At 35.3% G+C, this 72,089-nt stretch overlaps 1 protein-coding gene across 1 annotated transcript; it reads left to right on the top strand.

Moving 5' to 3' along the window:
• Positions 1-29,370: 29,370 nt before the first annotated feature.
• LOC110446397 lies at positions 29,371-36,016 on the top strand. Its single transcript, XM_021491529.1, has 4 exons — positions 29,371-29,508; positions 32,427-32,807; positions 33,735-34,865; positions 35,573-36,016. Exons 2-4 carry the CDS (start codon positions 32,783-32,785, stop codon positions 35,833-35,835), a joined length of 1,419 nt encoding a protein of 472 aa, XP_021347204.1. The 5' UTR covers positions 29,371-29,508; positions 32,427-32,782; the 3' UTR covers positions 35,836-36,016.
• The last annotated feature ends 36,073 nt before the right edge of the window (positions 36,017-72,089 follow it).

Genomic DNA, 72,089 nt, shown 5'->3' with positions numbered 1-72,089 from the left:
GAAGAATTAAAGTGAGGCAAGGAAAGCAATTATAGATTTTTTTTAATCTGAAAATGCAGCGTTCCAGTGTTCATAAATCAACATTTCGGACTCCATAATGGAATAATCTTCGATGTCGATCGAGAACATCTGACAATCAGTGAAGGGTAAATATCATTTCGATTTTGTTTAGAATCATGAGATGGTTTATCGCAAGTTAAACCCATATCACTCCGAAAATGTTCTTTGATAAATAAAAAACTTTCACGATTCAGCAAATGTTTTCATACCAGTGCTATCCAAACCAAACTAATATTAATTTCTTATCAGAATAAGTCTGTTATGAATAAGTCACTGATATGGTTCAATTCATGTTTTGTATTTGGTGTGTTGATCGACATTCAAACATGACATGCCGATTAAACAGTCAGCAAAAAAATGAATAGATATAAAAAAAAAAAAAAAAACATTTTCAGTTTAAGTTGTTTTTTTATTCAAGAAAAAATGTATTCAAGATGATTCTATGCTAAACAAAAATCTTCTAATACAAATTATAAACAATTACAGTATTCAACTTATAACTGACTCATTGTTTTTTTCATACAGTAAAACAATCACTTGATCTGAGGAGAGAGAGAGCATGGCTTCTCTGAAAGTTTATATGTTGTTTCAAAATTTTCAAAGTTTCTTGATGTATTTGGGATTTGCTTTCATGTACTTTGTAACAAATATTGATCAATCAAATTAATTTAATATAATATGTAAAAATGTCCTTGTAACGAATGCTTATATATGTTTTTGATTACTACAAAATATTGTACATGTAACTAATTAAATACTTATAAACGAACTCTGTTAAAGGGACATCACGTGAAGAGCCATAATTTTGTTAATGAATGTGTGTGTTGTATCAACTTTCACTTATTTTACCTTGCTATCCCAATAGCCATAGTCCGTTCAAAATTTCCAGTTCGACCACTTGAATTGTTCGGAAAAGTCCTGTTAAAAATAGCGCCTGGCGGTTTTGAAATGAGGCAGTAACCACAGGTGGTCTTAACGAGATCCAAAGGGGCCCCTAGAGAGGGGCCGTCAGGCAACTGCAATTTATTACCGCACTATGAAACCAAGTAATATAATTTCTTAGTCCGTGTTTAAACTTGAAATCAGTAATTATTCATCATCAGAAGTTAATTGCACACATGCAAATATTCATAATTTAAAAGAAGAAATATTTGTTGGCAACTCGGCATTATTTATAGACACCAGGAAATATCTATTACCGGAATGTGACCGGTTCAAATGAAACGGGGCTAAACACCTTCCCTTAACCAGGGAACAAAACTTTCTGTAAAAAGTAATATTTACGAGACGAATATTCCTTTTCAATTGTTTTCATCAAGTGTATATGACAAATATGAAAAAAAGAGAAACATTTGTGAATTTTGTTTTAACATTGTACAACTCAATGTCTTTGGCAAATATTTTTTCTAGACAATGTATTACATATATTCACGTATGCTCTCTTTCCTACTTTTACCGTCTTCATACGCTAACACTTGTAGTAAGTCATATTAGCCATCACACACAATAAACATTTCTGGCAAAACCTCTAAGTGCACATGTAGATGATGTGTCAGATATGGAACGTGTTGAGATACTTGATAATTATATGCTTTCAATACTTTACACAGATTAAAGCATACTTTTAAATGGGTCCTTTTTATGTTGAGACAACTTTTCTTTGATCAGTTATTTTTGGTCCGAAACAAAAGCCGAAGTTATCGTCAGCACTCGTCATTTTTTGACAACGTAAAAAATGATCCATTTCCCGTTTTCAATGAGTATTCCGATTCTATCTGAAGTCGAAAGTTAATTATGTATAGAGAAAAAGTTGTTGCATAATCTTACATTCTAAGTTAACATCATGGTAAGACATGAACTGTTGAAACATAACGATTACAAAATATTTTTGTTATGCAATCCTATTTACCTCAGTTAATCATCCTGAATTGTCATTTTGAACTTTAAATCTTGCATGTAAATGAAAAAAAAATCGTTTACTTCAGCAATATAATCAATTCATTCCATTTTATTGAACCCAGGAATATTATAAATTATGTAAATGTAATAACGACGTATCTCATTTTACCCTGAGTACCGACAGAGGGGAGAACAGTATATGACGTGGCTATCACATCCCTTATCCCTTGGAGGGCCTCATAGCAAAATCAAACTAACCAATCACTTATCCCTTTCTTTCGCATACACTACTGGATATAGAAACACAAACTAGACTCTCTCCGATACATGCCCATTAGCATAACAAAATAAGTTCATCTGTGTTCCATCTAGCGAGGGTAATAGTTTAAGATATGTATTCATAACATAAACAGCAGTTCTGTCGATTTCATTTCAGCTTTAACCAGCTATCCGGAAGAATACATGCACCGTGCTAACTGCAAGGGAAGTTATTTTCTCCTTTGAATTCTTCCCACCTCCAACAATGATTCCGTAACGTAATCATTGCGCTATCTTTTAACAATTTGGCAACTTTTCGCTTCGTACCTGACGCGGTAACGGTTTCCACACACGGCTAGACAATTTGTTTACAATTAAATGGTGTGCTATGCGCAAGCGCGTGTAGAGGAAAATCCATGTAAAAAATCGTTGGTCAGACAGGTAGAAGTCCCGATGGTTTTCTTAAAATTATTCATTTTTATGAATCTATATCAGCCAAATCCGATCGTTATTTTCTATAAAGAGACTCACTTGTTATGTTTATGTTTATAGAAGAAAAAAGACAAAAACAATATACACTTCACCGTGATGACCCATTGAGCAACATTTGTTAAGTATATTTTATATTTTCGTTTATTTTGTATTTACCCATTGGGTGAGTGGGCCGTTCCGAGAGGTACAGCAATACCGGGACAACCCGTGGCAAGAGCAGACCTAAGTCCAAAAATCAGTTTTATATCGAAGTACTCCAGTGGGGTACGTATCAGATATCAAGCTGATAAAAACAGATATCACACTTTGATCTTAGCCAAAAGGCCGAGAAGCGATACGTATTATAATTGAATAAATGTTAATACAGTATAGACAGACGTCTTTTACAAAAAGGAAGCTCAAATTTGAATTATGCAAAATTCAATCATTAAATTCTTAAAATATGACAGATGTGTAGTATTCGTTTTGAAACAAAAGTAACTTCATGCCCCTTTTCCAAAAAATGATCAATTAATATTATGTGTATACTAGAAAATCTGTTCATATATATGTATTTGCCAAATATCGTCCAAGGCCATTCTAGAGTTACCTCCCATTAATATTAAGCTGTACTGTACACAATGTTGTCTAGCTGGGTTGTAAATAGTCGGATTACCAGTTTCCTTTAAAACCAAATATTTGCGTTTCATTATCTGGTCATCAGATAAAAATAAACACAAAACCAATACAAAGCTCTATATTAAGGAAAATTGATATTTATTGCATCTGTATCATGGTTCTGTTCAACATAACATTTGAATAACTTGGAAACTTATGAGTAAATTTATCAAATTTAATCAAGCCTTTATGTCATATGCAGTGTTATGATACTGGTTGAATATAAAATTAGATAGTTAAATGTTAATTAGTTAAAGATTTTCTTGAAGATATCAATGATCAAGTTGACACCGACAGTTTCCTTACACCAACCTTCAGCTGCGATGCCACCGTTAGAACTGGCAATGCACAGTGAAAACATATCCGTCCTGGAGATATTAACAAAATATTCGTCTTTTAGAACAATCGAAAAATAATTGGCTGGTATTCTAACCATCTCAACAAAGAATATTCTCGTCAGAGGAATTCTGACCCAGCTTCTAGAGAAACACGAAGATGTACAATACGGCAAACTGCTTGCAACTGGTGAAAATGTCATAGTTATTTATGCCACCGATCAACTCGACGATGCATATTCGACAATAGCTGGCATAAAAACCGATATACAAAAAAATAACGAGTTTGACCAGGACAATGAAAGGGCTATTGACTTTGAATTAGATATGGAAGCGCCGGTCTGTCGAAAGTCGAAAACGCACAGATGAAATACGTAGTTGATGAGAACAGTGACACTCTTCGGAGAAATCACGAAAACCTTAACGGAATTCGTATATCGGCCGTTCGTACTACGGGTGGAGAAGCATTCCGAGATAACTGTATTGTTTTGTGTTGCAAGTTCAAAGGATTTCTAACCAAGAAGGAAAAATAATTCCCTCGTTTTTTGCGTTAAAAGGGTATCTGCTTTCCAGTTGACGTTCGAGATGAATATAGTATCTTGTTGACCAGTCAACCGTCAGACAAACATGAACCTTTGACATGTGGAGGTCTCATTACCGGAAGTTGTGCAGACCACAAGGTTTGCGGGACAATTGGACCTTTCGTTGAATTGCCCAATCAACCATGTGCTTGATAACAATCCTGCTTTTGGTGTTCAGTCTGGACGCAATCATCTCGTCTATCAACCAGAGAAAGATTCTAATGCAGATTATCTTTGTGGTGAAGTAGTGAAAATGGCCTTCATACCAAGTGCCGATCCGTCTATTGGTGCGTCTGTCGTGAAAAAAACGTCTGCGTTGCGGATTCCAATATCAATCAACTGCGTTTCTGTTTATCAAGGTGCATTCCTTGCTGCAGATTTGCATTGTGATTTGTCTATCATTGATACAATAAATAAACAGACTAATTTTCAATTGTTACACATAAGATTGCAATCAAATCCGACTAAATGGAATAGAAAAGACGTAGACAAAAAACTCATTAGATAAATATCCTTAAAGATACGTAGAAGAAATCGCAGACTTGGTTGCTCTCCTCAACTCGTGAACCTTGGTATGATAGGCTTTGCTCGTTTCCACAAAATCGTCTTTTGAAAAAGATCAAAACTATAACTTATCGATTTCTCAACAAAAACAAAAACAAACAAAAAATGGTACCGCGTTAATTAAAAAAATAATTTGACTTTCCTTCATTTACTTTTCTAATCAATATTTCTAGAGAATTGATGATCAGAGAATGTTACAATTGACCTTGTAACATAGTATCCGAATGTAGAAGTTACAATCTGAAATATGTTTCCATCACAATGTCAATTTCAGGGCAAAATTAGTGTAAAAAATCATCTGCCACAAAATGAATAATGAAAAACATTTTTGTTGGCAAATATATTGACGATATTTTTGTTGGATATGTATTGCAGAATAATTGACTTTCAACACAGGAACCATTGGAGACTGCCAGTCGACCAGTCCCGTTTTGAAATTCGGCGCTTTTACTTCAGACTTGAAGTGTGTCTATTCAGCGATAGGACACGAAGAAAAGATTGATTATCCTCAGGGTAAAGTTCTTATGAGGGGATTGACAAGAATACTGTGTCGTGTCAGTCATGAGAAAGGTGACTCTGGATGGAGAGTGTTTGTGAAAAATGCCGAAGACAAACTCGTGTGTGTGGGACTGTTCTTTGCTGGAAGAAGCCGAGACGGATATTTTATTCCCATCGAAAATGTTTTGACGCAATGTGGGGGTTACAAACTCAAAGCATATCCTTAAACTTTCTTGAAATAGCACTGCTTTGACAAAATGGTTAATCGTTGTATATAGTTCCTCCTTATTCGTTCTGCAAGTTTTAAAAGATAGGAACTATTTCGGAAAAATAATTTCCTGGAAATAGCGTGATTGGTGTCAACTGTTTTATATATATTGCTGTTGTCATTATTCTTGGAAAGTAATACCTGACATTATATTTTATATTTAATCGCGTGTAAAAGTTGTTAGATTGTATTATCCAATTAATGGTGTTAACGAAAATTAAGATAATCTGATTTTTATTCTTCCCAAGAATGAATCTTAGAAGGTATTCAAACCAACAATAGTCTGTTATTGATTACGATTCCAACAGTTAAGGACATTCATATATAGACAATTCTATTACAGGTCAGAGGTATATAATAAATCACCATAATATGTATACAGTTGATTACAAGACTAAAGTCAAATATTGTTCTGTTAAAGGGGCTATTTAATCAAGCAACACAATTAAGACCAATAAGATACTCGAAATATAGATTTTCTAACGAGAGTCTACGTAGTTGACAATGACATGATCTGAAACCAACTTTCATGCATTTAACAAGCAATGTGCACATAATTAAACAAATAAAAGGATGGTATTTACATGACGTCTTTGCAAAGATTCTAAAATGCAGACGTGAAGATGTGAGTTTGTATGTCCCTTTTGAACTTGGCCAGGGTATTCGACTTCCTAATAGCAGATGGTAAGCTATTCCACAACGTAGCCGAAACCCTCCCAAAGCATCTGTTTCCGTAGGTCACAGTACGAGATTTTGGGACACACAACAAAGATTCTGACTCCGACCGCAGTGATCTTGACGGCTGATACAGGGTAACAAGTTCCTGTAGGTACTGAGGAGCTGTTCCATTCAGTGCCTTGTATGTGTATACCAGAATTTTGTACTGCGACCTGTATCATACAGGTAACCAGTGCAACGAATAAAGCACAGGTGTGATGTGCTCTCTCTTTCGAGTACGAGTAACTAGCCGTGCTGCAGTGTTCTGAACCCTCTGCAGACGACTAGTTAGTTTGTCAGATATACCACAGAGCAGGGCGTTACTATAATCAAACCGAGAGGTAACAAGTGAATGCACCAAAATCTTGCATGCATCTGCAGTTATAAACTGCCGATTACAGCCGATGTTCCTGATCTGGTAGTAACAGGATCTGGCTGTCGCGTTCACTTGTTTCTCCATGTTCAGAGAACTGTCAAAATATACCCCTAGGTTTTTAATTGTTTGCTGACACATTGGGGAAAAGACGATTAGTTCCGTCTTTTCCTGATTAAGTTTAAGCATGTTGGCTTTCATCTAGATACTGATATCTGTCAGACAAGCTTCCAGACTTCTGAGACTGTATTCCAACTGTCCTGTGGTTTTATGACCATGTACATTTGTGTGACATCAGCATAGCAATGATAGCGAAAGCTATGGCGACGATTAATCTCTCCAATCGGTTTGGAGTACATACAATATTTTCGTTGTCCTAAAACCGATCCTTGAGGAACCCCGAAATCTAGTACTTTCTCCTGTGAGGTGGCAGATCCGATGGCAATACAATGTCGTCATTCACTCAGGTATGACTGTATCCAGCATAATGCGTTATCAGTCCCTCCATAAGAGTATCCCAGACGTTTATATAGTATGCCATGATCGATGACGTCAAATGCAGCTGACAAGTCCAGCATGGCAAGCACCGCTCTGCACTTGTTATCCAATGCAGAAGCTATATCACTATGTACACAAAGGAGGGCCGTCTCAGTAGAGTGTCCCATGCGGTAGGCCGATTGCATGTTGTCATGGGGAAGTTTGCATGGAGATGAACCTCTAAACGCAGGGACACAACCTTCTCCAAGATCTTAGACAGAAAAGGCAGATTTGAAACTGGGCGGTGTAGTTTTTCAACTCCTCCTTGTCCATTCCAGGCTTTTTTAACAATGGTCTGACATATGCCTACTTGAAACATTATGGAACCTTTGACTCAACCAATGATTTATTCATGTTTGCGGTAATCGAAGGAAGCAGTGCTTCAAGGTATTCAATATATTATAGTAAAATAATTTTTTTTTTTTCATAACCCACAATCAGTTCAATACCTTTTTTTCTTTGAAAATCAGAAATAAAATATTTCATTTACCGAAAAAACTTCTATTAAAGAAAGTAAACATTTTGAAAGAGACAACCGTAATGATAATTTACCATGATTAATGAAGCTTTCAACATCACTGTGAACAAACTAATACATTAAACAACTTTTTTTTGTACTTCGTCTTCGACAAGATTGGTTATTTCACTAGCTAATGCCGTCCTGAGGTGAACTTCAAATTTCCAAGGTCTTACTCGCATAAGTGAGTAAATTGACCACTGCTCAGTACTCTCAAAACAGTAGCAGCACGTCCTTTCCCATAAGGATATCCGATAGGCCTAAATTGGCTTATATCTGTTCTATACTGTTACCGACATCCCTACAGTGCTACCAAATAGCCTATAATGAAATAACAACACAATATCTGTGATTGCCTGCCGCGCAGCAGCACTGGAGCGTCATTTAATCAACCAATAATCAATTTCAATACAAATCCATATATTACATTAAACATTATACCAGCCTAGGCATCTCTTTCCTGCACCACTCACCACGAAACCTATCACTTAATATAACACTAGCAGTACTGGTCCTGGGCTAAAAAACAGAGATATATTTCCTGCTATTACTGCGAAACGCAGGAAAATACCAGCCTGTTCTATACTGTTACTAACTTCACTGCAGCTCTGTACCCTTCTATCTGTCACATATACTTTACCTTTAGTCATCTGCCATCTAAGGCCCAACCAAACTAACACTCACTCTGAGGCTCTAAGCTACATTTTGCATGTGCAATCAAAAAAACTGCACTTTCCAAATCCTTCTTTGCAAAGCCTATGAAAGTTATGTGCGCCTCAACATTCTCAATGTGGTGGTAAGCCGATTTCAAATCATAACCAAAAATATAATCACCTTTTGAAAAAACATCTTTGGCAACCAAGTTATCTTCATACTTAAACTTTGACTTATAAATATGAGGATTGATTAGCCAACAGTCCAAAATTAAGCTCAGTTTCTCTTTGTTGTCCGCAACCGTTAAAGGATTCACAGCGTGTGGTTTCTCGTTCACTTCAGAAATACGGCCCTTTTCTAAAAGTTTCGCCAATTCCTTCTCAACGAAATCAACCTGTTCTCTCGCCGATTTATTATTCCTAGTATCTGCTCTAGGAGGCAAAGACATGTAACCATCCTTAACGACTTCTAAAACTGCCCTATCGTCCCGTTTTCTAACCCAAAAATCATATGCGACCTTCAGCCTGGACCCTGGAGAAACAACTCGGATTTTCTAATTCAATACTTAACTTAGCGTTGCGTATATCCGCCTTCTGGAAAGTCTCTCTACATTCAAACCGCCAGTGGCCCGGTTTCCCACAACTGAAACAAGTCCTAGGACGGCGTGTTGTCTCGTGTGTTGACAGAATTTTTCCCTGTGTTGCTTTTGCTTCCGCTTCCGGTATGTATGGGTGCGTTCGACGGGCCATAGCCCTGGCTCTCTTCTGTGTAGTATTCTGTTTCATTTTCCGCTGTGCCCTGCTCTCCACTTCATACATTCGTTTTTTTATCCTCAGAATCATCAGCCAGTTCTTTTTGTCCATTTTCTGTGACAGTTTTCCTGCCAAACTCCGAGCTATCGGCTATCTTAATCATTTTCTCTGAGCGCTACCTCCGCCTCCTTTATGTTTTGTCTAATCTTGGTGTTCACTTTAAATTGTTCTTCATTTCCTTTCTTGTTAAATTTATAACATTCCTTGGTCATTGTTTCTAGTGTAGCTAACTGCACCTCACTCAAACTTTTCTGCGAATCGGAGATTTGCTGCTGGAAACCGTCAAACTTGGCGGATATCAAGTTTTCTATGCTGTCCATCATAGGAATGCCTGCTGCATTGCTTGTGTTATCGCCGACTCCATTTTTCTGCTGAATAAAACCCAACCGTCTGGTCGGGAAGTCCAGGCTAGAATGACTACCTTACCACGTGTTCCTCTCTTACTCTATAACCTGCACGTGCAAAGCACTTTCGCTCATTTATATCCATGTGTCAAAACACTCAGCCAATCAAAATACAGTTCCATCCGAATCATAACAGACATACATTTCCTGCCATTACTGCGAAACGCAGGAAAATACCATTCCTCAAATTTGTCAATGTGTAAGGTCGTAAGAGTTGCTTCCCATATGTCAGTAAAAAAATGAACAGGGAGTCGTTTCTCAATAGTTCTCTTAAGGAGGCTCTATCCTTAAGCAATTAACTCGTTGAAACATTTACACAATACTTGTTTAATCATGTAAAGGTGTTTTTAAGAAAATCTAATCAATCTAACAGATTGGTGATTTTTTGGGGCAAATATAAAAAAAAATGAGATTTTGTTAATTTTTACATATTCATCATTTTTTAAGGTTGTGTGTGTGTGCGTGTGACATTGTTTGGAACTATACAAACAAATAATAAAGGAAAAGAAGCACTGTTTATATATCAAACATTTATTTTTATTTTTCAGAAATATATTATAAGTTATACAAATAGATTTTTTCTTTGAAATAGTAATCATAAATGTAATTATCTACAAGTTAAAAACAAACGTAATATATAGTTTCTTGTAAAACGGATGAATAGTTAAAATATATATATACACTGTGTTTTTCCTTTCGCTTATTTTCATTTTACTTTTTGATTTTAATAGGAGTTGTCATCCTTAAAAAAAAAATGGAACTTTTTGCAGATGGATAACAATTTTCATAAAACAATTATCTCCCTTTACGTACGTAAAATGGAACTAAATCAAAATTCTCCTATTATTGCGCATGCCTAGTGTTAAAAAATCAAACTTTCCTGGTATTCTGAACTATATTTTTTGTATTTTTTTTAAATATAGAGTCAAATACAAACAAGTAAAGCTTATGTCAAAACATATCGACAATAACATATATCAAAATATAAAACAATGTTTTACTCTTTTATGGATACAAGTTTATCTCGATCATGTGGACAAGGGACATCATTCCACAGCCTGCTTGCGCATGGTATATAAACCTGTCAAGGTACGTGTAACCAGAGGTTATTGCGCATGGTATATAAACCTGTCAGGTACGTGTAACCAGAGGTTATCGCGCATGGTATATATACCTGTCAGGTACGTGTAACCAGAGGTTATCGTGCATGGTATATATACCTGTCAAAGTACGTTTAACCAGAGGTTATCGCGCATGGTATATATACCTGTCAGGTACGTGTAACCAGAGGTTATCGTGCATGGTATATATACCTGTCAGGTACGTTTAACCAGAGGTTATCGCGCATTATATCCCCTTTTCACGTGCATCCACACATGTACATGTATACTGATATTTTATAAATTACTTTATATTTTTACAGAGTGCACGTCAATCGTTCGACAGCTAAATCGTTACTAAACTGTAAACTGGTTTAAGAACTTGACGTTATGGGGACTTGATGATTTTTTACAACTATATCAGGACCTAAACTAAGGTGTTCAAGAGTAAATTTTGCGCGTTCTGTGGGTTTAAATAAACTTTCGGTTAAACTAACACCCTTCAATGATAAGAAAAATATATTTTAAGTATTTGTATAATGAGTATTGTGCACTTCAGCTTCCAACTTTCTCATAACCTCATAATCTTTGGAAGGGACTTCGGCATTACCATCCTCGATGTTACGCTCACTTACGCTCTTTGCACCCATGGCATATGTCAAAGCAAAATCGAAGGCTCACTGTGCGCCACCTTAAAGATTAGACCAGGTGACTCCTGTAGTTTGATCCTGTCTTGTACACCAAAAGAATCTCGCGACTAGCCTTGAAGTCGGATGTATCAGTGTGCGATTGGTCAGATTTGTTCACATGATGCCAATCAAATTACCAGCCGCGTGCCTCCAATTCTGCTATGATATACTCTAGGAATGCAGAGAGCAAAAGTGACCAATATTTGAAGTTTAATAAAAATCAATGGAATGCTATATTTCCTCCACGACATCGTTACTTCACTTAAGTAGGCAAAATATTTAAACAATCAATCCTATAATGTTCAAAAACCATGAATTAATAATCTATGTTGACGTGTGGCGTTTGAAGCTCATTCCTGTCCTGGTAGGTATTTTTTATCTTCGTCTTCAAGGATACATTTCGTGTTCGGCCCTGAAAACAAAATTAAAATGGTACGTTGTAGATTCATTACAGGTATTAATCAATAGCATTACACATGCATCGATGTTGCTTCCAATGTATATCAAATTATATATACTATATATTGCTTACGTCCTTATTGAAGGGCGGTGAAATTTAAGCGAACAATTGAATTCTAACACATAAGTGCATTGATGAAGCGTTGCATACCTTCAATATGAGCTGCGCGTCACTATTCCCGGTAGACACAGACAATCCCGAAAGAAAGTCTGTTGTCAAACCAGGACCTGAACCCGAAAGAACAGGCCCGGTACCAACGACAGCACCACCTGTCAGAGTCAATGACTGGCGGCCGGTAGTCCCTACCCGAAAGCGCGAAAGCTTACAGGCGTTCCCGGCAAATTCGACCCTTGGCTGTGCCAAGCCAGGGTCGGGCTGCCCCTACCCTACTCTAGGGAGTTCCTGGACAGGACGGGCCACCCCCTGCTCACGGGAGGGACTCGCCGAAGCAAAATCCCCGAGACACGAACAGAGACAGTACCACCAGACCCCAGAGAGCTGGTGGCACGACCCCTACCTCTCTGCTTCCCTCGCTTACCGGAAAAAACAGACGAATCTCTCTTACGTAAGATGAGGGTAGCTTTGGAACAATGAAGTCCTTGTCCTGAGATTTAGTCTGTGAACAAAGTTCACAAGGCGAATCCTTACTGCAAAGACGACACCTGGGACAAGAATCATGAGGGTCCCGTTCCACAAACAAATGAGAACACAAATGAGCTGAACCTCGTAGCTGTCCCGACCGATACACACCCTCCAAAGCGACCGTAAACACAAATTTAAAAGCAGATAACACGGGAAAAAATGATAAAATACGATAGTACAAAGAACGCAACGTAGAAAAAAATTCACTCGTAATATAAATCAGAAAACGGTTAAAATAAATAACGTTTGCCGAAACAAACAACCGTCAACGAAATAAACAGAGGTCGAAAATTAGCCCACGATAATGGCGGACCGTGGCACACCACCGGCACACGTGGAGTAAATAACGGCCGTAAAAGGCACAAAAATAATTTTCAACCAAATGGGTATAAGGCACACAGACTGCGCCAAAAATTGAGTTGACACTAAAACCAAACGGACAAAACAAATTTTCGAAATGGAGCAAGCTCCGGACGTCAGCAGGCAGCAGGCGCCATCAAAGGAGGAAGAAGGGAGATCACTTCATGGCTCTGTCATCGAGATAGAGGTCACGTCATTGAAGGGAGGTAGGGATATTTGAATCTTTTGTTTTGGGCTACAAAGATGGGTGTTGGTATTGTATATGCATACTGAAGTTATGGTAAGTATTACTGAAATGAAATATCGTTGTGGTATACCCATCCAGGCTCACATCTCAACAAGATCACACCTATAATAAGAAGTCAGAGAAAAAGAAAGATAAAATACCTAATTTGCATGGCAGAGTTTGGTAAAATGTTTACGATACCATTAAATGATGTAAATAAAAAATACACTTAACGTCGTGTATATTGCCAGCATCAAACATAAGATATAGAGCTTTTTTACGACGCCACTAAGGAACAAATCGTGTTTTCGAAGTGGAGGAAAACACACTGGGGAAAACCACCGTGCCATCGGAGGGAAAACAACTTATCCTTTCAGAAATATTTTTTTTCCGCGGAAAAAACCCCATTAATTTGAAACCAATAAATCAGCTGTCTGTGTGTCTTCTATTTTGCGATGACATATTCAAGGGGTACAGCGAGCGAAAGTGAGCGCTAACCCTTGTGTATCGAGGAGGCATCACCTACCTACTCAAGATTAAGTCTGAGAACGACATGAGAACAATTTTTCTATGAATGCATTTTCTCAATGACATTCTTCTGCTTGTACCATGGCAATAGCATCCCCACAAAAAGGACTTCCGCCTAGCTAGTTCGTCATAGACATACCTTTTTGGGATTATAAAACAAAATATTGTGATAATAAAGATATCAGTTTGAGCGTTAATGTGCATATTGAGAAGCCGACGCTCTAAAACTGTTTTACAATATATCTATATAGTTTTAAAGTTCATGGAATTCCTCCGCGAAAATCTATTCATTTACGTTTGTCTCAGACCAAGGATCTCGATGACCATTAGCCTAGAAGTCAATTCGAAGATTTAGTATTTCGTTGACGTGCCGCTTTATTACACAGCTTCGCAATGAGACAAATGTTTTCAAAACAAATCATTAAAAACAGTGTGATATTCTATAATTATAACTTTTAAACAATTGAAGATATGATATTTCCTCTTAAAGTAAAAACGTGCTCTTCATGCAGACGTCTGGTGTTTTCGGCTTCTGCTTGAAGGAGACGTCTGGTGTCTTCGGCTTCTGCCTGAAGGAGATGTCTGGTGTTTTTGGCTTCTGCCTGAAGGAGATGTCTGGTGTTTTCGGTTTCTGCCTGAAGGATGCGGCGTATCTCAGGTAACGCATGCTACATGATATCCGAGGTCTGTAGAGCATTACAATGGCGCCTTTTGTGTTCGGGAAGATTATTGTGTTGGTAAGAGGCATCCACCTGTAGTAAAAGTAACAACATCAACACCTCACACTTCATTGTTAATACTATCTGCTTTCGTAGTTTATGTAGATGGAGTTTTCAAATATAGGAAGTCGGCCTATTTTGACAATTCAGTACGAGTAAGATGTTGTTTGCGTGTCAATTCATCTAAAATAGATACGATTGCTGGTTAACAATATATACACTCACATCATATAGCATTGCCTCACGGGGGCTAAACTTGACTATGTTACCGGAAATTATCATTTTCACTTTCAATTTCCTTCGTCATAGGTCTATCCAAGTACTGTATATCAAGTGATTGAACAACTTCCTTGTGTGTATCACACAGCACATCGAACAACAAGTGTGGACTTATTGTTTGTATAACTACTACTTATTGTGATCGCGTCATTCAGAGGCCACAGCCAATGCTCTCTAAGCAAGATATATGCTTTCGTAGTTCGCAATTGAGTTTTCAAACATAGACAGTAGGCCTAGTTTGTCATGTCAGTACGAGTTGGGTGTTGTATGCGTGTCAATTCATCTAATATAATATTTTTTTTATTACTGGTTTACAATTTATATATGCACATAATATATCATTGACTCACGAGGGCTGAACTTGACTATGTTACCGAATATTTTCCTTTTCACTTTCAATTTCCTTCTATATTGTTGTATCCAAGTGCTTTATATCAAGTGCTTGCAAAATGTCGTTGTGTGTATCACATATTGTGGTCGCGACTTTCAGAGGCCATAACCAAGGCTCTCTTGGCAAGATCTCTCTTAGATTTTGTAAATGTCCTTTTTCTTATAGTTTTAGAACACGACAGCAAATCTACTGGAACACAGATTATATAGCGTCACAACATTAAACACATAGTTCTAACTTTCAACTAAGTACTAAGTGTTGTATACGGGTCATCTTTGGCACCTCCAGCCGAGTCCTTCTATGGTCTACTTCTCCAGAGGCTCACATTGCCGAACATCAACTTTCAACTCTCACTCTAGACGTCTTACCCCCTATACAATCCCCCAAGTACTTGTAACAATCTATACAACATAAACTTTTGGTGAATAGGCACCACATATGTACAAAGTAATGAGGTACGTTTAGCAATTTAACTCCACTCTTTCGAAACAACAATACTATATATAACTGTACCATATGGCAATGGCAGTTACATGTACCCCTCTCTGTTTTGTGGAGTTCACATTCTCCCGTTCCTATATCTATGTCATCCATGACTGACCTGATCGATAGATGGATAACACTAAAGTTTTATCTACAATTCCACATCCCCATGTCAAGTAATGCATGGTGTTACCTAAATCGTAAGATTTTACCTCAAACGTACTTTTGACCAAATGCCTGCTTTCTATTGATCCCTCCTATCTTGTTCCATTTTGGATGGTTCTTTTTTGTTATTAATTACCTAATTTACAGCCCATTTCGGTACATGTGTCAAGTTCATTTTTCTACCGTGAAAGTCCACACTTGTTTGAATACTGCATACAACACAGACCTCAAGCAACCATTTTCCTCAATGCAACCTTGTTTCCGGGATTGCTCTGGGGTCTGTTTTACCCTTTGAGACTTAACCCTTGGGTCATAACTTCGAAAAGGTTAAGATCACCACCTCAAAACTAGTAATACAATTGTTAGGCACAAAGAGACGAATGCAGTCTTGTTGTAAAAACTATCCCCGGGGTCTGCAGACTTAATCCCTCGGTCATAAATTTGATAAGCAGTTGAGTACCCCACGCGAAAACTATATATATACAAATACTGGGTATAAAGAGACGAATGTAGTCATGATATTATAGTGTATCCTCGGATCAACCATTACCCCAGGGACCTTTTTTCTGAGACACACATTGGAAACAGTTAAGATTCCAACTCCATACCCATACATAAAGTTGCTGGGCGTAGAAAATATAATAAAAGCGTAGCTCTCTGGCGCCGAAGTTGCCCGAGTGAAGCTCTTTAATGGTTACACATACGTGCGTAAATTGAGTTGCTTCCCCTTGCCGTTATTTTTTTTTTCATCCGGAAGTAGCCAGTGCGGAAACCGGAAGTGTTTCCTTGAAGCAAAGACACTTATGTTTTAACGTCATCATCCTTGCTAGGGAAAATTAACTAACAGAATTTAAACGTATACAGTTATGTTGTTATATTTCTACACTCTCCGATTTAGATAAAAACTAATATACATTCTAAATGTAAAAAGTCCATGACATAAAATATGATACTAACATGCATACCCCATTGTTTAGAGGTTGTCATAATATAATGTCACAAACACGTCATTCTCCTTCGGCCTTCATCGGTTTTTCAGGAGGGATGAAAAATAACGGAAAAATCTTGGAGGCTGAGATAATCCGATCTTGCTCAGTAACAGTTAAAAAAAAAATCGCGCACCTTTTATTTAAAAAAAAAATTGTTGCTAACAACTACAAGTATCCCGTCGTGGGACTCAAATAATAATGACTTCTTCACTACTTTAGCTACATTTGAATGCATCCGCGTAAAATGTAGTCCATCCTGGTATAAATTACAATGTATTTCACAGTGTAGATTATATTTCATATACAACATCAAATATCTAACAACATCAAAAGAATACATATAGCGACAAACAGAATATTTATAATGAAAATTGCCAATTTCAAGTAGTTAGCACGCGGATGAATACATCGCAATGTCACATAAAGGTACAAGACAGGTCGGACGAGATAAAAAAAAAATCTAGCATGAGGTATGACTTTGGATATCTCCGTCTTAGGTGCGAGAATACTGGCGGCTCTATTGTTTTCTCCGTGGTTTCGACCTTATCCTCCTGAGAACCATATGACCAGGGCCAAATAGGGGATGTAAAGGTAAAACCTTTAAAATATCTCTTCTATCATAGGGATTAAGGGATTTCATCTCAATTTGGTCTGTAGCATCCATGGACCAAGGGCTCTCAATTTTGTATAAACGTTGGATGTGGCCCCCTTGGGGTAGAGGGTTAGGTCCCCATAGGGGAAATAGAGGTAAACCTTAAAAATCCCTCTTCTTCCTGAGGTAATTAGCGATTTCGTCCCAATTTGCTCTGGGGCGGAGCTCAAAAGGGAAATCGGGGTTTAATTTAATCTTTAAAAATACCTTCTTCTTATGTACCATTTGAGAGATTTTTCCGAATTTTGCCTGGATTATCCTTATGCGAAGGGATCTTAATTTTGTAAAAATGATGGGTGAGGCCCCTTTGGGTGCAGATTTGCGGGGTTCAATCGCGGAATTTGAGGTTTTACTCTTTAAAATACTTCTTGTTATGTACTACTGGAGGGATTGTTTGTAATGAGAATAATTTCCAACGGATGCTTTAATATTCAGGTGCCCTTCTGGCTCTTGTTTTATTTTATCTCAACACCGTTGACTTACAAAGGTATATAAAGATATGTAAGATACACAGATTTAATGTATAAGCATGCGTGGTTGTACAGAGGGATACAAGTATCATAGTAATAGAGGTGTACTTCAGTTACATATAATACATGTAGTAACTAATGAAATTCGATGTTCAGTTTCCGATCAGATCTAAATCATGGCCTATCATTTTCTGAGTCATTTATAACAACTTCTGTTCTGATTTATAGACCACAATATACGACGTTTATTTGAACAATTTAATCGTGTTCTTAAAGAAGGGACTGCAGAATGGCTTCTGATGAGTCGAAATGTATGTATTGTCGAATATACCTATGTAAAAGTGTATAAGGTCACGACGAACAATACTGCGATCTGCATTGATTTTTTTATTTGACAAAATGTCCGCTTTAGGTCAGATCCTGATTGGTCGGCATTTGGATATTATTTACCAAAGTTATAGATTTGGTATGTAGATTATTACGTATGGTTGTCAATGGTAAGCCGGTTAACCGGTTGCTCGGCTGAAAGACCACGGACCTGCTACCAAAATCCTTAACCGAAAAGTCGGACATTTACTAACCCCTTTTGGGAGCCCAATGGAATATCCCAGACCCCAAGGCCAATCTTTGTAGCATATCTGTATTACATTTTTCATGCCCGGTAGTTTCATATATAGTAATGGGTTGGAGATATCAACTGGTTCCACGCTGTGACTCAGAAACTAGGTCCCTGGGGTTGTGGCAAGACCCAGGACCATTTCTAATAGCATGACTCCATTCGTCTCTTTTTGCCCAGCATTTGTATTTATAGTTTTAGGATGGGGATCTCAGCTGTTCAAAGTGATGACCCAGGAGATAGGTCTGAAAGGTTGGGGCAGACCCGGGGATCAATTCTAATACCATGGCTGCATTCGTCTCTTTATGCCCAACAATTGCATATAAAGTTTTAGGGTAAGGATCTAAACCATTTCGAAGTTATGACCCAGGGGCTAAGTCTCCGAGAGTGGGGCAGGCCCCAAAGTCATCCTGCAAGCATATGTGCATTCATCTTTTTATACTCAGCAATTATATATATGGTTATAGGGTGGGGATCTGAAATGTTTCCAAGCTGTGACTAAGAAACTATGCCCCTCTTGGTTGGGTCAGATCCCAGGGTCTATTCTAATATAAAGACTCTTTTTCTCTTTATGCCAAGTATTTATATACATAGTTTTCGGGTGGGGATCTCAACTGTTTTTAGGTTATGACTAAGGGACCGCGTCTCCGATGGTGGGGCCTGACCCTAGAGCCATCCTGAAAGCAAATGTGCATTCTTCTCATTCTACTCAGCAATTGTATATATGGTTATACGGTGGGGATCTCAACCATTTCAAAGTAATACACTTTTTGTAGCCTCGACCCCTGGGGTCAGGGGGTCAACCTAACCATTTGTACAATTTTGAATCCTTGCCTTCCATGAATGCTTCCGACAAAATAGGGTCAATATCCATGACATCGTTCTACAGAAGAAGTCGTTTGTAACAATAAAGCAAAATTGGCCCCTTTTGGCAACGCCCCGTAGCCACCTGGAGGTCAGCCCCACCATTTGTACAATTTTGATTCCCCACCATCTAGGGATGCTTCCAGTCTAATTTAGTTAAATTAAGGCAGTGGTTAAGAAGAAGAAGTCGTTTAAAGCAATTTTTGATGTACGGACGACGGATGGACAACATACGCAACGGTATGGTCTTCGGACCAGGTGATCTAGTAACCATAAATGAGGTTTGGGGGTTTTATGTATTTTGGTCATGGACCCCCTAGGATCGGTCATGAAGACATCTGAAAATGTTCAATTTAACTAAAACACGCAACATGTAATACCATTGCCAAAAATATAAAGATATTTAAGCAACATGTATTACGTGGATTGTTACCGGACACTAAATTGAATGTATACCAAGAACCAATCACACGATGTTCTTTAGCATTTATCATGTACGACACGTAGACCAAAGCCGAAATTGTAGTAGCACTAAATTATTTGTGTTTGTACTTTCACATAAAAAAGCAGTATCAATGCAATATAAGCCTCAATACATAAAGGGGAAAGCAATCTGTAAACTCAAGTGTTCTTTCGAACTGACAGACTGCACAGTATAAAACTCAATTTGAAGGAGATATACATTTCATGTATGACGTAAATAAAGGGGGATTTCAGCGATCGTGATGTTTAGACATTAAGGTACGGTAAGACATGTTATCAGTAATATTTTAGAATACCCACTTTTGAAGAAATTTTAAATGTGCGCTATAAATAATATGTTGTCGTTAGTTACTATACGATTCCGCGTACAATAAGCAAGCATTAATCAAACAAATCACACCGTAGTCCATTGATGAAATAAACACGTCAGAAATGTCTTTGTTGACTTCATTTGATACAGTGAAATTGTGTGCAGCATGTCCTTCTTATATAATTTTAAACTATCGTTTCAGTTCAGTACTGAACTACAATAGTTCATAATTGATCGTGCTATCTCCGTCCATTATACTTGGTTTTATTTAAACACCAGTTACTTTAAGGAAAATACCGGTCTATATATATATCTTAATTGACTTAATCATGTTGTGTTAGAAACAACCAAAACATAGTCATTCGTGTTGCTAGTACCCCTGTTTATTTGCGTCGCAATAAAGCAGTGGGTGTTCACTATCTTTCAGGATATGACAATTATTATATACACGAACTTATATGAATAATACATAACTACACTGTATATAAATATCCAAAACAGTCATTTAAGTCAGTTAATACGACTTTTAAGCATTACATAGACACGGTAAGTCATTTTGTTAAAATGTTTCATTTTGTATAATAGCATAACACTATAACATGCAAATGTATACAATGAGTTAATATAATACAGTTAATGATATAAAAAAAAGGTTAAACTCGAATATCTTATTATTTATATTTTCAACAGGTTAGTCTCTAGTTTTTCCACCATGACTTTCAAATCTAACTTTACTTTTAATGGTATGAAAATGTGTTTTTTTTTATTATCTAAATAGTTTGGTGTGCTTCTCATAATATAGCCAAATGACATTGTATCTTCAGGTCACCATATTCAGATTTCAAAAACATCTTCGTTCTGTATTTGTAAAATTGTTTTTGTTTGTAAAACTTTGATTGAAATATACAGTATAGTCCCCTCTATCAAAAAGACGGGTTCCATGAAACTGTTAATATTTAAATATTGCTGTTTAAATTAAAGTGGCGTATTTATTTTTTCATCATGTCCCTTATAATTAAACAGAGAATTATTGATGATGTGTACATTCTATTTTTTTTTTAAATACAATCGTATTGGTATATATACAAAGTTAGAAACCGGATACATACACTAACTCAATCAAAATAGAAAAGTTTTTCACCATAAACATGGTAATTCAGATTGACTGTTGAAAATATAGTTATATTAATAACTACCTTAAATATTGGAACGAATATTTTACAAGTTGTTTACTTTTAGTATAATAATGGTGTTTTAATTGACATATTTTATTGGGTTTAAGTTCGTGTTTATTGTTCGAAGCATTCTTAGAAAGGAGAATATTTCATTATCCCATATTTTACATGTTTAACTCAGTTTTGGTAGGAAAAAATGAAATTATCATCGGCTACTTAGGAAAGACAGTTCCAACGCACTATCATATGATCTGGAGAATCAACACCGTAAGATCACATTACACAGTATAACAAGGGTACGTTATCAAATTAATCAAACATGTCATATACGTTTGATAGTGGCATTGTGCATTGGTACGCAACTACTGTCTATTAAGTAAAGTCTAATAGAAAGGTAAACAATAACTTCCCTGTTCTGTCTAGCTGTCATGCACTCCCGGTAAGACATTCAATACAATTAATTACGTTAAAGCTGCGCTATAAATAGTATATACACAAAGATTTTATTTACAGTGTTGACGTCAGTAGCTATACGATTCCGCGTACAATAAGCACGCACTTGCCAAACAAATCACACTGTAGTCAATTGGTGGAATTAACACGTCAGAAAGGTCATTGTTGATCAACCATTTCAATGTTATAATGTTACCATGCTCGAGTGACATGACCCTAGGAGCAATCATAGTTAGTACGAGTGTATTAGTCTTTTCATAACCTGCAAAGAGCATGGTAATTTCTAAGTACACACAGACAAACAATAAAGAACTGATGTTGTTACAACATCATCTCTCATTTACAAGCTTTACTTGGTCTATAGGTGACATGCAAACACCATCAATTAGCTCAAAGATGATTCTAAATCAGTATTAAGTAGTTATGAAAGATGATTCTAAATCAATATTAAGTAATTATTTATAATAATGGTTACCAATTTGTAACTCTAAACCAGCATTCAATTTCTCAATATTCTAATATTGGAGAACCAATGCCTGCAATATCCATTCCTTTTGAATAACTTAATGATAAAACAATTTAATCATTTACATTTTAATGTAAGAAAGCATTATATCGTGAACATAATTTGATCCTAAAGCATGACACCACTATACCAGTATCTTCAAAAGTCAGATGTTGCAATAGATATAAACAGGACCATTGCAATTACAACACAGAAATGATAAATATACAACAGTGATCTCACCAAGTTATACATGTAATTATGTTATTTGTTGGAGTGATGTAAAAATCAAACATAAACAGAACAAGAGTTCATTTAATCCAAAAATTATTTTTTGAATTCCTTGAGAGAAATTCATGTTGGGAGAGACCAACATATATTGTTGATATATCATTTTTGGCGGGTACATAATTGTCTGACATACGGTATATATTGCTGACAATTTTCAGATAAAAATTTATATAGTGGAGGACTGTAATGAAATAGCAATTTAAGATATAGCGACTTCGGACCTTTCCATCAACGAAGAGTGATTGATTCTAGCATATCTGGATCTGAAGAAGAAGATTGTTGAAATGTCAGCCAATTTGCCCTCTTTGGCCCCTCCATACAGGCCCTAGGGAAGGGCCAGGTTCTTTATTGTTATACCATCAAAATTCAGTCATATGATAGTCATTCCAACCAACTTTGAGTTTGTACCCAAAAGTGTTATTTCCCCAAATAAACTACAGTAAGTCCAAAAGCAAGATATACATATGCTTCAGATAACTTGATAATGACCTACCTTAGTTTTTCCCTGTGGACCTTAGGGAAAATGTTATCACCTACTTTGTATCCATGAAGATCATTTTGATAGTCCGGCAAAGATCATATGCACTGTTATGGTCATGGGATCCTGATCACATTCTTGACAGAATATTAACAAATGAAATGCATAGAAGTTCACTGTTCTTACATTTGTTATTACCCTGTATAAGTATATATTGATCCATGAAAATTAAAAAAAGTTCCCTATTCTTCTCTGGAATGTTGCATGAAAAACATTTTTTTTGTTGAAGCCTTAATATTACCTCTTTTTCAAGGAGAAATGAATAATCCAGAGGTAGCAAAATATTCATAAATTTGAAAAAGGCCTACAGGACTTTTTGCATTTATGAAGAGTATTTGATTTTAGCATCTCTGTTTCTGAATAAGAAGACTGTTGAAAATTTAGTCAATTTGACCTCTTTTGGGCTAAAACCCCTGGCAGATTAGATCCAAATGTAATTCATAAATTTGGCTTGCATTTGACCATAGAACTTTCCTTCAAAAAATAACTGAAGTGATTTAAAGGTTACTATGACGAACAAAAGGCGTTCACAAGAGGTCAACACCAAGACTTTGATAACTATAAAAAATCCATTTTCTAGCTTAAGTTCACAAATCACTAATGTAATACTCACTGCCTACCAAGATGTTCGAATGTCCTGTTGTTGTATGAATACAGTAAAGAACAAATTAACAAGTATATATATATATGTGTATATGAAATGTACCAAGTAATGGGAAATGAGTTGTATATAACTAGTTCTTTATGTTTATATTTGTTTGCAGTATTTACATAATTTCAAGTTGTACTATTATTTCCACCATGAATTGAACATGGGTCTCCCACCACAGAGTGGCGATTGTGGTGAACCTAATCTATAGAAATATATATAGCACAACTGACCTTTTCTTTCAAGATTTATTTCCATTTTTAAAATGTTTTAACCTTTGCATTTATATTAACAATCTCCCTCTGCTTTTCTGATCACATTGAAAATTAATATACCGGTATTTTGAACCAAGTTTATGCCAGGCTCAGAACTACAATTTGCAATGTGTAAACAAATATTATGATTTTTTTTTATTTCAAGATATATACTAGTAAAATAAAAAGAATCTTAATTTTCCATTAATATTAATTATGATTCTGTAATATAATTGTCAAAATAAGATTGCATACATGTACTGGTGCATGCAATTCAAATCTGTACATAAGGTTATTCATGAGAAGTTATCACGGTTCTCCCCAGTTGAATCTCTACATTCACTTGTAGAAACACCTTAAATTCCCATAATAAGAACATTTATACAATATATTTCAATTTTAGATATATCATATACCAGTATTTAGTTATAAAAATGATGAAATGATAGCATGTTCTTTAATATATTTTTTGTTGTTGTTGAAATATTTCAAAATTATAATATATATATGTATATCCTAGATCTCTAAGATAAGATTTACAGTGTAGGAAATCTTCTAACATGGATGTTAATGAAGTAATAGCCTGGCTAGAAGCTATTACTGTACGTACAATATGACACAGTTGATTTTAGGCTTGCATTGTCATACCGACAACAAGCGTCTTCAAGTGACAACAAGCGTCGCCAACCAAAATCTTTAAAAATACCGAATAAAGTAAGGGACATCAGAAGATATGTTGTTAATATGCCTTTAATACACCTTTATACCAAATTTCAATTTTATATGTACTTACCTGTACAGTTGAGAAAGCATCGCCGCACAAAATCTTAATAAATACTTACTTAAGTAAGCGACATAAGAGGACATGTTATTCATAAGACTTGTATTGGTTTATATTCAATATTGTAGCTAGATGTTTGATAAAATGACCGAGTTCTGATGAATTGAATTTTACGATCGTCGGTTTGGCACACGACTGTGTAAGTAGAAACTCTAGAGATCCTGAAACGTTTTCAGATATTACCTCTAAAATTAGCCTATAAAGTAAGCGACATCGGAAGATGTTATTCTACAGGGGCTCGGTTTCAGGATACTCTCGGTTAGTAATAAACCTATACACACCAGTAAATAACAGCAACACTTTGTATCGAATCCGGTGTTAATACACATTCTTAAACCTTATACAAATTTAGGGTATAAAAGACCCCGGTACCCTCGAAACCGAGCCCCATGTGTGTTATTCATATGACTATAATAAACCTATTTGTCCCAAACTTCAGCTAGATATTTTTACCACCGGTGGCGTGGCACACGTGTTTTTAGTGATGTATGTTCATCTTTTGATCCATGTGCGACACGTGTGTGAAATTGACGATTTGTTTATAAAATATCAGTTTGAAGAACGACCCTGGCGATGGCCGCTTAATTCCCGCATGTTATAGAGGGCCGGGGTTCTGACGTTAATCGTCGCCAGACCGATATACAAAATAATCGATAAAACGTCTGAATAATTGAGACTAAAGTGTGTAAAGAAATCTACTGATCGTGAAGCGTCTTTAAACTATATCTCTAAAATTATTCTAAAAAGTAATCGACATTGGAAGATATGTTATTCATCTGAATATAATACACTACATTGGATGCACGAAATCAATACATCAAACGTTAAATGTTGGTAAGGGTGCGTCAGTTATGAAATTACTTAGATTTGCTCAAGGCAAATTAATATTAATGATTTCAGCTTCAAAAAAGAAAATCTGATGTGTTCACAGCTGCAAGGTTTTTAAATTACCTCCAATACAATACAGTCAAAACGTGCCATACTGCATTTTTACATAATTTTGTAAATTATCCACTTAACGTTCATGCCTGTATAAATATTGATGCGTAAGGCTATGAATGCAAATTAACATATTAAAGTAGTGCTCGTCCTTGAAGTTGTTTACAAACCAGCAACTCAAATATGTAAACACCTCGTAAACGTGATAATTGTTTTTTTTTATTAATCTTGACTGGACTTAAGGAAGTGTTGCGTCAATAGTCTGATGTAGGTGTTTGTGACCAGGTATCTCAGTGAATTATATTATTTTTTTGTCAAGGTATCTCAGTGAACTATATTATTTTGTGATCAGGTATCTCAGTTGTCTATAGGTAGTGCGTCTGTTACTGTTCGTGACTAGGTACATGTAGCTCATTGAACTATAATTAGTGATTGTGACCAGGTATCTCAGTGGTTTATAGTATAATTAGAGTTTGTGACCAGATATATCTATGATCCATAGGTAATTTGTGACCAGGTATATCAATGATCTATAGCTACTGCTTGTGAACACGTATCTGAATGGATTATACATATGGTTGAAATTGACTAAAACGTTACATGTAATCAGTTATTATTTTTTTTGTTTTCATATTTAAGAAAGTTCTGATTATTTCACACGTGACGAAAAGTGAAACATATAAAAATAAGTCAAAGTCATTGACCTAGGTCTAGTATAATTCCTTGGTGAAATGACGAATCATATCTACATGTAGCTTATTTTCCATATTTCGTGAGTTACGTCCCCTTAACACCTTTCGACTCATAGGTCTATCTAAGTCCGTGCTAGAATTTGCCATTTTCAGCCAGTAAACTTGCTTACATTATTGTAACTATTCTGATACCCAATAATTTCAGCAGAAATAACTACTAAAAAGTCGATTGACAATCTAAAGTGTTGGGTTTTTTTTATCTAGGGGGCATATACACATGTAATATTTGATTTTGAGCATACGGCGTCTCCCTCATAACAAAAATTAAAAGGCTGGCAAGTAAGCATTTATCATTTATTACCATGTATCATTTGTTTACAAAACATAAGTGCAATTCACGCCTTCATTAAATACAGATACAATTAAAGGACAAATATTAGAAATAATAACGTTAATGGTAAAAGACATTGTACATGTAAAGGGGACTTAATGGAATGCTTGATGTTTGTCATTTTTTGTAAGTTTCGTTGTTTTTAATAAAATAGAAGAGACAAAACTGATGAAATAACCTGCCAAAAGACAATTTTCTCTACACGTCTAAATACATTTTGTGCATTTAGAAAGCATGGCAATGCATTTTCCTTAACACATTACAAACTTCAAGCAATTGGCCTGCCGCCTAATCATTTATAAATTTATGAATATCGAATCCCCCTCGACTTCCCACCATGAACCACAGGGGATCAATTCGTTACAAATGTCTGACATATACCATATGCTATGTTGATATATGGGTCACAGCATATGTGCTATGCCCCATATCAGTATAGCATATGCGTATTTCAGCCATTTGTAACGAGCCCCTGTGATTGAACCTAGTACTAATATTAATACCCGGCCTCCTCTGCCCCGGACGACGCAATATATAAAAACAATCCTGTCGTCAGAAAGCTACGTTATCGCAGCTAGATTGAACCACAGGGGTTCGTTACACCTGTGTATGTTTATGTGTGTTGTGACTCATACCAGTATAGCATATGTGTATTTCAGACATAGCACCAGGGTGGGGAGGGGGACGGGGGAGTCATGTAGTGACATATAAAGCCAGTAGTATATACGTCTCTGTTGTGACACAGACACGAATTCGAACTGACAAAATAGCTAGGCTACACATACTTACTTTGAACCCACACATGCGCATACATACATGTATCTCAGGCGGCTCATCATCATTGTCGTTGGAAAAAATGCACAGTCCTAGTTTTCGTGAAACCGACGGTTTCTTGTTGAAAGAGTGACAAACACATATTCAAATTGGTAAACGTTTGAGTCAAACATGGAACTTGTCTGTGATGAGGTCAAAACTGGTAAACTTCACTCCAAACTCTTGTTGATCATATCCTCTAGCGTTCGGTAGTATTGCAGGCTTCCTGGTGAAGTTTCCTGTTCCGGTCTTTTTCAACCAATCATAATGTGGCAAATTTTCAAGCCCGCGATTTTCAAGCCGCAAATATTTTCATTGCGAAACCTGATTCGGCAAAATCATAGATAACTAAAATTTATAAACCCGTTATAGGGAAGAAACACTTCAAACCATAACGAATACGTTTGCAAAGTTCACGTAAATAAGATACGATTTGAAACATATTTTTTATTCCCACAGAGATGTTAAAAACGGCGATGGTTTAGCTTCTGATCTATTAATAACCAATCAGAGCGTCACAAGTTTTAAAGTCCGTTCTGCACAATTTAAAAAATGGCCGCCGCAAATTTGTTGAGCAGACGCTAGCTCTTATGAGCATTTGTATTGAATGGAAAAATAAAAAGAATGAGCATGTCCATACTCCAGACTTTTTAAAAATGAACACCGCGAAGGATTGAATGAGTTGACGTCCGGATAAAATGTGGAATTTCTCCAAAAGTACGAATGGTACATTGGACTCCTGAGGATTTGTTTACTATATAATTTGTTTTGCATCCGAAACAGTTGGAATTGTGAAGATAACTCGTTTACTATTCAGTTTATTAGGTTTATACATATTATTTTCAATAAATGGTTTAATAGGTTTTTACAACCTAGTGCATCTTATACCTTAACTCTTCTGTGACGAGGAAACAGGAAAAGGGATAACATTTTTAAAGGCTATGTCTCGTGCTAAAATTCAAAAAAGCTTTATTCCAGTGATTGCTGATTATTTGTCTACATGACTCAGGTGTGATTCATTTATCATTTTCTATCTATAAATAAACAAATATACTTCAATGCCTTTTAGCTATTACGATCATAATTAGTTAAAATATTTATCAGAGCGTATTTGTATCAGTCTTAGCAGATTGTTTGTCTTTAGATAACTAATTGCAGTTGTAATAATGCTGATTTGAGATGTGAAGACACCATTAAAAACCGTATTTGCAATGGTTTCTGGTAGTCTTAAATATTTTCTGTACTCAAGTAGACAATAAGGAGGCACGATAGTCTAGTGGTAGGACGCCGGGCTCGTGACCGACGGGTTACGGGTTCGAGTCATGGCACGGTACTGTATTGTATCTTTGAGCAAGATACTTAACTCTGCTTGTTCCGGTTGACTCAGTTGTAAATGAGTACTTGGTGGGGCAACGCTAGAATTGTTGACTGCTAGCTGTTAGCGCCGAAATAGCAGCTTCGGCTTATGCTCCCCAGGGAGTTGAGACAGATAGTGGCTGGTTGCAAAGGCCCTATAACCACCAAAATAATTTCTGAACCGATTTGAGACGACTTACGAACCAGGTTGCGATAAAACGGTATATAAGAACCACAAATTACTATTATTATAAAATAGCTGGTTATGTTGAAAAGAAATGCAACGCTTGACAAACCACAGAAACGTGTCTTTTGTAATCACAGCTGTGTGTATTATCGTTTATGACTGTACACACTTCTGACTTGACAGCACCGTATGTAGTTAGTTATAATTGCTTTAAACCTAACTAGTATTGGAGAGTGAACAGTTTAACTGTGTACTACTGTATGTCTCGTACACTATATGTCACTGATGAACATCCCGTTTTGTTGCAAATGGGATTTATATTCAAAATGAGATTACCTATAAGAATACATCGTTATTACACTGTAGTATCAGGTAGGTTAAATTTTTAATATTGTTTTATATTGGATATAGCATAGTGTAGTAAAGCATATCCTTTATATTAGACTATACCTTTAACAATAAACCAAACAATCTTGAAAATTAAGAAGTATTCCGTGTTCTGTATTGTTATAATTGAAAAGAGACAAAACGGATTTCATTTTAATTTCAAATTATTTGCATTTTCTGATGGGTTTTTTAAGTTATACTCTCGTGTTTAGCATACAGACAACCTAACTACACACATAATATACTCTGCTCTGTTTTTTTGCCAAATAATAACACAAATACATGTCTAGTCGAAATGAGCATTTATTATCCCCCGCTTTCCCCGAAACGGGGGTTATTAATTTGGGGTTGTCTGGCTGTCTGGCTGTCTGTCACACTTAATTTCCGTGCAATAACTACAACAAATGTTAACCGATTTCCTTCGAACTTGGTCACAGGGTTAAATGACTTAAGGGCTCGACCAAGTTCGATGACCACTTTCAGCGGACTTTATTTAGCGGAGTTATGGCCCCTTGAATAATGAAAAAAAAATATCTATCGTGCTTCGTTTCCATCAAATAACTACACAAATGTTAATAAATTTTCTTCTTGGTTACAATATTTAATGCCTTAAGGGCTCAGCAAAGTTTAATGACCACTTTCAGCGCACTCCATAACGTCATTATCTACTGCGTTTCGTTTCCATGCAGTAATTATAACAAATGACAACCGATTTTCTTTAAACTTGGTTACAATGTTAAATGCCTTAAGGGCTCGACAAAGTTCGCTAATAACTTTCAGCGGACTTAATTTGACGGAGTTATGGCCCCTTGAATAACGAAAAACATCATTATCTTTTGCGTGTCGTTTCCGTGCAGTAACTAGGTCACAGGGTTAAATGCATTATGGTCTTGGCCAAGTCCGATGACCACTTTCAGCAGACTTTATTTGGCGGAGTTATGGCCCCTTGAATAACGACAAACGTCATTAACTGCCATGCAATAACTACAAGAAATGTTAACCGATTTTTTTCAAACTTTGTCATATGGTTCAATGCCTTAAGGGCTCGGTCAAGTTTCATGACTACATTCATGGGACTTTATTTGGTTGAGTTATGGTCCCTTGAATAACGTGTCAAACGTTTCGGTGCAATAACTGCAACACATGTTAACTGATTTTCTTCAAACTTTGTACAAGGGTTAAATGCTTTCAGGGTTCAACCAACGTTGATGACCTCTTTCAGGATACTTTATTTGGCGGAGTTATGGCCCCTTAAATAACGAGAAAAATCGCTATCTGCCATTTCTGTTCATTCACTCTCGCGAATATTATCCGATTGTCTTCAAACTTAGCGGAGTCATTATCTGCAGTTTCCGCTTAATAAATCTAGCAAATAATAGATAAGGTGTTTTTTCTTCGAGTTTCAAGCTATACATTATGTCTCAACAGCACGATACTCACATGTTTAAACCTACTGTTACCTCAATAATGTTTACCTACAATATGTCCTGAAAGCGGGGGATATAAATTCCAGTAATAGAATTATGACCAATATATACATCTTGATGGTATAAAGGCAACAAAAGATTGGGTAACTACAATAGAAAAACGCCACACCAGCCATACATAGCACAGTCATATTACGGTGGACATGCAGGGGAGGAGGGAAAACAATTTTGCTGTTAAACCAGCGTGGTAATCTTCGTGTGTTTACGATTTTTTCTGTGGAGTGTCATGTACCATCCGACACCAAAACTAGTCGTAGCCGGTCTAACTCTGTTTCCGGGCTGGCCACCTTTTACCTTTCCGGAATAAAAAAGACTGGTATCACATGCAACTGTAATTATTGAATACCACAAATACATTAATTGACTAACATAAAAATAGGCATTAACAAAACAGATTGTATAAATTACTTTATGTATAAACCTAGATACAAAAAATAGAAAATTGTCTTCTACATACAGTACTGGCAATATGGTTATCATGCGATTGATATTAAGAATGTCACATCATGTATTATACATTTGAAACAAACACAAAGTATGCAAAGAAGTCAACTTAAGAATACAAATAAGTTTAGACCTTTTATATTTTACAACAATTATGAAACAAGTTATTTTAACTTATATTAATCACCCTGGTTTGCCCGGATGTTTGCGCTAGGGGGTCTTTATATGGTAGGAAACCGGAGTACTGGCGAAAACCCACGTGATCGGGCAGGTGACCCCATACCTCATCACGTATCATCGGGAATTAATCCCGATCGCCTTGGTAAAAGGCAAGTGCGCTATCCATTGCGCCACCCGAATACCATAATAGAAATACAGCGAAGACCACCGTTCTGATCGAAGTGTCCATTCCCCTGAGAGCTTGATTATACCTTAATATTCTTAAGAATTTAGTTAACTTCATCGACATAGTTAGACCTGTTCATAGTTCACTCACTTCACTCATTATTTACCAATTACTCCTCTCAGCTTCGATGTTGTTTTTAAATTAGAAGGCTTAACCCGCTCCCCCTTCTGTTTCAAATGTAGTTTAGACTAATTGAGTTTTTAACTTGTTTGCCCCTAGAAGTCTTGGGTGGACAAAATAGTTGTATGGTGCAGAGTAATTTATGTTAGGCCTACAGTATAAATAACGAAATTTAAAGTTTCAGTTGACTGTGTTTCTCTTTCGTTCATATTGTTAGTATTACTAATACCTCATTATTTTGAGATTGAAGCAACCCGGATTTATAATAAATGTCAAGAATCTGCAAAAAGACAATTACAACGAACAAAGATTAAAGTTTTCAAAACTGTACTTTATATGTTATGGTTAAGATAAAGTGATAACTAAGGTTTGCCAAAGTAAATTACAAAAACAATGAGACTAGTTTATTGCATATTTAGTACGTAAGTGTGTTATTGTCCTTGCAGGTAACAGATATGACACAAAAGTTCGTGGATGCAGTAAGTGGACTCTGTTCCAAGCAGCCAAATGTGGAGACATCCGACAATTAGAGAATTGAACTGCATATAGCTGTTGCTAACAGGCAATACAAATTCGTGCAGTTTCTTTTAGATGAGCGCCTCCATTACATCAAAAACGGAGCTGATTTGGACATCCAAGGGTTAAATGCTTTGCGCATTTGCGTCAGAAACAGGGACGCTGAAATATATCGTTTGCTTCAGAATACACAGGTTTTGATACCGGAATTACAACTAACGATGAAAAAACTGTCCTTGATTTAGCAAAAGAGAAACATCATAATCACCTCTTGGACCTCATCGGTATGACGCAAAATATTGAGGTTAAAGGTAAGGATGTTACATAAATAATTATATTCACAGTACAGGCAAAACACTGGACGATTCCACTGCAGTTTTTGTACGTGCAGTAGCCTATCATAAGATCATTCTGGATATAACTGTAGGACGATAAGGCTAGAGTATTATCATTGACTGGATAGCTCACTCTAGCCAAAATTGACAGACGGACGGACCATTTTGGATATAACTGTAGAATGAGATAGCAAGGGTATTATCATTGACCACTATCATGGGACTTTATTTAGCGGAGTTATGGCCCCTTGAATAATGAAAAAACATTATCTGTCGTGCTTCGTTCCATCAAATAACTACACAAAGGTTAATAAATTGTCTTTAAACTTGGTTACAATGTTAAATGCCTTAAGGGCTCAGCAAGTTTAATGAATACTTTCAGCGCACTCCATAACGTCATTTTCCACTGCGTTTCATTACCATGCAGTAACTATTACAAATGATAACCGGACGGACGTTTCGGAACGGCACTGGAATCCTCAGGAAATACTGACGATTGTTTACTTGTTTACAATTTTTGTACTGAGTGACAAATTAGCTGATCTTATATTCAAATCATGCCTCTCTAACGACCAATTGGGTTTTCTGATTTTATACAATACTGGACTTTAGAACGTCATACAAAATTTGGTTGTCATAAAAAATAAAATAATGAAGTAACGCAAATTCAAACCTATCAGCTCAATATTAAGTTAAAACTAATTTATGGGTTTTATGTACCGTGATTTTTTTCTAAAGTTTAGACATATCATAACCGGTGAGTTCTAGAAGGACAAAACAGCTTTATGGTGCAGCGTAGTTAATTGTTTGGCATACGGTATATAACACCAAATGTTAAACGTACAATAACTCTGTCTTATATTCACCTTTAGAAAACTTGATATTAACTTATTTTATTTGTAGGCAACTCTTGGTTGACCTGGACTGAACTACATCATTGTGCAGTCAGTGGATCGGTGGCGGAATGCTCAAGGCTGATTGAAGATTTTCCTGAAGATGTCAATGTTGAAGTTGACACCGATTTCAATCCTTACAACAACCTTCAGCTGCCCAAATATGGAAAGATGTCACCGTTAGAACTGTCAATGCACAGTGAAAACATATTCGTCATGGAGATATTAGCAAACTATTCGTCTTTCAGAACCATCGAAAAATGTTTGGCTGGTATTCGAAACATCTCAACAAAGAATATTCTCGTCAGAGGAGTTCTGACACAGCTTCGAGAGAAACACAAAGATGTACAGTATGGCAAACTGATTGCAACTTGTGAAAATGTCATAGTTATTTACACCACCGATCAACTGGTCGATGCATGTTCGAAAATAGCTGGCATAAAAACGACATACAAAAACACTAACGGGTTCGACCAGGACAATGAAACAGCCATCGACTTTGAATTAGATATGAAAGTGCCCGGTCTGTCGATAGAAGAAAACGCACAGATGAAAGATGTAGTTGATGCGAACAGTGACACTCTTTGGAAAAATCACGAAAACCTCAACGGAATTCGTATATCGGCCGTTCGTACTACGGGTGGAAAAGCATCCCGAGATAACTGTATTGTTCTGTGTTGCAAGTTCAAAGGATTTTTAACAGAAAAGGAAGAAGAATTCCCTCGTAGTTTGCGTTGTAAGGATATCTTCTTTCCAGTTGACGTTCGAGAGGAACATATTGTCTTGTTGACCAGTCAACCGTCAGACAAACTGGAACCTTTGGCATGTGGAGGTCGTATCATCGGAAGTTGTGCAGACAACAAGGTTTGGGGGACAATTGGACCTTTCGTTGAATTGCCCTATCAGGAAACAGGATTTCTCACTTGTGCGCATGTTCTTGATAACAATCCTGCTTTTGGTGTGCTGTCCGGACGCAATCATCTCGTATATCAACCGAAGAAAGACTCTAATGCAGATTATCTGTGTGGTGAAGTAGTGAAAATGGCCTTCAAACCAAGTGAAAATCCGTCTATTGATGCTGCTGTCGTGAAAATTACGTCTGCGTTGCGGATTCCAGAATCAATCAACTTCGTTTCTTTTTAACAAGGTACATTCCTTGCTGCAGGTTTGAATTGTGTTTAAATGGACTATTTTTGGTGTTACAGTACAGATTACAATCAAATCTGACAAAATAAAATAGAAATGGTGAACAACAAATAAATTGATAAAAATATATATATATATAAATATCCTTGAGGATATGTAGAAGAAATCGTAGAGTTCATTGACTTCCTTTACTTTCAAGATCATAATGACTGAAGTATTCTAACAAAATACGTTCAATAGTTTATAGTTTATGATACGACTACAATAAAAAAATTGTGAACATTGGTTTGAAAGGCTTTGCTCGTTTCCACAAAATCGACTTTGAAAATGATTAAAATTATAACTTATCGATTTCTCAAAAAAAAAAAAAAAAAAAAAAGTTGACGCGTTTATTGAAAAAATAATTTGATTTCTAATCAATATTTCTGAAGAATTGATGATCAGAAAAAGCTGCAGTTGACCTTGTAATATCAAAATGTAAAAGGTTACAATCTGAAATATGTCTCTATCAAAACATCAATTTCAGGGCAAAATTAATTACCGCAGTGTCTGAAATTATTTACCGCAAAAAGAATAATGAAAAACATAATATTTTGGTTTTATAGGTATTGCAGAAGGATTGACTTTCAACACAGGAACCATTGGAGACTGCCAGCCGACCAGTCCCGTTTTGAAATTCGGCGCGTTTACTTCAGATTTGAGGTGTGTCTGTTAGTACGATAGGACACGAAGAAAAGATTGATTATCCTCAGGGTAAAGTTCTTATGAAGGGATTAACAAGAATACTGTGTCGTGTCGAACATGAGAAAGGTGACTCTGGAGGGGGAGTGTTTGTGAAAAATGCCGAAGACAAACTCGAGTGTGTTGGACTATTCTTTGCTGGAAGAGGCCGAGACGGATATTTTATTCCCATCAAAGATGTTTTGATGCATTGTGGGGGTTACAAACTCAAAGAATATCCTTAAACTTTCTTGAAATAGCACTGCTTTGACAAAATGGTTAATCGTTGTATATAGTTCCTCCTTTATCATCGTTCTGCAAGTTTTGAAAGATAAGAACGATATAGGATAATTGTATCCTGGATTGGTGTCAATTTTTTAATATATATTGCTGTTTTCATTATTGTTGGAAAGTAATAAATGACAATATATATTATATTTAATCGCGTGTAAAATTGTCAGATTGCATTCTTCTCAAGAACGTACCTTTAGTAGGTATACATCTCAACAATAGTCTGTTATTGATTACGATTCCAAAAGGTAAGGTCAAAAATATATAGATAATTCTATTACAGGTCAGAGGTAATTGTATTAAAATTAAACACCATTAAATGTATACCGTTGATTACAAGACTAAAGTCAAATATTGTTCTGTTAAAGGGGTTATTTAGTCAAGCAACACCATTAAGACAAATTAGATACTAGAAATAAAGATTTTCTAACGAAAGTCTACGTAGTTGACAATGACATAATCTGAAACCAACGTCCAGTGTGGTCAGTTTTATCTTTTGGGAAAGCCGTTGATAAAAATACCTACGAAGGAGCGCAATATCCGGGTCTTTCAGCAAGAAGTTAACATAGTGAGATATCTGTAGGTAAACTTAAAACTAAATTACTAATTTATAACGATAATTGAGATGTTGTTTGGATGATGCTATTGATTCAGAATAAATGCCAGTACTTGTATTCGGAAAAAGTTAGCTGTGAAAATAGAGTAAATTAACCTTCAATCCACGGCTGGACAGACACATTTCACCGACAGTTACCACTAAAACATTCGGTTGCACAGTTAAAGATTTCTTCAATCCTGGACAGGAACGCCAAGAAAACATTGTCTCTTGTCAGTTTCTAGACATGTATTGGTCACAATGAGTATCAATATATGTTTTCATGAAGAATTTTTAAACTAGGTTTTTAAAAATCACTTACTTCACTAAATTGTCCCTTTAAGACCCCTGTCCCACTGCATGCAAAGCACCAGAGAACGTCATTGCAGTTCTTATGATACAGAGTCATCTCCCGTTAATACATTTTGATGTAACTGTAGCGCAACAGAGAAAGACAGTGTAGTGATCGGGAATCATAGGTACTTATTCTTTTTCAGATTTCGTTATATTTTTTAATTCAATTCACTGTAGATTATTTATTTCATCTTTTTCATGTTTTCATAAAAAATTTGCAAGTTACTGATTTGTTATTACAAAGCTGTATTCATGACATGAAAAATAATGCCAATGCATAATTATGGTTGAAACATTGGTACGGCAGATTGATTGATAAATTGATATTACACTGTAGGTATACGATATTCATTATCTAAAAAATTCCATAAGATTAAAGTAAAAAAATCAGATATTTACTTCTTTATCATATCTCACAATCAGTCCAATACCATTTTTTTCTTCGAAAATTTATCCGAAATGAACAATTTCATTTGCCGAATAACTTCGATTAGAAAAAGTAAAGCTTCTGAAAGAGGCAACCGGGATGATATCAAATTGTCAAATTGTCAATTTGTAAGGTCGTAAGAGTTGCTTCCCCTATGTCAGTAAAACTTAACAGGGGTCGCTTCTCGATAATTCTTTTAGGGAGGCTCTACCCTTCAGCAATTATACGGCAGATTTCGTTGAAACATTTACATAATACTTATTTAACCATGTAGAGGTGTTTTTAAGAAAATCTAAGCAATCTAATACATAGATGATTTTTAGGGGCAAAATATAAAAAAAAAAATAGATTTTGTCAATTTTTACATAGTTATCAATTTTTTATGGTTTTGTGTGTGTGTGACATTGTTTGGAAAAATACCAACAAATAATAAAGGGAAAGAATCACTGTTAACTTACCAAACAAATATTTTATTTTTCACAAATATGTTAAAAGTTATACAAATAGTATTTTTTCCTTTGAAATTGTAATCATAAATGTGATTATCTACAAGCTAAAAACAAACGTAATATATATAGTTTCTTGTAAAATGGATGAAAAATACCAAAAAATACACTATTTTTACAATAATTTTGATTTCGATGGGAGTTGTCTTCCTCGAAAAAAATCGGAACTTTTTGCAGAGGGATAACATTTTTCATCAAAACAGTTATCTCCCTTCACGTACATAAAATGGAATTATATCAAAATTGCCCAAATTACTTAAAGTTGAAAAAAAGATGAACACAGTATTGCGCATGCCAAGTGTTCTATAATCAAATTTTCCTGATAATCCGAACATTTTTTTTAATCTTTTTTTTTTAATTTTAAAATATAGAGTCATATACAAACAAGTAAAGCTTATGTCAAAACATAAAATCAAGTTTCGCTCGATCATGTGGACAATGGAGGATGTGTTCTTTGATTCTTTTAATTATCCTAATATCTTAGGTTCAAGGAGTTATCGATAGAAATTAACAATGAACTTTAAATCAACCCCACATTAACTGTGCTCATATATATCTTGCGTATTGTTAAAATTCTTGTTAATTGAGGAAAAAAATGAAAAACAAATCTGACGTTTCTCCTATGGTCCGTACCAGTCACACTGAAGATTCCGGCGAGTATATCTACCCAAACTGGGGTGAATCAATATTTTAGTTAGGATGCCAATACACACAGGCAAGTTACTCTAGCTCTGAAACATTGCCTATGTCCGAGTAATCACTGCTTGTGATCATGTACGTCTTGTACTAATAAATATGCACAGGGGGAATCATGTGATCATGTAATTGAAATGGAATTAAATCAATATTGTCCCAATGACATATAAGCTGAAAAAGAGATGAACAAAGTATTGCGCATGCCTAGTGTTATAAATATCTAACTTTCCTGGTATTCTGAACTATGTTTTTTTGTATTTTTTTTATAAATATATAGTCAAATAGAAACAAGTAAAGTTTATGTCAAAACATATCGACAATAAAATATATCAACAAATAAAACAATGTTTAACTCTTTTATCGTTTTCATAAAAAGTTCTGCAATGTATGGTTTTCTTTACAGAAATGATTTACAAAGCTATAGTAATGTTGGAACAAACGTTTCCGATGAAGTATAGTATTTGTTGTGTATTTTTCGGAGGGGGAATCCTGAACCTCATAATCTTTAGAAGGGTCTTCGGCATTACCATCCTTGATGATACGCTCACTTACGCTCTCTGCACCCTTGGCATATGTCATAGCAAAATCGAAAGCTCAGTGTGCGCCACCTTAAAGATTAGACAAGATGACTACTGTTGTTTGATCCTGTCATGTACACCAAAATAATCTCGCGACTGGCCTTGAAGTCGGATGTTGCTCCTTTGTAATCTTCAAAGGACATGTATCAGTGTGCGATTGGACAGATTTTTTCACATGATGCAAAATTACTAGCCGCGTGCCTCCAATTCTGCTATGACATATTCTAGGAATACAGAGAGCGAAAGTGACAAATATTTGAAGTTTAATAAAAATCAATGGAATGCTATATTTCCTCCACGACATCGTCTCGAGGGGATACAATACTTTGGTTACTTCATATGAAATAAGTAGGCAAAACATTTAAACAATCAAACCTATAATGTTCAAAAATCATGAATCAATTATCTATGATAATTTGTGACGTGTGGCGTTTGAAGATCTTTCCTGTCCTGGTAGGTATTTTTCATTTTCGTCTTCAAGGGTACACTTCGTGTTCGACCCTGAAAACCAAAATTAAATGGTACTTTGAAGATTCGATACAGGTATTAATCAATAGCATTACACATGCATCGATGTTGCTTCCAATGTATATCAAATTATATATACTATACTAGCGGAAAAAGAAACTGTGCATGCGGAGAATTGTTATAGACCATGTATTACCAACTGTATATACATGGAAATTCACACACATGACCGAGTATGACACAAACACACTATCCGTGTGCCATTGACAGTTTTTCCCGTGTAGTTTGCTCTCTATAGGCGTTGACCAGTTTGCACTTTTTTCTCGTCCAGCCATCCGATTCGACAATGAAAGTTTATTTTTCAACTGTTGGGTCACTCTGTTGAGACCAGTGCACAGTAAAAACAGCATTATAACGTTTTAATTTGTGATTAATGCTATGCCGAGTCTCAATGAAAATGACCGCCTCCGGATTATTGGCATGCTTCAAGCTGGTATGGGCCAAACCGTTGTCTCTACACGTTTTCATGTCCAACGAAACACAATCCGGGATTTGTGGAGACGACATCAACAGTTTGGCCACGTCGGCGATCGACCTCTTGCGGGACGTCCACGTTTGACGTCACGTCAACACGACAGTCATATTCGGCTTGTCCATTTGATAAATCGCTTCCAAACGGCATGTTTGACTGCACGGATATTCCTGGGTTGCTACCAATAAGCCCGAGAACTGTACGGAACCGATTGCGTGAACGAGCTATCCGTCCGCGACGTCCTGCAATCCGCCCAGTTCTTCTACCACGTCATCCTGAATCACGTCTGGACTGGCGCAGAAGGCATCTGCGATTTACTCGACGGGATTGGCCACGAATTGTGTTTACGGACGATTCACGAGTCCACCTGGACGGCCGTTCCAGAGTGTATCGTCGCGTTGGAGAACGTTTCCGTGACGTGTGTGTGGTACAACGACGTTCTTTCGGCGGAGGCAGCATTATGATTTGGGGCGGCATCACAGCCAACGGGAGAACGCATTTGGTGGTTGTTAACGGGAATTTGAACGCGCTACGTTACCATGACGAGATCCTCCGGACCCACGTCGTTCCATTCGTGCAAGGACAGCAACGTCACACTTCGCTATAGCCGGACAACGCCAATCACACAAAGCTCGTGTCGCTATGGACTTTCTGGCCCAGCAGAACGTTGACGTGTTGCCCTGGCCTGCTGTATCCCCCGATCTGTTGCCCATTGAACACGTCTGGGATGAAATGGAACGCATTTTTACGGGCATTGCCTAATCAACTGGTGACATTGGCTGATTTTCCTGCAGCGTTGGTACAGATCTGGAATACCATCCCACAAGTATTCTTGAACCGTCTGATAGGCTCCATGCGTCGACGTTGCCAGGCTTGCATTCAGGCAAACGGTGGACATACGGGGTGTTAACTTTGTGAACTCAGTATTGACCCCTGCTGTGTTTACGTCACTCCTGAGCGGAACTTATTGATTCCATAACGTGGAAAATGGAATGCGACTGTTAATATATAACAAATAAATTGTCCCTGAAAACCTTGTTCTACGTCATACACATTTATTTTTATAACACATTTTAGGCATGCACAGTTTCTTTTTTCCGCTAGTATATATATTGCTTACGTCCTTATTGAAGCGCGGTGAAAATTTAGCGGACTATCGAATTCTAACACATAAGCCCATTGATGAAGCGGTGCACACCCACAATATTTGCAATACAAAAACTGCATTACAAAATTTTAAAAAGTGCATTTACAATTTCTGCAAATCTGATAATCTGATAACCTACGCCGCACACAATAATGCTGAGATTCTATGAAGAAAGCAATATAAATGAATAAAAAAACAGTGTTTGGGATAACATAGAGTCGGAACATTGTCGACATGTCATTAAGACTACAAAGACCATAAATCAGATTAAATTAAGCAAAAATATGATACGCTTAATTGATGTGCACGTAAACTTAATTATAAAAAAAGCATTTAATTAAGGTAAGCATAAACAATATATATGCTCAATCACGTATATGTTACACATTACATCTCGAGCACACGTGCAGGTGTACACAAAAAGGGAGATATTAACCAGGCTGCATAGGACTAGTACATGAAGTTAGCGCCTGCTAAGGCAGCTCTTGCTAATTCCTCAATATTGATTAGTGTATATGTTAATTGTATTGTATTTTTAAATGTTAAATTGAGTGTACCCTTGATGAAGTGCGTGTTACCGTTAATTGAATGTACGATTAAATGAGCACGTGTCTTCAATTTTGCTAAGATATTTCCTTAAAGGGTGTTCAGATAGCGAAAATGAGCGTAACCCTTGGAATATCAAAAATGGACCATCATTCGAACCCTAAATTTTAGTTCATATTTTGTCTTACTAACAAACTAAGCTACTGATCATTGGAAGTGTTCTGGCTCTGTCTTGATAAATTTACATCCAAAACGAAATTAAGGGAGGTAACACACGTATATGTTACACATTACATCTCGAGCACACGTGCAGGTATACACAAAAAGGGAGATATTAACCAGGCTGCATAGGACTAGTACATGAAGTTAGCGCCTGCTAAGGCAGCTCTTGCTAATTCCTCAATATTGATTAGTGTATATGTTAATTGTATTGTATTTTTAAATGTTAAATTGAGTGTACCCTTAATGAAGTACGTGTTACCGTTAATTGAATGTACGATTAAATGAGCACGTGTCTTCAATTTTGCTAAGATATTTCCTTAAAGGGTGTTCAGATAGCGAAAATGAGCGTAACCCTTGGAATATCAAAAATGGACCATCATTCGAACCCTAAATTTTAGTTCATATTTTGTCTTACTAACAAACTAAGCTACTGATCATTGGAAGTGTTCTGGCTCTGTCTTGATAAATTTACATCCAAAACAAAATTAAGGGAGGTAACACATGTGATTGTACGACAAACTACAGTGGAAATATGTAGCCTGTCGCCTGTATAGGTACAATGATCTTTGAACAAACAATACCATTTTTGCAGATCAAAGAGAAAGTGTTGTTGCCCGAAGCATCATTCCATTTAAAGGCGCCACACACAACGTACATTCACAGCACCAGACCATTTCCATCACCAGCGTCATTGTTGGGTTCGTATGGTGCTCAGTCAGTATATCCAATTTGCTTACCAGTCCTTCTCCAGAACCATTTACGTCCCGTATTGCTTAGATATTCTCCAAGGAAATAATCAATAAACTCTGGGTTTTCTAAAAATATGAATAATTTACAGAATTAGCAATCCATAGCCGATTTACCATATTGCGCAGTAACATATTTACTTTATGGTTGTTGTTTTTTTCAAATACGCGATTCCTTGATGTCATAAATGTATCTTTAATAACGTTGACACGAATTATAAAATGAAGGATGTACAGTTTGATTTCCAATTAATAACAAGTAAAATGTGTAATCACGAACAGTGCCACATCGAGGTTACGGCAAACCTCTGGAACTAAGAAACCCACCAGCAGAACTTCTGAATGTACCATTAAAAGACTCCTGCCTGTCAAGGGGTGTAGGATAGAGAAATTCCAACCGAGGGGTTATCAAATTTCCTAAATGTTGAGGCTTTGCGCTTTAAATTGACGCAATCAGGATTTAATGCAATGTTTACTGAGCTAAAATAAGAAGGAATCGCTGTGAACACTGGGAAATTCAGGACGAGTTATTTCCTGGAGGTGGAGTTTGTCACGTTAGTAAAATTATCTAAAATACTAACAGCATTCTACAGACTCGCCTAGAGATAATTTATTTTTAGCTCATTCGATAGAGTGTAAGACTAGTCAACTAGAGGTACCGGGTTCGACTCCTGGCCGAGGCATCACATGGGCTCGGTTTCGGGATAACAAGTGTTGCTGTGATATCCGGTGTGTATACACATTCTAAAAACTAAATAAACACCGGATAAAAAGTGTTGCTAATATTTACTAGTGTGTATACCATAGGTTTAATATGAAAAGGCAAAACCTTAAAAGAGCGTAGCTTTTGTTGATCTCTGATACTTACTGATTAGGAATACAACTTTCAAAATGAGATAAGATAAACTTTATTAAAAGTCGGCTAGTCGAGGAATAACAATAAAACACAAGCCCCAATGAGATTAAGACCGACATAGAAATAGGTATTTAAGTCCGTTCTAGTAAGTATGGCAGCACGTCCGTTTTTGAACATTATTTAACTATCCTGTCGGAAGATCGGATGGCCGTAAGTTCGTCCCCCTTTGGAATCAGCTTAATTATGACGTCATCAAGCATGCAACGTCAGATTTTACCGCCAATTCTACAAATTGTTAGGTGTTACATGGGCCGAACTTGCCTCGGTATCATTGGCCGAAACTGTCCGGGCCCAACTTGATATTTCAATAAAAAATTTATCTTACAGCAATATGGTAGTGAGTGATTGGCTTGGCTTTTATGTATTATTATTTGAAGCTGTCAGTGTCTTACACGTTTGACTGTAAAAAATGTGGCAATTCCGTTTCAAAAAGTTCGCATAACTAGAAGCGAGATCATGATTTTCTTTCACCCTCTCAAAAGTAATTTCCTCCTTTTAAGACATTTTACATTAGAGTTTTCCTCGACATTTTTTCGTCGTTGAATGCCCAACCAACTAAACTGCTAAGATCCTTAAACTTGCAAATATTAGCTAAAAAACAAAAAATATCAGGTATGGCCGAACTTGCCTCGGTTTACCATATGTAGATTTTTTTTATATCATTGATGATTGGTAAAAATGTATTCACAATATAATTTTTGCATCAATGACGCCATTCTTTTCCAGTCAAAGCTAAAGCAGATATTTGTTCTTGTGTATATGATGGGTCGGTGGCGCAGTGGATAGCGCGCTCGCCTTCACCAAGATGGCCGGATTTAAACCCGGTCACCTGCCCGACCACGCGGATTTTCTTCGGATACTCCAGCTTCCTCCCATATTAAGAATTAAATCCTCTTCGTGCTTCCGTCAGGGCAAAAAAAAGAATGATTGAGATAAGCTGGGGGAAAAATGTTTGGTAATTACTATAGGTATAATGATGCCAAAATATTAATAACAGTTTCTGGCTGTAACTAGTTATAATTCGGCACGCGTTGTGAAAAAGTAATACGTTGCTGAAAAAGGGCGTTGCACTTGGGTTGGTTGTCTGGAAAATTATAGTTAATTTCGTCATAAATGCATTTTCCATTGCTTCTTTTATGAGTGGTGATGCATACATAATGTAAAGACTATATCTAGACTTTCAAAAATATCAATTATTTCGTTCATATTCTCAACAAATGGAAAGCAAAACTGATAAAATTTTAAATGATCTATTTTTTTAAGATATGTTCCGGTAGGAAAAACAACAGAACCGGGTTGTTGACCAAAAAGACCTTCAGAAAATATCCGCATTATTACTTTTTGTGCCTGTGGAAAAAAAATGAAATAAAAAAGCACCGACAAGAGAAATGCAACGGACATCAGTTCAACAATTTTCCGGTTATTTTTCATCCTTCCGGAAATAACTGATGAAGGCCGATGGATTCATACAATCATATTAACTATTTAAAATAGAAATGTACTGTACATTTTTTGCCTTCAAATGAACATTTATTATAATCTGATTACTATTTTATATAGGTGAACGGCTTGTTTACCCATGGCTACATGGATGGGCAATCTTCAATGGTTACCTTTTCCCAGTGTGGTGTTGACAGTTCATTATTTGTTTTGGACATCTTTTCTGCTTTTCGCAACTTCAGTTACTATCCGGAGGCAACAACTAGACAATGGATCAGTTAGTGTTACATTGAAGATCTACATATGAAGGTTTGAGACAGCTTTTGTAGTCCACTATGGAGAACATGGAGATCTAGATAAAGGCAACAACTTGTGCCATTGCACCTTGCTGTGTTTGTTCCATAGGTAAATTGTCAGCTGGGTGACTTTCGTCATGTAACGAGAACATGCATCAGACCTGCTCAAAATCCAGGTAGACTCCAGAGCAGCTGTGAATGTTTGAGCTATTGAGGAAATTGGCAACCATATCTGACTGTCAGTGAAGAAGTTGAATAATGTGTCTTCTCTACATTACCTGTGATTGTTCGCTAGAGAATGTTAATGTTAACATCCATGATAAGAGTTAATTGTGGTCCAGAGTGAACATTTAATCACCAAAATTGAACCAGCTGGCAGTGGCACACCCCTTAATTCGCAAACGGCTAAGATGATGTGTGGGGCTTGTATAAGTCTAGTCATTGTAATGAAAAGGTGAGAACTTGATTCTCGGTTATTTTTGACCTAGTTTTTATCATTAGAAAAGGACTAGGGTCCTTACGGATCATTTCATGCCTTATCGAGGATTTAGGATCAGTTGTTATATTCGTAATCTAGAATCAATGAAGGAGGCAAGGATGACATTTCAAATTCATTCGATAACTGGTTTAGTATATATAGCATTACAAAGAGATACATAAACGCACATTTTCTTGATAAAATACATGAATACTGTCTGTCTGTTGTGCGCCATTTGGTTGAACATTTGTCATTTTGGAGGAAATTAACTAAACTCTCTTCATTTTTTTGACAGCCTTCACATGCAAAGAACAAATAAATATTTGACATGTTTAAACATTGTTCTACCAGTGTTCATTCATAAAAAGGATTTATTTTTTATCCACATGCTGAAGCTTTCATTTCTGCATGTTAACTGTCCAAAACACCATATTTAGGCTATTTCTGCATCTTTATTTTTTTGTCATTATGAAATAAACTGTTTACACTTAAGTGAAACAAAGTCGTTTTTGCACTAGAAAAAGTGCTAAAAATCTTCACATGGCAAAAAACACTTTTTTGTATTATGCATTAAACTTTTTTACACTAAAGTGAAATAAAGTCGTTTTTGCACTTAAGTGCTAAAAATCTTCACATAATGACAAACACATTTTTTTGTCATTATATATGCATTAAGAAGAAAAAATGTTTTTACACTTAAGTAAAAAAAAAGTCGTTTTTGCACTTAAGTGCTAAAAATCTTCACATAATGGCAAAAACATGTTTTTGTTATTATGTATTAAACTTTTCACGCTTAAGTGAAAAAAGACGTTTTTGCACTTAAGTGCAAAAAAAAATTCAGGTAATGGCAAAAAATGTGTTTTTGTCATTATGTTAATATTAGGTAGTAACAAAGTGTTTTACATTTAAGTGCAAACACTACTTTTTTCACTTTAGTGCAACAAATCATTACATAATGACAAACAATTTTTTTTTGTTATTATGTTTCAAACTTTTTACAGTTTTTCCAGTGAAAAAAAGTGTAAACAATCTTTACATATTTTTGTCATCATGTATTTTAAAAGTAGTGAAAAAAGTCCTAAACATTCTATACACATTCCATGTTAACCATACTCATTTCATATATCCAGTTATCTAAGTATTGGATCTGTAGAGAAAATTAATTTTACTGATCGTGTGTACCTTTATAACAGAGCATGTTAATGTATGACATATTAATTTCAAACATTTCATATATAATCATACACACCATAGATCTGTATATAACATTCATATCAAATATGTCATACACACCATACATCTGTAAAGAGCATTCATATCAAACATTTCATACACACCATACAACCGTATGCAACATTAATATCAAACATTTCATACACATCGTACATCTGTATAGAAACATTTATATCAAACATTTCATACACACCATACAACTATATATACACATTAATATTAAACATTTCATACACACCATTCAACCGTATGCAACATTAATATCAAACATTCCATACACACCATACATCAATATTAAAACATTTATATTAAACATTTCATACACACCATACATCTGTAAAGAAATATTAATATTAAACATTTCATACACACCATACATCCGTATAGAAACACCAATATTAATTATTTCATACATACCATACAACTGTATGTAACATTCATATTAAACATTTCATACACACCATACAATCGTATGCAACATTAATATCAAACATTTCATACGCATCGTACATCTGTATAGAAACATTTATATCAAACATTTCATACACACCATACAACTATATATACACATTAATATTAAACATTTCATACACACCATTCAACCGTATGCAACATTAATATCAAACATTCCATACACACCATACATCAATATTAAAACATTTATATTAAACATTTCATACACACCATACATCTGTAAAGAAACATTACTATTAAACATTTCATACACACCATACATCCGTATAGAAACACCAATATTAATTATTTCATACATACCATACAACTGTATGTAACATTCATATTAAACATTTCATACACACCATGCATTTGTGCAGAAACATTCATTAAAAGTGCGTCTCAAAGTATGTCCAAGCTCTGCAGTAAATTTAGAACTTTTTGACATTTCCAAAATATGTGTGTTATGGTTTCTGACTATGATTTACAAAAAGTACAAAGTGGGCTTGCAACTATGTTTGCCTAAATTAGTAGTGAATTTGTTGTTAAAATATTATGTAAGTTCTATACTGATACCACTGAAATTTTGAATCATTTGTTACATTGAAACGTAGAGAACAAATATTTGCCCAATTCGAATGATCAAAGTCAAATTGATTTGCCCATTTTGTCCTACCTACATTCGTGGAATTTCATCATTCTTTGATAAAATTTTATATAGGTATTTTGTTCCTCGTGTCTTATTAAAAAATGGTTCTATGTTTAAAGGAATGAAAGGAAGTAGAAGTTTTATATCCTGAATCCTTTGTGTATAAATACTTGATTCAACAGATTTGACCAGACCTTGAGAGTGAAGAAAGTTTGTAAACATATTTAATTTCTGTGTAAATTCATGATAGGAATAGAAAGTAACAGGATTTGTATTTTTTCAACGTATCATTTATCACTCTAACACCCTTAGCACACCAGTTATTGTAAAAGACAGAGTTTCCACCAATAGTTATATGTGGGTTATGCCATAAGGGGGTTTTCAGAATAGAGTTGTTTGCCCCTTTGGTAAATCAGAATTCAATATTTTTTCCCAAGCTTTGAAAACATAACGACAAAGCATATTTGTGCATGTCCTATGACATATACGTAGGTAACTATTTCCTCAATTCATAATAAAATCAACATTAGTAATATTCATAAATATAACTTGCCACTTTCTAGAACATGTACTTTGAAAAAATCTCTTTAACCATCCTAGTTTTAGAGCATCTATAAAAGACTTGATGTTGTCCATTTTCAGACCACCTTCAAAGTAATCTTTAGTTATAACATTTACTTTCACTTTGTCTGTTTTGCCATTCCAAAGAAAAATATATATAATAGTATTTAACGTATTAAGAAAAGTAATGCTTGGGTTGGGTAGTGAAATAAACAAGTGGTTAAATTGTAAAATTAATAATGATTTAATCACGTGTATTTTACCAATAGGAGTTAATCGTCTTCTACTCCATGACTTAACTAAAGATTTAAGTTTAATCATTTTTTTGTCAAAGTTTAATTTAGGTACTTCATGTAAATTAGCGCTAAAGTCTATCCCCAAAAGTGTAAATTATCCCAACCCCATTGTAAACCTAACTCTGGTAAAAAAAAAGGCCATTGCTGTATTTCTTACTCCCTATCCTTATTACCTGAGTTTTGTTAGTATTGATTTTTAACCCAGAAACCAAATAAATTCAGTTTCAAAATTGATTCCCGAAAGCTTTTTCAAAGTCAATCATAAGAAGCATTCCAGGTATATAATTGTCTTCAGTATAGTTCATACTATTATAAATAAGCCTAGTGTTTTCGCTAATGTAACGCTCTTCTAAATATCCTGATTGATCATTATCTATACATTTTCCTAAGACTGTTTCATTGTATTGCGACAATTCCTAGCTTACAAACACATGAAAAAATGGCAAAATTGATAAAACAGTCAAATTTATAATATATTGTAAATGAATGCAAATAATTTGAATGTGTATACAAGTAAATTGTGACTAATTTTCAATCAAATTGTAAATTATATATAAATCACAGAGAGAAATTAAAAAAGATAAAGATATATATATATATAATCAACTTGTTAGTCTTAGCAGGTCAATTTCATAGTCTTTGTATGCCTTTAAGGAAATTATAGTTTCTTCTGAGCCAGTGTAATTCATTAGTAGTACAATCAAGTGATAGACTGAATAAGTTTTTTGTAAAATTGTTTCTGAACAATAAAACAATGTATGTTTATTTACTTATAATCAAAAGATAATTCTTTATTATTGTCCATTACGTACTCAGGTTGTGTAAGAAAACATTTAACTTGTAAGCTGTCATATTTTAAAAAGCAGTTACATAAAACAGCATACATATAGTGTTCATGCTTTTCAGCACACCCTCATCTCAGCAAGAAATTTACCCAAATGACCCCTCTCATCTAGTACATCATTCTCATGAAATACAGTTGATACTTATAATTCTACTTGACAACATGTATATTGGTGTTATGAAAATATATGGGAACATGAAGAATAAAAACCTAAATGAAACTGGTTTATTTACCTTGCCGAAATAAACAAAACAGGTGAAGGTGATACTATTGTATTCTGAAATACTTAGACTAAGCAAATTTATTTATTTATTTATTTCAATCCAACTGGCAATAATGTCCACTTACAGGTTGACAACACAACAGTTCACAATAAATTACATACTCCAATATCACAGATCAAACGTAAAATTACTAAGCACCACATTGAAAGTGACACTATGTGTTTTACAGCTTTCGATGAATAGAAAATTGTCGTCACAAATGCCCAGTTATCGCACGCTGGTATTTTGTCCAAGATCGTCAAATATTTGTGTTCATTTGCTAATGATTGTGGTAGAAGTGTTTCTACCACTTAACCGGAAAACAGTGATCCATCACCGATGAATTCATCATGAAGTGAACTTCCGGGTTTTGTTATATTCGAGAAGTTGTTTCATTACTGCTACAGACGATTTATGGTTCAGGATATATTTCGAGCAAAAACCTGGCTTGTTGTTTTGCTAAATTTCCTTTTCCTTGCCTCTGTTTAATTGAATTAATCGTTTGTTGGTAGACCGGTAATATATGTCGTCGTATATCGAGAGCCATGATCCTAAAGACGTTCCGCCAAAATCTGTATCAATTAAATTTTCACTTGCGTTGCATTTCTTCCCGGTACAGTACCTCCGCTTTGCGATTCTTTCTAACAAATCTTTACCAACAACCACACACATTTCATCGATACGTGCGTCTATGTTTACGTGTGACCCAGCGCCATGTGTCCATATCTAGTATATTTTTTACGGTTTCAATTGAGGGACACATTCAAATACGTCATCATCTACTTTCGCCCAAGTAAAGCATCAGGATATTGTTCATGAATGTATTTAAACCAAACATACAATTTCTCTACAAATTTAACGGCTCGTCCATAGCTGGTTACATTAAGAAATACAAGATCGTTGTAATTATGGTTTTCTACAATTGTTTCGTTTTTTGGTTGGTCCACTAGACACTTGTACTTTATTCTAAATGGAAGTTCTTTTTGTAAACATTGAATAGTAGACAGCCACGTTGATCGTTGCGCGTTCCTGTAGTTAATATGTGTGGCTGGTGTCAACATTCCTAGAACTAAACGAGGTCTGTCACACGTGTCCTGGTGGTTTGGAACTACCCGGTTCCATTTTATATTCATAGAATCCATAGGTGTAGAATGTGTTGCAGTGAATTCGTTGAGTAAACCACTAAGAGGCCGACCGGGAAGGTGACAAAAAATATCCAACACAAAAAAGCACTGCATATCTTTTGCTAACGCAGTCTCTTGTTAGTATACTACTATACTTAGTTGTCTAACACAGTCTCTTGTTAGTATACTACTACACTCAGTTGTCTAACACAGTCTCTTCTTAGTATACTACTACACTCAGTTGTCTATCACAGTCTCTTGTTAGTATACTATTACACTCAGTTGTCTAACTCAGTCTCTTGTTAGTAAACTACTACACTCAGTTGTCTAACACATTCTCTTGTTAGTATACTACTACACTCGGTTGTCTAACACAGTCTCTTGTTAGAATACTACTACACTCAGTTGTCTAACGCAGTCTATTGTTAGTATACTACTACTCTCAGTTGTCTAACTCAGTCTCTTGTTAGTATCCTACTACACTCAGTTGTCTAACACAGGCTCTTGTTAGTATACTACTACACTCCGTTGTCTAACACAGTCTCTTGTTAGAATACTACTACACTCAGTTGTCTAACTCAGTCTCCTGTTAGTATACTACTACACTCAAATGTCTAACTCAGTCTCTTGTTAGTATCCTACTACACTCAGTTGTCTAACACAGGCTCTTGTTAGTATACTACTACACTCGGTTGTCTAACACAGTCTCTTGTTAGTATGCTACTACACTCAGTTGTCTAACACAGCCTCTTGGTAGAATACTACTACACTCAGTTGTCTAACGCAGTCTATTGTTAGTATACTACTACGCTCAGTTGTCTAACACAGTCTCCTGTTAGTATACTACTACATTCAAATGTCTAACTCAGTCTCTTGGTAGTATACTACTACACTCAGTTGTCTAAGTATACTACTACACTCAAATGTCTAACTCAGTCTCTTGTTAGTATCCTACTACACTCAGTTGTCTAACACAGCCTCTTGGTAGAATACTACTACACTCAGTTGTCTAACACCGTCTCTTGTTAGTATACTACTACACGCAGTTGTCTAACTCAGTCTCTTGTTAGTAAACTACTACACTCAGTTGTCTAACACAGTATCCTGTTGGTATATGGACTACACTCAGGTGTCTAACACAGTCTCTTGTTAGTATGCTACTACACTCAGTTGTCTAACACAGCCTCTTGGTAGAATACTACTACACTCAGTTGTCTAACGCAGTCTCTTGTTAGTATACTACTATACTTAGTTGTCTAACACAGTCTCTTGTTAGTGTACTACTACACTCAGTTGTCTAACACATTCTCTTGTTAGTATACTACTACACTCGGTTGTCTAACACAGTCTCTTGTTAGTGTACTACTACACTCAGTTGTCTAACACAGGCTCCTGTTGGTATATGGACTACACTCAGGTGTCTAACACAGTCTCCTGTTGGTATATGGACTACACTCAGTTGTCTAACACAGTTTCTTGTTAGTATACTACTACACTCAGGTGTCTAACACAGTCTCCTGTTGGTATACTACTACACTCAGTTGTCTATCACAGTCTCTTGTTAGTATACTATTACACTCAGTTGTCTAACTCAGTCTCCTGTTAGTATACTACTACACTCAAATGTCTAACTCAGTCTCTTGTTAGTAAACTACTACACTCAGTTGTCTAACACCGTCTCTTGTTAGTATACTACTACACTTAGTTGTCTAACACAGTCTCTTGTTAGTATGCTACTACACTCAGTTGTCTAACACAGGCTCTTGTTAGTATACTACTACACTCCGTTGTCTAACACAGTCTCTTGTTAGTATGCTACTACACTCAGTTGTCTAACACAGACTCCTGTTGGTATATGGACTACACTCAGTTGTCTAACACAGTCTCCTGTTAGTATACTACTACACTCAAATGTCTAACTCAGTCTCTTGTTAGTATCTTCCTACACTCAGTTGTCTAACACAGTCTCCTGTTGGTATACTACTACACTCAGTTGTCTAAGTATACTACTACACTCAAATGTCTAACTCAGTCTCTTGTTAGTATACTACTGCACTCAGTTGTCTAACACAGTCTCTTGTCAGTATACATTTTATATTCATAGAATCCATAGGTGTAGAATGTGTGGCAGTGAATTCGTTGAGTAAACCACTAAGAGGCCGCCCGGGAAGGTGACAAAAAATATCCAACACAAAAAAGCACTGCATATCTTTTGCTAACGCAGTCTCTTGTTAGTATACTACTATACTTAGTTGTCTAACACAGTCTCTTGTTGGTATACTACTACACTCAGTTGTCTAACACATTCTCTTGTTAGTATACTACTACACTCGGTTGTCTAACACAGTCTCTTGTTAGAATACTACTACACTCAGTTGTCTAACCCAGTCTCTTGTTAGTATACTACTACACTCAGTTGTCTAACACAGTCTATTGTTAGTATACTACTACACTCAGTTGTCTAACACAGTCTCCTGTTGGTATATGGACTACACTCAGTTGTCTAACACAGTCTCCTGTTGGTATATGGCCTACACTCAGTTGTCTAACACAGTCTCCTGTTGGTATATGGACTACACTCATGTGTTTGGGAGGTCTGCGTGAGTTGCCAATCTCTGTATTATACGTCTCTTCTCCGATGTAACTATTTACGTAAATAGTGATTAGTCTTCAACCTTATTATATATATAAACATATAAATTGGTAGAGAATTGTACTTCATGTCAAGAATCGCACTGTCAGACGTGTCCGTCGAAACCAATCAGAAATATAAAGGAGGGGTGTAGCTCCTAACACCTAGCTATTGTTAAATGAACCAGTGACCCACATTTTATTTTTTGTATTTGTTTTTATTTTCAGATTTTTTTTATACAAAGCAAAGTTCATTTGTAATAGATGAAAATCTCACACACACTAATCTCGCTTCCACTTTCACAAAAACAATTATTGATTGTCATTTTAATAGACAAAGGATGAAAAAATACAAGGACAAAACATAGACAGACAGAGAGAGAGAGAGGGGGAGAGAGTCAGAGAGAGAGAGACAGAGAGAGATGTCAGGTAATCAATAGTAAATATCTATATATCTATATGTATGACTAACATAGGAAAACAGGAGGGAGTAAAGAGCATGTGTTGTCAGCTGCAAATGTCAATATATGTATAGTAATAGCTAAACATCATATGTTTATGTCTTATGGATAGGAAAAATGGATGCAAAACAACTCATATACTAGTGTCCAATAATATTACATATTATAACTGTAAACAGTATTCTTAAAATAAAGTTCAGCAAATTGAACATTCGGGATATATTAATTAACTTTTGCCATTTTTTCCAATTATATTTAAAAGTGTTATTATATTCGCATCTTTACCTGTTGCAATATATTTGTGTGTAGTATAGTTGTCCTTGATTGCTTTTTTAAAAACCATTTATAGATAAATTTGTGTGTAGGCATCTTGCTGAATAAATATATTGTTTCATAATCAAAATAAGTGTACTGTCTATTGGTGTTATTATTCCATCTTGAGTATATAGCCCAAAGATAAACGTCTCATTATTGAAGCAAAACGGATCAGTAAAGCATCTAATAAAAACTCAAAATTTTGTAACAAAACCTGTATCTTATCACATTCCCATAGGGTATGTTCTGTTGTTTCACTATCAGTTTTACATGAGTTACAATAAGGACTATCAGCTATTCCTGCCCTAAATAAGAATGAGTTTGTTGTCAAAATGTGTTGAATGATTCTGTATTGAAGCCACTGTAATTTTGAATATTTGGTTATATTAAAAGGCATTTTATATATTTTCTTCCATGTTTCATTATCAAAATTAAAAACATCTTCCTATTTTTTTCTTCCAGTGGATATTGTATTATTTTTATTGAGTAAATAATAAAAATCTTGTGTTCCTTTTTTACTCCGGAAAAGTATATCTAGATTAATTGGTATGAAAGGGTAGATAGGACATGGTGAATCTTGGTTTTGTATATGTTTTCGAATAGCTGAAATAAGTCTTTGGTAATTAAGAAAGTTTGTATTTATACCAAAGACCTGTTGACATTCCTAAAAAAAGTAAAACAAATAAAATTTGCCATTGACATGGACTTGTATAGAGTCTCCTTAATCGCGTTAACCTTAGAGATTCAATGAAAGACTTTACATGTAAAAAAATAGACCTCCGTCAATGTATTTTTTTTACAGTTATATCTCTTTTCACTTTATCTATTTTACTTTTCCAAAAATACAGTACAGTTCTGTGTTTATCTTTTTCAGGAAATTCTCATCCTGTTTGATCTGTATTAATTATTTTATTTAAAACTGTTTTTATTCTGCTAGCTATTGATTCTGATGCAATTTTATAAATAACATTAAGTAAAGCAATTGGTCTCCAATTTTTAAGATATAATCGAGGCCTATCTCCCTTAGGTATACATGTAATTATGCCCTGTCTTTGTACAAGTACCTAGTTGATTCCAAAAGCATTTACAAAATTCTAATGTATACCCATCGGAGCCTGGCCTTTAATTTGTTTTCATAGTTTTTAAAGTATTTGAAGCTTCATTCGGTGACCCAAACTTGCCAATCTGACGTCGCATGTACATGTACCACGTGTCCTGTTGGCTCATTGGAATTCTCACAAGTAAGGAGCGGTCACCTTTGATTTACCTAGGTAACGGGACACTTCTGAACGCGCGTTGACGGATGATCCTTTAATGATCAGTTATAGTGACAAGCTTGACAAATCTAACAAACATTTGAACACATAGTCTACTAAAGCCGACTGACGTCACTGTACCCTCGAGACACCTTTTAGATAAATATCAATGTTCTTAATACACTATATGTAATATATACGTCTCTGTTAATACCATACTATCAGTTCCAAAATATGTTTGTCCATTTTTCATAAATAGTTACTATCCAATTTTCATTTTTATTACAATTTAGTTGATATTTTGGTGCGTGGTTCTATCATGGTTTCTCTTCTAATACCGTGGTTCTATAAATAAAACGCGAAATACCATCAGGGTAGCGTAGGCCCTTGAACCGGCGTAACTGTATCCGGAAAGGGACATTTCGGTATTTTGGCTAATATTTTGGGATAAACGATCAATATAAGCAGAAAAGAAGACATATTTCAAATACTATAGAGTCAAACAGGGTTATGATTATTTTTCTCCAAACTAGCATTAGTTTTGATAAAGCAGAGTGAAAATGATATCCAAATAAATAGCGTCGCAAGACACGTACATCGAGAACGTTTTGTTTTGGTCATTCTGACCACAGGGGCACGTAACTACTATTACTATTGATCTTGTTTTAGGTTTTCAGTCGCTGGGTACGATATTGGGATATAAAGTACCCAGCGACTGAAAACCTAAAACAATATCAATATTAATAGTAGTTACGTGCCCCTGTGTTCTGACCTTTAAATTGTCCAAGCTTACATACAGCTAAATTGTCATAAAAGTATTATCAAATGACAACTATATACATAGATGTACCTCTTTGCACTGAATGACAGTTTCTAGGTCCGTTTTCCTATTTAAGTGTCCCGTTTTGGATACTGTCCCGATTTGGGTGACGGCAGCTGTGCATGGTATAGCACTTAATCGAAAGCCGCAGTGTTGCGTATTTTTTTGCGCATGTCATGCATTCCTCTTCCGGAATAACTTGTGATCACTTGCGATCAAAATGTCCTTGTATAATTTAATCCGACGATTCTTCGTTCTCATTCCTTCAACACGGGAACTCCTGCTGGAACTCTGGTAACAAAAACTAGATTTAAAATTGATGTTTCTATAAATCATCGCACATCAAATCTTCACCAAGACACATTATATCTATCAGATTTGAAGGTCATTCAACTTGAATTTCAAGTACAGCCTACCACAGGAGCACGCAACTACTATGAATATTGATCTTGAACCTGAACCTGTATGTATATACTTTCGATGAGCATTCTTTGTTGGAGTGTACGTAGTAGTCCAGCTTAGGTCTTTGTAAAACGGCACGATTTGTTAAAAATGAGATGATGAGGCAGAAGAGTGGTAGGGTAGAGCACAGGGATTCATAACAAAAGTCTGAAACATATATGTTTATTAGTGCTGTGACGCATATCAGTATTACAGCATATGTGTATGTAAGACATCTGTAACAAACCCCTGTGTGTTGTATCCTGTGTTGAGAGCCTACTAGACGTTCCTACAAGCTTATAAGGTACATGACACTTTAATTTAACTCTAAAAGGATTGTAATGGATCACGAACAAAGAGGGTCACAGATAAATCATACCCTAGGGTAGACAAAAACAAAATTGAACTGATGGAACAAGAGTGGCAATTTAGTGGGAGGAAGTACAAACAAAGAGGGTCACAGATAAATCATACCCTAGGGTAGACAAAAACAAAGTTGAACTGATTTCATTTCATCATATTTTATTGAGTAAACAATAGGATTGAACAGCAGGCTAGGCCTATATAAGTTCTCTCCTTTGGTTGACATGACAAAGACAAAGATGAATGAAATGGTTTGTAAGAAAATACTGATGCAAATCATATATAATAGGTAGCATATACATATATATATATAGCAGATGGTATAGGGGAGATAATTCCATGTATGTTTCAATTACATATAAATATTTAATTGATATTTTTAGCTATACAATGCTCACATTAAAAAGTCAATCATAACTAATTAGTAATAGGAAAGCAATGCCCTAATGATATATTAAACAGAGAAATTGCTACAATTGTTTTTTTGTTTTTTTTGTTTTGCAAGTCATTAGTGCCCCCTGTTCATAAGTTGAACTGATAGAACAAGAGTGGCATTTTAGTGGGAGGAAGTATCCCTACACAGAAAGATCTATGACAGTTCAATCCTATTACAATTTCGTAAATATTTACATAGTAATACAACTGCCCTACGGAATGTACAAAATAACTAGCTGGTATGCTGCTACATTGTAGAAAGATAATTTCGTTGACACAGCTATAATGATAAAAAGTAAGAACCACCCGACATTCCCACTTATAGTACTCAAATAACAACCTTTCCTTGTTAATAAAGTTAATAAAAGTTATGAAGATCATGTTTTAGCAGTATATAGGCTGCGGGGCCTTATGTCTTTGTGTGTATGATGCAGACGTGCCTCGGAGTACGACAAATTGTTTCGGTGCAAGAGTGACTTTATTTAGTTCTTCATGTGCTTTTATAAACAAGGGCATAGGTCAAAGCATGCAATGATTAATTAAGAAAACGGAAGTTTAACAAGCCAATAAAAAGGGTCCTAACATGAAAATGTCTGAAGTGCCATAACTATAGATTCCCGGATGTAAACAACCAAGTTTGGGAAGGGGACACACTATAGATATATATACTTGTGTATAGTTTTCAATGTACATTTGTACAACAGGCATACCAGAACATACCAATCAATGTCACCTCCTATAAAGGTGTGCAAACAATATATAACAAAATATAGGTTCAATTTTATAACGCATTATCACTCCTGCCACAAAATAAGACTTAAAGGACTGTCCACCCTTCGTAATACACATGTTTTTCTTGTCGTATTTTTGAGTCGTTATTTCCGTATTGCGTATCGGGCATTCCTTTACCGTAGTGTAAATTATAATAACACCGGGTAAACAATAGTACACGTGCGTACACCGGGTACACAATAGTACACGTGCGTGACGATGCTATGTCAACACCCGATATCGAGACTTAACATGGAAATGTGTAATCACACGTGACATTCATTAACTCACCGGAAGACACTGACATGATATCAGGTCGTATGTGAGGCGCATGGAATGCAGACAGACGTGTTTTGTTTACCGACCTCACCTATATGTAGCACTTGCTAACGGTAGTTCATAAGCTCGTGGTCGCTACATTTGTTGCCGTGCGAGTTACGCTCTGTCAGATACATCGTTTCACAAATGCAATTACAATAACTCTGTGAAAATAGTGGTTTGTAAAATAGTATGATCCCTATAAATTGCAAGTGCATGTGCGTGCACGTGATAACGACATAACATGCGATAGCCTATGCCCTCTGGTTACATATTATTGACATGTAAATATAACATGCGTAAGCGGGCTATGGAATGATCTCAAAAGTGTGCATGATTGAGAGCAATTTTGTTCAATAACAGAACAGTAAATTGACAATCAAATATAGTAATTTAATTTATTTCCGTCGTTTTTGGTATAGTAAAGAAAATAAGTGTCATTGTATTAATTCTATCCCTCTGCAAAAAGTTCCGATTTTTTATCAAGGTAGACAACTCTCAGCAGGATCAAAATTATTGTAAAATGTAAAATAAATGAATTATAAAGACTTTGTGAGTATTTGGTTCAATTTTTCATTATTTTTGTATAAAACTATTTGTCCTGTTTGCTTTTAGCTTGTATTTAGTAACTTTTATCCATACCATTTCAATAGAAAACGCTTTTTTAACATGTTGTAGATATTTTATGATAAATAAAATATTTGTAGGGTTGATTAGCAATGTTTCTTTTCACTATTATATTGTTGTAATAGTTTTGAACAATGCCACACACTCAAAAAATGTGAAAGTGTTGAATTTGACAAAAAATATTTTTTTCGGTATTTTTAACAAAAAAATCCCCAGTTTATCGGAATGCTTTGAATTTCATAAAATCATCTCTACATATTGACATAACCATTATGTGAAACTTTCATTGAATTCTGCTTGCTAATTGCGAAAGGTCGGAGCCACCTTAAAGGCTGATGCCTGCATTAAAAACATTCACATGAATTTCTTTTGTAACCAAACTAGTTACTTCAAATGTTTGAAATGACATGATCTGTATACAAGTTTTGTATACTTACATGTACCATACCATAGCCATGTTTTTTGATAATACAAACACCAAAGCAAGTACAGAGCTGTATGTTTGTAAATACAAGACTGAAAACATGAACATTTGTACCTGACCAATTGAAGAATTGGGGGAAGGCAAGGAATGTATTTGGTAATGTCATTCATAAATGTGCGTGTACATGGATATATTCATACATGTATATATATTTATTCATATCATAGCCATATTATTTATGTAAGTGTATTTCTGTGGTGCAAATACATTCGCTAAACATATAATGTGTTTGTTGTTGTTTATCGTTTAATAACCAAATTGACCGATTAACCGGTTATTCGATCGGGATATTTTTCGGGTAACCGGTCACAGAAAGGATATCATACACACTGTTTTGCCCGCGTACTCGTGTGTGCAGCGTTCACAATATGCTTTAGTTGTTAACGCTATCAAGCAATAAATTTTAAAATCAAAATGTTTTGCATGGCTGGATATTGGATATTTTCGCGACATTGTTAATTTAAACGGATCTTTCACTCTCATTTACCCAAATGATTTCGACAAGCATAAACTTGCCTAAAAGCTAGTTTATCCAACTGTTTCTTTGAACATTAGTTATGAAAATATAGTTTACAGCAATCAAGTTTGGGTGGGAGGGGGCATGTTCTAGGAACAGCTGATATTATACTGTCGTTTGAGGCTCAGTAGAAAAGAGCTGTTATGTTTCTACTTGACAAACAGTTGATGAGCACAGATCAACAGGTAATTCTTTCAATGTACAGTATACAAGGACGGAAAGATGTGAACGCGACAGTACAACTTCAGCTTTATTCGGGAAGACAAAACGAAACTAAGTTATAGAACGGTAACCCATGTATTTACCTAGGGTACACATGTTTGACGTTTATGTAGACTTGATTTATTTTATGGTATTAATGTCAAACTGTCAGTGCATGTATGTGTCCAGAAAAGATGTTAATTCCGGGACCCTGTAGACAAAATATCATCAGCTTAACGACAAATTTATTCTTATATTTCTCATGTATTGTTTTCAAAATTATTGAAACTGAGTAAAATGTAAAGAAATTAAAAAGAAAATCTGAAGAATGACAGACAAAAGAAATGTCTATATGAAAATCTGTGAAAACATCTTTTTCTGTCTTTTAATATGACTTTGTATTGCCAAAGGAGCATGAACAAATTCCTTTCGGTGAGGTATTTATTAGTTCTTTGAGAGCAACATTGGTCGAGTGTAGTAATGGCATTGGATAGTAGTCTAACCATTCTACGCCAAATTAAGCCGAGCCTCAAACTAATTGCAAAAGACACTTTTTATTCACTATCATAATACATAGTGTGTGGTTAAACACACATACAAATTCGAAAACACAGAAAAAATGGGAAAGTTTATTTTTTTGGGGTCAAAGGTCACACTAGCTATTTGCTATGTTCCATACACATATCTATTGACAATATGATGAAACAGATACTATATTGACCCGGTTTTACAATTTATCCAAATCAATGAATACATTTTTCAATACTTTTGAGCGATATACATAAATGAAAGCAAAATAAACAAATAAAACACTTTATCGTGTTTAAAATAGTAATATTTGGGACGAACTGACTTATAATTATGACATTAAAACAGATTTGTAAGATCAGAGTCCTGAATTAACAGAAAGTTCTATATAGTTATTATGGAACACTCGTAAAACGTTTTTTAAACGTCTTAAATGTATCTCGAAGTCGAATAGTATCACTAGTATTCAGACAATCTATCGTCTAACTAGTATGGACGAGATGACTTATGCCGATTCCAAGAGATCAAGGTTTCAGGATGACAGTTTCCAAAATGGAACACCAAACCGTCATTTTATGCATTCATTGTAAATTTAGAGAAAGATGTATATGCATGTATGGTTGTAGCTGTTCTTTCGAACTAAATTAGCACCCGGGGCTCACGTGAGATATTGATAGAACACTCTGACGTCACCAATTAGCGTTTCCGGTTTTTGCAAATGTCAGTACCAAAAACGGATCACGACTTGAATTTTACAATATCTTACACTTGAAATGAACATTTGTGTCACCATTTAAGCATTTTATTTGGTTTTGAAATTTCAATGAATATCAGTATTTCTATAGGCTTAATTTATTCCTACTTTCCGAAACAGAATGCATAGTCCTCGCACGCGCCATATTTTAACAACGTATAAACCAAAAAAATGATTTGAACTCGAAAACCACGTGTAGACAAAAAATGATGTCCTCATGCATGGAAACTAGCGACAGCCAAAGTGACTATCGTGTGTATCTGAACACATACTTTGTTTGTTAAAACTTCCGATATCCTAGGTCCAGATCTTATTAGTATCAAATGCTCATCGGCCCACCAACACAGGATAGGTCATCAGGGCCACCAATGGACAAAAACAAATGCAAAATAAATATATCAAACAAACTTAAAGGTAAAAAATAAACGTCAATTTGAATATTGAAAGTGGCTATGGTGACTCAAATTTTATTTTAAAAGACCAGCAGCTTTCAGATACTCTAAAATTGAAAAGACAGTTATGTTTCGAAAAGAGACATGTAATGTTATTATAGAAATGTTCTCGTGTTGACTGAAGGTCGACACAATCTAATAGCAAGTGTTATACTGTAAATGGATCCTGACACACTATGCATTGACGCTGGACTTAACGTTTCAGTAAATAACAACGGGTAATGTATGAATGGCCCATCCGATTCACCGATTTCAGGTTTAATAGAATGTGATTTGTTATCAACGCATTGATTCCAATTATTTTGCCCTGTGATCGTATAAATGTTGTTTTAATCAAGTGGTTTAAAATCAGTAAAATGAAGTTTAAAATCTTCAGGTGGGAGTGGTAGTGCTGCTTTCGCGACACGATCTGCCTTTTCATTAAATGGCCATGTATAATTATATTAAGATTTTTTCACCAGACCTTCATGAATCACTCCGCCGTATACAGCAGTAACCAAATGTTCTCCAAACTTAATCACCTGTGCTTTCGTACTTTGCTTGAAAAAGACACGTGATTGTGACTTCAGGAATTCAACATCTCGAAACTACTTTAGCGTTGCAGCTTTACTAATTCCAAACAATCCTTTAAGTGGTATCACAGCCGCTTATTGCGTGGATAACTGGCAGAACCCCACTAATATCGTGTCCAATAACAGTTTTAGTCTTTCGTACGTCCCACACCTTGATTTTCCTTCTGAAATCATGATCTGATCTGAAGTACAGCGACTGAAATTATCAGGACATCTGCATCAGACATTGCCCTTTTTGTATCAATTCCACTTTCGGACCTCTATTTACTCAACAGGTTGATAACATTTTCTTTATTTGTGTTGTTTGCAAAGAACATGTCTTTCGTCGTCCTAAACTGGGTGTTTTCGGAAAAATAACGGTCAAATACCACTTTACAATCGGTTTGGACGTGCTTGATGAAGTAAACTTAAATGTAAAAAAAAAATACTTCTTAATACATAATGACAAACAAATGTTTTTGTCATTATGTGAAGATGTTTAGAACTTAAGTGTAAAAAAGTTTAATACATAATTACCAAAAAGTGTTTTCTGCCATGTTAAGATGTTTACTATCTTTGACTGGAAGAAAATGGCGTCAATGATGCAAAAAATATATTGTGAATACATTTTTACCAATCATCAATGATATAAAAAATCTACATACGGTAAACCGAGGCAAGTTCGGCCAACCTGATATTTTTTTTATTTTTTTTTTGAGCTAATATTAACAAGTTTAAGGATCTTAGCAGTTTAGTTGGCTGGGCATTCAACGACGAAAAAATGGCGAAGAAAACTCTAATATAAAATGACTTAACACGAGGAAATTACTTTTGAGAGGGTAGAAAGAAAATCATGATCTCGCTTAGTTATTCGAATTTTTTGAAACGGAATTGCTACTTTTTTACAATCAAACATGTAAGACACAGACAGCTTCAAATGATAATACATAAAAGCCAAGCCAATCACTCACTACCATATTGCTGTACGATAAAAAAATATTGAAATACCAATTTAGGCCCGGACAGTTTCGGCCAATGATACCGTGGCAATTTCGGCCCATGTAACACATAACAATTTGTAGAATTGGTGGTAAAATCTGACGTTGCATGCTTTATGAAGTCATACTTAAGCTGATTACAATGGGGGCCGAACTTACGGCCATCCGATCTTCCGACAGGATAGTTAAATAATGTCCAAAAGCGGACGTGCCGCCATACTTACTAGAACGGACTTAAATAAAAAAAGGGCCGAACTTGCTCCTGTCTCCCTATTGTTATGTCGGTCTTAATCTCATTAGAGCCTGTGTTTTATTGTTATTCCTCGACTAGCCGTCTTTTAATAAAGTGTATTTATCTCATTCTGAAAGTTGTATTCTTAATACAGGATTATTTAATTGTTTACTAGAGATAATTTCAATATCAGTTGCATACAAATGTATCATGACCCTGTATTTTAACGATGTCCTAAAGTGCTTAACTTACTAACATGTGAGGCATTGAAAGATGAAGCGTACTTTCAACAGTCAGTCTCTAGAAAGACGTATCACAGCAACGATATCAAAATGTCCTGTTACATAAAATTCTGGTATACACATACAAGGCACCGAATGGAACAGATCCTCAGTACCTACAGGAGCTTGTTACCCTGTATCAGCCGTCAAGATCACTGCGGTCGGAGTCAGAATCTTTGTTGTGTGTCCCAAAATCTCGTACCTACGGAAACAGATGCTTTGGGAGGGTTTCGGCTACGTTGTGGAATAGCTTACTACTACTGACTACCAAAGAGTCCATTTCTATCCTACTAATAATGTTATTCAATGCAAAATGCACAAGCTAGTATAAATGGTTTGATACCTATTTTCTCTGATACTTAGAATGTAGATAATTTAAAAAAAAATACTGCTTCTTATTGAAATGTGGTGTGATTTTTTGGTTGAAATTGTCAGGTAAGCATATGTTGCGGTTATGATGCAGATTTTCTATAAAATTAAATCACCACACATGGAACACAAACCTCTATCTCCAACAAATTAAATATACATACATCGATTATAACAAACTGATCATCTACTTATCGACAGACCTTTCCTCTACCACAAATGATAAAATAAATTGTAAAATATTGACACCAGCTGAAGCAATGAACAAACAGAGAGAATTTTTGCATATACTGTAAATATGATTATTTTAGCGGTTATATCTCATTTCGTGGAAATTCGAAACCTCTAAATCATGATTACCACTTACAATGTAATATAAAATCAAAGAATTCCTGCAAGGGATGGCTTTAACACTTTCATGGTTTAAAAGGATATTTACAGTTAAGGCCCTGACTGCAATGTTTCGGTTACAAAACAATATTATATTCCAAGCAAAACGAACAATAGCATGTAACCCTGGCGCAACCCCACAAAAATCCAATATAGGACATCACAAAAAGTGGATGCTCTTTTGTGACTGACAAGGTGTCAATACCCTTTCTGAATGGTGTAAAATGGGTTATTGAATTCCTCTTGGCACTCCATAACTTAGGATGGGATATAGTGTTTTAAATTCAGCTCGGTCGGCTATATCTGCTTTTGTAAACATCCGAGGGGGCACTTCAGCCAAGTTAATTGGTTACAAGGTTTATGAAAGGCGTGTTCAATATTAGCCTTGCCTTAATGTGATATAACAGAGCATGGGATGTGAAAACTGTTTTAGAGTACCCAACAACCCAACAATCAAGAATCTGAATTTGTTGACGCTATCTACTGCGAATTTATTAGGGTAACTTACTGGTCAGTGTGTTCAACCATTACATCTACTACATGGAGACAACATCCAGTTTTCAGACGACCATGTACAGATACATATTGGTGAACTGTTAAAACAAACGAGGCCAGGAATGTATTTACCTAACTTGTGTTTGACCAATTTTCGAAAGACAATAGTTTATTTGTAGTGGACTGTCTTAATACATACATGGTAAAAAACATATTAAGACAAGATGAGAAAAAAACGGTAATTAGCTTTATTCAGCCATTTTAAAGGGTTACTAAGGATACTTTAAGTAGATGGATTAAAAATGTGTTATTGTCTGCAGTTATTGACACAAACTGTTTCAAACCGCACAGCACCCGATCAGCCTCCGCATCATCTGCTGCTAAAACTGTACCAATGCCTACTACAAGTGTATTAGCTGCGTATTTGAATGAAATACACAAATAAAAGACGATACTTTCACTGTTTATAAAGAAAACGCCGTTCCAAAATGATCTTCTTTGCAAAACCATATCACTTGGACATATAAATATTGTCATTTCCAGATTTTGACAGCTGAAATGGTCATAAACACATATTTTCTTTTTATGTTACCTACCGGTTAATGTCATGTTCCCCTCTGTCAAATAAGAAGTGATATTAAGCGACATCTACTGTATAATGGAAACTGCAGTAAAGTGTGTTCAAAAAAGTCTAACCAAAAACAGTTAGAATGTTCTAAGTTCAATTGACACGTACATTTATATTAACCAAGTGTGGCACGAAGACAATCTGCAGTGTCATGGTTTCAAATGATTGCTCCTGCATGCTATGTGCTTCAGTATAGTTTATGTGAATAGTGAAAATAAATGAGTTGACTGTATCCAGTGCTGTTTCTCAAAAAATTGATCATCTCGACAATATTAATATGCACTCTTAATATCTCACGTGATCACTCTATCATATTAGCCCGAGTTGCCTCTGGCCCTGACACCAGACTTAGACATGTTGACAGATAGATGTCTGGTGTCATATAGCAGTGCGCTCTGGCCCCACAGCAGACACAAATCTGTCAAAATGTCTAAGTCTGGTTTCAGAGCCAGAGGAAAGCCGTGCTCTTATCATATATGGAAGTGTGGAATTGACAAATTGAGCGAGATTTATTGTTGTTTGAGTAAAAGTCCACACTTGTATAAATGGTAGTGAGGGATGACGTGCCCACCTTGATTTAGAATTTTGAATGTGCATTATACATTGTACGTATACCCAACTCAATACGGATTTACTTACAGGCACCTCATATTTTGCATATCACTATTGTTTGTCTCGAAACTAACGTAATCTCGCGTAATCCTCAGTACCATATATACAAGTGTGGTCAATCATCAATAAATTTCGGTTAATTTGTCAATGTATCTTCATGAAAATTATATTTGAACAATATTTATATATGGTACAGTGACCATAACATTTACTTTTTTGGTTTCATGTTGATGGTCGTTCTATATCAAGCAAAAATTGTTAAGTTCATCTGCAAACCAGATTATTACATAAGTCATTATGTATACAGTAGATCGAAATTGCAGTATAAAACGAAGTCAATACACATATATCGTAATGTTTCATAACATTTAAGGATGTACACCTCTGAGAAGTCAAAAAAATCCTGTAATAAACTTTTTTTCTTATATGGATTTTTGGAAATGCAAAAAAAAACAAAACATATATGTCCGTGAGTTCGTTTTTGTGCTATGATCGGTCAAAGATACCAAATTAACACAACATGTGATTTTAGGTGATTTTTTGGGTTTTGACCATTTGCAGAACAAATTCATACAATTTCTTCCAAGTGTGTTATCAGATATGTATGAATGTTTGTAGAATTGATGAAAATATTATTTTCTTTTCAATTATGGAAGTATAATTTCTTAATCTTATTCTTTTAACTCAGAAAGCCTATTTTAGTTACCCCTACCCCCTATTTCTTAATGAAAAAATATTAAAAAAAAATACCATTTTTTTCAGATTAAACGCTTGATATAAAAAGTTCTGCTATTAAACTCTTTTTAATATTTAATGAATTGAAAGAAAATGTGTTTCTCTTTCTAAAACATCCTCAAAAATGGGGGGGGGGGGGGGGGGGGGGGGGGGGTCCGTGTGCTTCTTTTTTTGTCCCATTATCGTTTGTGTTATTTTTTTACCTTTTTCGGGGTCAAAAATCAAAAGTGCTTCAGTTACACTAAATATGTAAAAAAAGATATAAATCATGTATAATTTCCAGTTTGTTGCATATTATTTCTATGATATTAAACGTTATAAAGTTGTACAGCAAAATTGAAACTGCCACAATAAAAAATGTCGACACAATGACAATTTTATTGATCAATCTAGTGTCAAAAAAGGTGAATTTTTTGCCTTTTTTGAAGCGCAAGAAATACACATTTTCAAAATGGCCGCCGAATTGGTAATTATTTTTAATTCTTGTAAAAAACCCATTACACCAGATCAAAACGAGACTTGAACGTGACTTAAACCTCCAAAGAGTACATCCTTAACTGTTAAATTAAGTTATGCAGATTTGTTACCTAAATTCTGATTGCTTAAGAGATAAATTGTGTTACATTGTAACTGCTGTATTAAATTGTGCTAACTACTTAACTAAATTGTGTTACTTTACTTTATTAAATTGTGTTAACTATTTTACTAAATTGTGTTAAATATTTTACTAAATTGTGTTTACTACTTTTTTTTTAATTTGATTTTTATTTTCCTTTTTAAGTGCAATATACATCTTCATCAAATTAGCAATTATCATAATCATCATTCATCAAGCATCATCCATCATAAACCATAGCCTCAATACCAACACATCTCACAGACATGCACCATCCTCATCATCATTCTCATCACTTTTTGTTTATATTAAACAACATCTCATCATATTTCATACAATGCATCATCATCATCATCATCATCATCATCATCATCATCATCATCATCATCAAAGCAATATCATTGTATCGTTATAATCATACAGAGAAAAAATACAAATCAACACTGGTCATTACCATAAATACTTGCATCATGTACATGTGATCATTATCCTCACTGTTATTATCAAGAAAACAAGATCACCTTCCACATGTCACATGACTCTCACATCCTGACATCATACACATACAGTTGAGGAAGCATACGCAGTAACAAAACAACAACAAAAAAATTAATTATCTATTGTGCAGTGATAAATAAGATCAGATTTACATGAATGTATATAGCACTTTATTGGCTGGACAGACAAATAGAAAGTAGAAAGAATTAAAGACGTTTAAAGAAAAGAAAAGAAAACGAGAAAAAGAAATAGAAACAAAGTGGAAGAATAGTTTGGGAGGTAGCTATATATAGACAAGACATAATATGTTCAGCTTTGCCAAGGGCTGGGAGAAGCCTACTTGATATATGAATAACAATAACACTGGTACTAATAATAATAATTTACAAGTAAAAAACAGCAAGAGTACTCTATATTTTAAATCAATTGACTTTTTCCATTTACGCCATTCTATTTCAATTTTTCCTTCACAGAGTCGCCCTTACCAGTTGCAATATATTTTTGAACTCTATAATTGTCTTTAATTATGTTAATTAATGAATTTATATGTAAAGAATTGTGTAAACATCTCATTCTGTATATGTACTGCTTGATAATAATGATAACTTCATTATCAACCCTGTTGACAGGAGGATGATTAAAAGATAGCAATCTAAAGAGAAAAGATTTTTTGTTTATTGAAAAAGGAATAAGTAATGTCTGTAATAGCATTTCAAAACTTTGGAGTAAATTCTGTACTTCATTACATTCCCACAAAATATGAGTGATAGTTTCTCTTTCAGAATTACATAAAATACAAAAAGGGGAGGTAACCAGGCCAATTTTACAAAGGAAAGAATTTGTTGTCAGGATGTGATGAACCACTCGGAACTGAAACCACTGAAGCTTTGTATTTTGTGTACCTTGGAAAGGAATTTTGAAAATTTTGGCCCACTCTGTATCAATTATATCATCAAAACTTTGGTTCCTTTCATTTTAGCAGTTGGTATTGGATTATTCCTAATCAGATCATTATAAAACACTTTTGAACCTCTGGCATACTTGAAAAAAGGTTGTATATTTACTGGTATAAAGGGGGTAACTATGTTGGATTTTGTTAGATCATAAGCTGAGATAAACCCCTTTATTGAAGATTTGAAGCTGTGGTACTGCAGAAAAAAATTGTCACAATCTGATATTTAAGTGAAAACTCATTAAGGGTATAAAAAGAACCTGCAGAAGCATCTTTTAAAACATCATATATGTTAACCACGCCTTTCGTATACCCAATCCCTGTAAAAAAAGTTTTTCCTCCAATACATATGTTTTTGTTATACCAGATTGGTATTTTCAAGAGTAACTCATCCTTTCCTAAGTTGTCCTTTCACAAACTGTATTTATACCATGATCTAAAAACATCTCTCCAAAATTGGTTTTTACATTTATTCTTGCATAATTGTATATAATCACTACCACAATTTGCCAGCAAATCAGTATCAGTATGAGTTTTCAAGATAGCCTGCCATTTCTCAGTAGTTTGGAATAATCTTCTTATCCAACTTAATTTTAAAGAACAAATGAAAGCATCTACATTAATCATCTTTAGTCCTCCATTCACATAGTCTTGAATGATAACATCTCTCTTGATTTTATCAGACCCACCATTCCATAAATATTGGAACAGGATAGAATTAAACTTTTTCAGAAAGTTTTCATTTGGATTTGGAAGTGAAATAAAAAGGTGATTAAACTGTGATACCAGCAGTGATNAGATTTACACTAAACTCAATTCCCAAAAGTGTAAATTTGCTTTTACCCCACTGTAACTGGAGATTCGGTAAAAAGGTTTCTTCACTAAACTTTTTATTACCAATCCAAACTACTTGTGTTTTTTCTACATTAATTTTCAATCCAGAAATTTTGGCATACTCATTAAGTTCATCAATTGCTTCTTTCAGAGATTTTTCTGATCCATCCAAGATAAGTGAGGTATCATCTGCATATTGGGATACTAATATTGGACAATTATCAATTTCTATACCTTGAATGTTATCATTATTTCGTAATCTGAGGGCCAGAATTTCAACACAGAATAGAAATAATTATGGGGCGATCGGGTCCCCCTGACGACAACCTCGTTTAATATTAAGAGAAGACGACAGATTACCGCCCTGATTAATGACTGAATAAGCATTTTTATGTAAAGTTTTAACCCAAGATGAAATACTTTTACCAAAACCAAAGAAATTTAAGACTTCATCAATAAAAACGCAAGACACTGAATCAAAAGCTTTCTCAAAATCTAACGTCAATAACATTCCAGGAATATCATTTTCTTCAGTATATTGCATTATATCATATATGAGCCTTGTGTTTACACCTATATACCGCCCTGAAATAAAATCAGTTTGATCCCTATCTATCAACTTGTCCAAAACAATTATAATCCTATAAGCTATAGTACCTGATGCAATTTTGTAAACAATATTTAACAATGATATAGGCCTCCAATTTCTAATAAAAATGTCTGGGTTTATCTGCCTTTGGTATACAGGTAATAATTCCCTGCCTTTGAGTTATAGATAATTCCCCCCTATAATAACCATAATGAATTGATCTAACAACAAAATGCCCTAATTTTCTCCAAAACATTTACAAAATTATGTTGTAAACCCATCAGACCCTGGACTTTTTTATTCTTCATGTGTTTTAATGTTTTACCAGCTTCCTCATAAGTAATTCCCCCCTCTAATTGATCAGAATCAAGCCGAGACAGCTTCGGTACCTCACAGTCACTAAGAAAAAACATTAAGTTTATGTCATGACCATCACATGTAGAATCATACAGTTTCCGATAAAAGTTACTCATTTCCTCCAATATATCTTCCTGTCTCGTCAAAATTTCACCATTATCCTTATTTAGTTTGGGTATAATTTTGGATGTAAAGTTTCTGTTCTCTAAACTAAAGAAGTAATTAGTCGGTTGTTCTCCCTCCTCCACCCACCTAGCTCTAGAACGAATAATACTCCCCTTAACTTTTTGCAATCTTATGGTTTCTAGTTCTTTTTTCTTATTTTCT

The sequence above is a fragment of the Mizuhopecten yessoensis genome, unplaced genomic scaffold, assembly GCF_002113885.1.
Source record: "Mizuhopecten yessoensis strain PY_sf001 unplaced genomic scaffold, ASM211388v2 scaffold2681, whole genome shotgun sequence".
NCBI classification, from domain to species: Eukaryota; Metazoa; Mollusca; class Bivalvia; order Pectinida; family Pectinidae; genus Mizuhopecten; species Mizuhopecten yessoensis.
Note: the sequence above shows the minus strand (reverse complement) of the source record. Positions and strands in the feature narration are given on the sequence as shown.

Coding starts and splice junctions, on each gene's coding strand:
- LOC110446397 (XM_021491529.1), top strand. CDS start 32,783: ATGACGCAAAATATTGAGGTTAAAG. Junction 32,808..33,734: donor GCAAAATATTGAGGTTAAAG/GTAAGGATGTTA, acceptor TTTTATTTGTAG/GCAACTCTTGGTTGACCTGG. Junction 34,866..35,572: donor AATCAACTTCGTTTCTTTTT/AACAAGGTACAT, acceptor TTCAGATTTGAG/GTGTGTCTGTTAGTACGATA.